The following is a 72,089-nucleotide window of genomic DNA, read 5'->3' as shown; positions in this document are numbered from 1 at the left end:
AGGTAGTCTGTACGGGGCCCCACAATTTCTAACAGCAGCCTTGAGGTCAGGCACTGATTCATCCCAAAGGTGTTCTATCAGGTTAAGGTTAGGACTCAGTGCAGGCCAGTCAAATTCCTCCACCCCAAACTCGCTCATCCATGTCTTTATGGACCTTGCTTTGTGCACTGGTGTGCAGTCATGTTGGAACAGGAAGGGGCCATCCCCAAACTCCTCCCACAAAGTTGGGAGCATGAAATTGTCCAAAATGACTCTCAAGAGTTTCCTTCACTGGAACTAAGGGGCCAAACCCAACCTCTGAAAAACAACCCCACACCATAATCCCCCCTTGTACCAAAAGATCTGGACCAGTGCACAAAGAAAGGTCCATGAAGACATGGATGAGCGTGGAGGAACTTGACTGGCCTGCACAGAGTCCTGACCTCAACCCAATAGAACACCTTTGGGATGAATTAGAGCACAAACTGCAAGCCAGGCCTTCTTGTTCAACATCAGTACCTGACCTCACAAATGCGCTTCTGGAATAATGGTCAAACATTCCCATAGACACTCCTAAACCTTGTGGACAGCCTTCCCAGAAGAGTTGAAGCTGTTATAGCTGTAAAGGTTGGGCCAACTCAATATTGAACCCTACGGACTAAGACTGGGATGCCATTAAAGTTCATGTGTGTGTACTCTCTCTCCATCCTGAAACATCCCCCAGAGCAGCCAAGGGAGAAGAGAGCAGGGAAGCCAGCAGCACTGCGGGGGGGGGGGGGGGGGGGTCACGGGCAGTAGGGGGAATTTGGCACCGCAGGTAGTGATTACGATGTGCCCTGGCGCACTCCTAAGGATGCAATCCCTCCACATTTGCTGGGGACTGTCTCTGTTTCCAGGGGTCTGTATCCTTGAAATGGGCATCTCCGGCATCCCACAGTAAATATTGCACAGTGCAGTCACCCACTAAGCAATTGCCCCGCACAAGCATTCAGATTCCAAAATGGCCACGCTGGAGCATATTGCATGGGTGCGTCAACCCCTCTTGCCATACATGCGCAGACAGCTCCAGCACAGAATTGTTTGAATGTCTGATTGTGTAGAGCGATTGCTAAGTGTGAACCTATCAAGTGCATTGTTTACTGCGGGTTGCCAGGGTGCCAGGAACGGTTGGGCTTGTGCAATGCAAATTGGGACGTCTACATAAAAATCCCTGCAAAGCAAAGGGGGAAGGAATGGATGCCAGACTTTCACATGGACCATCACCAAGCCAAAGAACAAGGTAGAATATCTTTAAACTACTATACAACAGCACCTAATACCCCACACTCAGTGTATTACTTGTTCCTAACCTCTACAATCTGTGTGTTACCAGGCCGGATCTAGCCTGTCTGATGTAGGGGTATAGTAAAAAAGAAATGTCATGGGGCAGAGGATGCAAGGTCATCAGGGCAGTGTATAGGAGTTAGTAGGGCAGAGGATAGGGACAGCAGTTTGAGGCCATTAGTTTGAAGGGCAGTATACAGTGGGTTATCAGGGCAGTGTACATGGGTTATGAGAACAGGAGACAGGTGTCAGCAGGGCAGTGAACATTGGGTCAGCAGGGCAATGTACAGGGGATCAGTAGGGCAGAGGATGGGAGGTCTATAGGGAAGTGTACAAGAGTCAGTAGTCAGGGGTCAGAGCAGATGACAGGGGTCAGCAGGGCGGAGAACAGGGGTAGCAGGGCTGAGGATAGGATCAGTAGGACAGGGGATAAACAGGGCAGTGTACAGGGATCAGCAGGAGGCAGGACAGGGGTCAGCAGGATAAAGGATAGGGGTCAGCAGGGCAGAGGACAGGGGTCACAAGGGCAGAGGACAGGGGTCAGTAGGGCAGAGGTAAGGATGCTCAGCATGGCAGAGGACAGGGGTCAGCAGGGCAGTGTGGTCAGAGGGGAACATATACAGGGGTCAGCAGGATGGAGCCTAGGGGTCAACAATGCAAAGGAAAGGGGCCAGCAGGGCAGGGTACAGGGGGACAGCAGGGCATTGGACAGGGGCCAGTAGGGCAGTGTAAGGTGGTTAGAGGGGGAAATGTATAGGGGTCAGCAGGATGGAGCATAGGGGTCAACAGTGCAAAGGAAAGGGGTCAGCAGGGCAACGGAAAGGGCCAGTAGGGCAGTGTAAGGTGGTCAGAGAGGGAAATGTAAAGGCATCAGCAGGATGCAGCATAGGAGTCAACAGGTCAAAGGAAAGGGGTCAGCAGGGCAGGGTACAGGGGTACAGCAGGGCAACGGACAGGGGCCAGTAGGGCAGTGTACAGGGGTCAGCAGGGCAGAAGACTGTGGTAAGCAAAGAAGAGGACAGGGTCAATGCTGGCAGATCTCCTCTTCCTATCCCCGCACTGCACACAGGATGGGGACTGAGCAGGTCTCCCCACACTGCACAGATCTGAAATCAGATTCCCTTACAGACCCATCCTCTGCACAGTGTGTAGCTACTCCAATCCCCCTCCCAGCACATACATCTCTGACAGCAGAAGTCTCTGTGCAATTACATATATCTCTATTCAACAGAAAGTGCTGCTGGTCCTTGTGTATTGCTGCTCCAAATCTGACCTGGGTATGATTTTGCAGTTTATATTTATCTGCTTATTTGCTCATTACAATCCATTAGGTGGCAGTATTGCACCACACAAACAAACTACACCTCTAAACACAATATACTGTACTGTACTTCTATAATACGAAATATATATATATATACACACACACATACATATTATATATATATATATATATATATATATATATATATATATATATATATATATATATTATATATATATATATATAAACCTAAGCTTTATCGCCCATCCGCCCACCTAATTAAATATGTCCCCCTTTACCTTAAAAGCAGCCCTGACCCATTCGGGCATGGACTACACTACAACTCGGAAGGTGTGCTGTGGTATCTGGCACCCAGCTGTCAGTAGCAGATCCTTTAAATCCTGTAATTTGCAAGGTGGGGCCTCAATGGATTGGACCGGTTTTTCCAGCACAACCAACAGATGCTCGATTGGACTAAAAGCTGGAGAATTTGGAGGCTAAATCAACACCTCAAATTTGCTGTTGTGTTCTTCAAACCATTCTTGAACCATTTTTGCAGTGCGGCACGGAGCATTATCCTGCTGAAAGAGGCCACTGCCATCAGGGAATATGGTTTCCATAAAAGGGTGTACTTAGTCACCAACAATGATTAGTTAGATGGTAGTGTCCAGTAACATCCACATGAATGGCGGAGACAAGGTTTCTCTGCAGAGCATCGCACTGCCTGCGCCGGCTTGTCTTCATCCCATAATGCATCCTGGTGCCATCTCTTCCCCAGGTAAGTAACACACACCCACCCCGCCATCCACATGATGTGAAAGAAAATATGATTCATCAGACCAGGCCACCTTCTTCCATTGCTCCGGGGTCCAGTTCTGATACTCACATGCCCATTGTAGGGGCTTTTGGCTGTGGACATGGGTCAACATTGGCACCCTGACCGGTTTGCAGCTACCCAGCCCCATACAACAAACTGCGATGACCATCAACACATCAACTTCAGGGACAACATGTTCACTTGCTGCCTAATATATCCCACCCACTTTCAGATGCCATTATAACCAGATAATCAATGTTAATCACTTTACCTATCAGTGGTCATAATGTTATGGTTGATCAGTATAATTTCAGTCCCCGGGTTAGTGGTCACCTGGACTATCAGAGAGGGCAAGTCCTTCCAGAGGGTACACAGAGGGCAATAAAAACCTGACAGGGGGTATAATCCTTCCACAATCTGTTCAATACTGAAAAGAAAAAGATACACATTAAAACCTTTTTGTTCATATAAAGAAAACAGGATCTGAGTGGCATTATTTTTTTTTCTATACAGTAAAACCTTGGATTGCGAGGATAATTCGTTCCGGAAACATGCTTGTAATCCAAAGCACTCTTATATCAAAGCGAATTTCCCCATAAGAAATCATGGAAACTCAGATGATTCGTTCCACAACCATTTATTCCTAAATCCTTCAGTTTATAGTCCATATAAAAAGATTATAGCATTGCGATAGGTTATATAACCATAAAATGTCCATCCACAAATAGCCGCTTCCACAAGGGGATTAGAAGCAAAATCCAGTAGGAGCTACAGAGTATCAAAGAGAAGAAAGGCGCCTCTAAGTGTAGCAATATGGTTCCATTTAATGAAGGTACAACATTTAGCAACTCACATGGTTGATGAATAAAACAGGCACATCTAAGTATGCAGGCATCCGGGGTAAAGCTGTCCACATGGACTATCTTCTGCACCGCCGGCTGCCAGTCTGTAATCCTGACTGGGAAGACCACCCTGCAGTAAAGGGATCTGAAAGCGAGGGGCAGCATGGAAGGGATGACGTAGATGGCAGTGAGGAGGATGGTCTATGTGGACAGCTTTAGCCTGGATGCCTGCATACTTAGATGTGCCTGTTCCAATCATCAACCATGTGAGTTGCTAAATGTTGAACCTTCATTAAATTTAACCATATTGCTACACTTAGAGGCGCCTCTCTTCTCTTTTATACTCAGCTGTGACTTGAGGCTACTTGTATATCAAGACATCGCTTGTAAACCAAGTCAAAATTTATTTGAAAATTTTGCTTGTCTTGCAAAGCGCTCTTAAACCAAGTTACTCTCAAACCAAGGTTTTACTGTATATTTATTATGAATTTTGTGCGGCCTGAATGAATGGAAGGAAGGAGCGTTCCCCTCCCATGACCCTAGGGGGCGCTGGTCCCAGTGGCTGCTCCATCCCTACAATGACTCAGAACAGGGCCATCAAACTGTAGTTGGTTTTAGGAAGGCTTCTTGGTTTTTGGGTAGCCCTGGCAGGTAGGTAGGTTTAGCACTTTCTGCTGCTATACCCATATGGGACAGCGTAGCGTATTTTTTGGTAAAGGTGAGCTTACAATTTAGATCCAGCTCCTCTCCCCCTACGAACGCTCCTCCGCCGATATTACCAGCATTGGGTGCTCACAGTCGATCGAGCACATGGCTGTGCATTCACAGTATTCATGGCTTCACTTTGTTTACTAACTAAATAGTTACATAGTTACATAGTTAGTCAGGTTGAAAAAAAAGACACAAGTCCATCTGGCCCAACTAAAAAAAACAACAAAAAACAGAAAAGAAAACCCAACCATACAATCCCATATACACAATCCTATACCCGCAGTTGATCCAGAGGAAGGCGAAAAAACCCAGCAAAGTATGATCCAATTTACTACAGCAGGGGAAAAAATTCCTTCCTGATCCTGAGAGGCAATCAGATGTTCCCTGGATCAACTTTACCTATAAATATTAGTACCCATTTATATTATGTACACCTAGGAAATAATCCAGGTCTTTTTATAGCAATCTAGTGAGCTGGCCAGAACCACCTCTGGAGGGAGTCTATTCCACATTTTTACAGCTCTTACTGTGAAGAAACCTTTTTAATAACTGGTGCCCAAAACTGAACTGCATATTCCAGATGAGGTCTTACTAATGATCTGTACAGATGATGTCTCTCTCTCTCTCTCTGGAGTCCATGCCTCTGTTAATACAAGAAAGGACTTTGCTTGCTTTGGAAACAATAGCTTGGCATTGCATTCTATTATTAAAGTCCTCTATCTAATTTGTTAGAAACAATTTTTCTACACATAAGGATGTGGATCATTTGCTGCCTTGCCCTTGCTTGTGATCAGATCCGGGACAAGATCATCTAGACCCCAGGGCAAACATGCCTAATTGTGCCCCCCTCAAGTTGTATGGGAATTAAAAAAATCCCCCAAATCACCACTCCTAGGACACCTCTCTAAATTTTCCCTCCTATAACAATTCCTACCCTCTGCCACCCTCCAAATTCCCATTTGCAACACAAATCCGCTCCCCTCAATCTCCTTCTGATGCCCCCCCCCCCAACCTCACATGATACCACAGTGCTCAGGGCAGCCACCCCTCCTGCCCACCACTTGTCCTGGCCCTGCTTGTGATGGTGACCTGGGCCTGCACTCTTGACCCAGTGCAAAGTAACCTCAGGTGTTATGAAATTAAACCCCTTTAAGCCCCTCCAACTGTTAGCACAGTTTTGCCACACCCAACATTTGGTGTGGCGCACTTCGTATGCCACTTATCCCCACCCCCTGCCCCATCCCCAATTAAATGGTGTCTGATCACTAGGGTGTACCCAGATTTCATTTTAAAAAGCTGGTTACCTTACTCTTGACATCCTTTCGTACTATCTACTATCCATTGACCTTCAGTACGCCATTTTTATAATCATAAAACCATTTACTCGTCTTTTAGTATGACAGGAATGCAGTTTTTCTAGATTGATCTTTTTATTAAAAATAATGGCAACATTTTATTGCCATACAAGATGCCTGTGAGCGCTTACATTAAAGCAGGGGTAGGCAACCTTAGCACTCCAGCTCTTGAAGAAACGCGTTGGCAAAAGTTAACAAATAGATGTTTTAACCAAATTTCAAATTCTGCGAGAATTTTCTCATGTCATATAAAATCCAACTTGTGGGAAAGATATTGCACACATCCGGAAAATGAATACAGCTTCTGCACAGCTGGATGTTTAATAAGGTCCACTTCATTGCCCATGTTCGGAACACATATAAGACTCAACCACCATGTGAAGTCTTTTCACGTTTCAGGAGAGTCGACTTCCACAAAAGAAAAATTTCCCACACACGGAACATAAATATGACTTCTTAGAATCGCCTTCTGCGTGATAAGATTTGGTTTTCTGGAAAAACTTTCTCCACATTGGGAACAGGATTTTAACTTTTTCTCATGTCCCATTATTAGGACTTCTGGAGAAATTTTTCCCAGACTTGGACAAGGAATACATCTCCTCCCTTCCCCTGTTTGAACTCTCTAATGCTCAATAAGATCCCGCTTGAAGAAAACATTTTACCCAAATTTGGAAAATTAATACAACTACTGAACAGCTAGATGTTTGAAGAGGACATTGGAGGACATTGCCCATGTTCAGAACACAAATACCACTCAACCTCCATGTGAAGTTGTTTAACGAGAGAGTCGTTAAAAAAAAAACACTTCTGCACCTGAAACATAAAATTGCCTTCTTCGAACTGTTACATGTGTCTTTTGGCAAAGCAGGTCCTATCTCACATGAAGCAGTTCCAAGAAGGCAATTTTATATTCTAAGTATGCAAAGTGGTTTTTTTTTTGTGGAAGTCGACTCATTAAAGAACTTCACATGGAGGTTGAGTCGCATTTGCGTTCCGAACATTAACAATGTTTTTTCGGCATGAAGAGGATCTCATCAAACACTGAGCCCTTCAGAAAAGGTATTAATTTTTCAAATTTAAGCAACATTTTTCCTTCAAGTTGCATCTTATTGAGCATTGAAGAGAGGGGGGATGTATTCTTTAAATGCAGGAAATTTTTCTCCAGAAGTTCCATCACCTCAGACATGAAGGAACTCACCCAGGGGGACAAGTCCAAATCCTGTTCCCAATGTAGCAAAAGGACCTACATCACCAAAAAAACGTTTCACTACATTGTGAACAGGATTTCGACTTTTCCCCGTAGGGTGAGTTCCTTCATGTATGAGATGAAGGAACTTCTAGAGAAAACTTTTCCCGTACTTAGATAAGGAATAAGTCTCTTCTCCCCGTGTTAATTCTCTTACTTCAATAAGATCCAACTTGAAGGAAAAATGTTGCTAAGTGTTTGATGAGATCCTTTTCATGGGGAAAACATTGCCTATTTTCAGAACACAAATATGACTCAACCTCCATGCGAAATTGTTTAATGAGAATCAACTTCCACACAAAAAAACCCTTCCTGCACCTGGAACATAAGATTGCCTTCTTCAAACTGCTTCATGTGAGATAGGACCTGCTTTGTCAAAAAAACTCCCACGTGGAGCAGTTCGAAGAAGGCAATTTTATGTTGCAGTTGCGGAAAGTGTTTTTTTTTTTGTGGAAGTCAACTCTCATTAAACAATTTCACATGGAGGTTGGGTCAGATTTGTGTTCTAAAAATGGGCAATGTTTTTCCCATGAAGAGGGTCTCATTAAACATCTAGCTGTTCGGAAGTTGTATTCCTTTTTTTCAAATTTGGGCAACAAGGGACATGCTTTGCCGAAAAAACGTTCACTACAGTGGGAACAGGACTTCGACTGTTCCCCAAGGGGTGAATTTCTTCATGTCTGAGATGATGGAACCGCCAGAAACCCCCCCCCCCCCCCCATATGAGCTCAATAAGATCCATCTTGAAGGAAACGTGTTGTCAAACTTAGGAAAACGAATACAACTTCTGAACAGCTAGACGATCAATAAAATGTGTTTTTTGCGATGTTGTGCCCAGGTTTAGAACAGAAAAAACTATTCAGCGCCATGTAAAAGTGCATTTCATGAGAGTTGACATTAGAAAAAAAAATTCCGCACCCAGAGCATAAATTAGACATCTCTGACCTGGTAATGTTTTTCCCATAAAGAGGATCTCATTGAACATCTAGCTGTTCAGAAGTTGAATTGATTTTCCAAATTTGGGCAACAAAGGACCTGTTTTACCGAAAAACCTTATACTACATTGGGAAAAGGATTTAGACTTTTTCCCCAATGGTGAATTTCTTCATGTCTGAAATGATGGAACTTCTGGAGAAAACTTTTTCCGCACTTAGGTAAGGAATACGTCTCTTCCCACCCGTGTGAACTCTTATGCTCAAAAAGATCCAAATTGAAGCAAAAAATTTGCCCAAACTTGAAAAATGAATACAACTTCTGAACAGCTAGGTGTTTGATGAGATCTTCTTCATAGGTGTAGCACCCTCCTAGGTAGGTGCTAGAAAAAGTATAGTTTGCTTTGCCTGCTTCACAGGGGAGCTTGATCAGTAGTTAGGCATGTTGCATGTGTTCATGTGTGATTCATCTGGGCTGAGGGAGTGTCCCCACTGTATCCAATAGGGGAGCCTGTTGGACAGTGGAGGAAACAAAGCCAGTGACACACAGGCTTTTATGACTATCCCAGTGGGTAGGCACAACAATGGTGCATCCTGGGATATGTTATAAAAGCCACGTGCACATGTGACAGGGTGTCTTTGGGCGGGAAGCCAGGTCCCAGGAGGAGGGTGACGGCTGTCCCTCCTCCTGCTGCTGAGGAAGGTGGTCACAGGCGGTCGGCCTTGTGGACCAGAAGTGTGGTGCTGAGCCAGGAGGTCCAGTGGTTACTGACTGTGGAGCAAGTGGCAGAGCAACCTGAGGAAAAACAGTGTCCGTGAGTACCAGGGAGCTTGCCGGAGGTCTGCCAAGGAAGGGGACCACTCCAGTGAGAGTCAGTGAACGGGAGCTAGCACACACAGCAAGTGAGAAAAGGGGGTGCCAAGTTAGGACTCTAAAGGTTTAACACAACAGTATCACATTTACTATCTTCACTTCAGTGGAAGAGTGAAGCAGTGGCCTTGCCGCATCCTACAGATAGATGCCCTCTATATTGTGCATAGTTCCAAGTTGGAGTATCCCACTCATCCCTTCTCCTATCCAAGTTCCAATAAAAACACAAAAAACCAAATCCCCTGGACTGTTCAGTGTCTGAGCCAAGTGTTAAAGTGACAAGTTTCTACAGACTGTTGCTACGGGTAACCCAGGGGAATCCAATCTCAGCAGCTCTCTAGGGGGTAGTGTTACATAGGTAAAAATATTGCCCATGTTCAGAACACAATCACGGCTCAATCTCCATGTAAAGTCGTTAAATGAGAGTCGACTTCCACAAAAAAAAAAAAACACTTCCCTCCCCGGGAACATAAATCTGGCTTTTTCAAAATGCTTTGTGTGAGATAGGACCTGCTTTGCCGTAAAAACCTTTGACTACATTGGGAACAGGATTTCGACTTTTCCCTCAATGGAAGTTCCTTCGTGCCTAAAGATGATGGAACTTCTGGGGAAAACTTTTCCTGCACTTGGATAAGGAATAAATCTCTTTCACCCCATGCAATCTCTCTTATGCTCAATAAAATCCAACTCAATGGAAAAATGTTGCCCACATTTAGAAATCAAATACAACTTCTGAACAGCAAGTCTTTTCAGTCTCTTAACATTTCATGGGAGTTGAATTCCATAAATTAGACATCTTTCGCTTCCAGTTTAATAAAATCTACTTTACTGTAAAAATGTTTTCCACTTTAGGAACAGGATTTTGACTTTTCCCCCCACTGTGAACTCTCGTGTCTGAGATGATGGGACTTCTGGAGAAAACGTTTCCCACCCGTGGATCAGGAAAATGTCTCCTCCCTCCGTATGAACTCTCTCATGTCCAACATTAGGAGAATAAATACAACTTCCGAACAACTGGGCATTCAAGGAGATCCAATTCATGGGAAAAACATGTCCCATGTTCGAAATATGACTCAACCCCCCCCATGTAAAGCCTTTTCACATTTCTAAAAAAATAAGTCTTCCTGGAACATTAAAATAGATTGAGAGGCTTTTTTTTTTTTTCATTTTGGATAGAGAGAGGAAGGGTTATAACCCCTGTTAGATTGTGTGTCCCATTGCTGAGATTTCCCTTTACTTCCTGTCCAATAGGCAAACAGAAAGTAAGAGGAAATTCCTGCAAATTAAGGGAATTTCTTGGGACCCAAAGGTCACCAGACCTCGTTGAAACATTTCCTGCTATTACTTTTCTGGGGATAACCCAAAATTTGGGATTTTCCTTTACTTTCACTTTCAAGGGTAATGGTAAACAGGACAAATAGAGAGGATGACTCTCCCTAATGGGGGCACAGACAGCAATAAAAACTGACAGGTGTTATAATCCCTCTCCACTCTATACAAAACTGACAGGTGCTATAATCCCTCTCCACTCCATACAAAACTAAAAAAAAAAAAGTTTTGCCTTTAGGTATACACTATATTGTCAAAAGTATTGGGACGCCTGCCTTTACACACACATGAACTTTAATGGCATCCCAGTCTTAGTCCGTAGGGTTCAATATTGAGTTGGTCCATTCTTTGCAGCCATAGCAGCTTTAACTCTTCTGGGAAGGCTGTCCACAAGGTTTACAAGGTTTAGGAGTGTGCCTATGGGAATGTTTGAACATTCTTCCAGAAGCGCATTAGTGAGGTCAGGCACTGATGTTGGGCAAGAAGGCCTGGCTCACAGTCACTGCTCTAATTCATCCCATAGGTGTTCTATCGGGTTGATGTCAGGACTCTGTGCAGGCCAGTCAAGTTCCTCCACCCCAAACTCACTCATTCATGTCTTTATGGACCTTCCTTTTTGCACTGGTCTAAATCATTTGGTGGAGGAAGGGATTATGGTGTGGGGTTGTTTTTCAGGGGTCGGGCTTGACCCCTTAGTTCCAGTGAAGGGAACTCTTAAGGCATCAGCATACCAAGTCAATTCGGACAATTTAATGCTCCCAACTTTTAAACTCCCAGCTTTTTAAAGACTCTTGGACATGCATCTCACAGATCACAACATTCAGGGTTATGGGAAATGATCAAGCCAGTGACACACACACACACACACACACCTGTACAGGTTGAACTGGATGGACTGTTGTCTTTATTCAACCTCAACTACTATGTAACTATGTAACTTTGTGGGAACAGTTTGGGGATGGCCCCTTCTTGTTCCAACATGACTGCGCATCAGTGCACAAAGCAAGGTCCATAAAGACATGGATGAGTGAGTTTGGGGTGGAGGAACTTGACTGGCCTGCACAGAGTCCTGACCTCAACCCGATTGAACACTTTTGGGATGAGCAGAGGCTGAGAGCCAGGCCTTCTTGTCTAACATCAGTGCCTGACCTCACAAATGGGCTTCTGGAAGAATGGTGAAACATTCCCATAGACACTCCTAAACCTTGTGGACGGCCTTCCCAGAAGAGTTGAAGCTGTTATAGCTGCAAAGGGTGGGCCAACTCAATATTGAACCCTACAGACTAAGACCGGGATGTCATTAAAGTTCATTGACATGTAAAGGCAGGCGTCCCAATATAGTATACTTTAATCTGTGAACCGATTTGTGTGCAATTACCGTATTTATCGGCGTATAACACGCCCTTTTTCCTCCTAAAAATGGAGGAAAAAGTAACAGTGCGTGTTATACGGCCGATATTAAAAAAAGAAAAGTCCAGGAAGCAGTGCTGAGAGGTAGAAGGGGGCGGGCGGCGCCAAGGAGAAGGAAGGATGACCTGTCATCGGAAGTCCCGCCTCCTATGCCGACGTCTATCATAGGCGCCGGGACTTCCGATGACAGCGCGTCCTTCCTTCTCCTCGGGGCCCACACCGCCCGCCCCCTTCTACCTCTCGGCGCTGCTTCCTGGATATTTTTAAAAGTGATTCGGATAGTGTCACTGGCGCTGACGAGGCTGCAATTATGGGCACTGGCGCTGGCGAGGCTGCAATTATGGGCACTGGCGAGGCTGCAATTATGGGCACTGGTGAGGCTGCAATTATGGGCACTGCGCTGGCGAGGCTACAATTATGGGCACTTCACTGGCGAGGCTGCATGTATGGGCACTGCGCTGGCGAGGCTGCAATTATGGGCACTGGCGAGGCTGTAATTATGGGCACTGCGCTGGCAAGGCTGCATGTATGGGCACTGCGCTGGCGAGGCTGCAATTATGGGCACTGGCGAGGCTGTAATTATGGGCACTGCGCTGGCAAGGCTGCAATTATGGGCACTGGCGCTGGCGAGGCTGCAATTATGGGCACTGGCGAGGCTGCAATTATGGGCACTGACGAGGCTGTAATTATGGGCACTGCACTGGCGAGGCTGCAATTATGGGCACTGGCGAGGCTGTAATTATGGGCACTGCGCTGGCAAGGCTGCATGTATGGGCACTGCGCTGGCGAGGCTGCAATTATGGGCACTGGCGAGGCTGTTATTATGGGCACTGCGCTGGCAAGGCTGCAATTATGGGCGCTGGCGAGGCTGCAATTATGGGCACTGGCGAGGCTGCAATTATGGGCACTGCGCTGGCAAGGCTGCAATTATGGGCACTGCACTGGCGAGGCTGCAATTATGGGCACTGCACTGGTGAGGCTGCAATTATGGGCACTGGCGAGGCTGTAATTATGGGCACTGTGCTGGCAAGGCTGCATGTATGGGCACTGTGCTGGCGAGGCTGCATGTATGGGCACTGCGCTGGCGAGGCTGCATGTATGGGCACTGCGCTGGCGAGGCTGCAATTATGGGCACTGTGCTGGCGAGGCTGTAATTATGGGCACTGCGCTGGCAAGGCTGCAATTATAGGCACTGCCGCTGGCGAGGCTGCAATTATGGGCACTGGCGAGGCTGCAATTATGGGCACTGCGCTAGCGAGGCTGCAATTATGGGCACTGCACTGGCGAGGCTGCATTTATGGGCACTGCGCTGGCGAGGCTGCAATTATGGGCACTGGCGAGGCTGTAATTATGGGCACTGCGCTGGCAAGGCTGCATGTATGGGCACTGCGCTGGCGAGGCTGCATGTATGGGCACTGCGCTGGCGAGGCTGCATTTGTGGGCACTGCACTGATGAGGCTGCATTCGTGGGCACTGGCGAGACTGCATTTGATTAAAAAAAAAATGTTCTGAGTTCAAAGCTGTTTATTTTAAATTTCAGCTTTTTTCCTGAAATTTCTCTCCTAAAATTTAGGTGCGTGTTATACGCCGATAAATACGGAAAAATCCACTTTAGTATAAAAAATGTTTCCTCATTGGGAACAGGATTTTGTTCTTCCTCCCAGGGTGAACTTTCACGTCTGAGTTGATAGGACTTCTGGAGAAAACTTTTCCTGCGCTTGGATAAGGAATACGTCTCCTCCCCCCACGTGAACTTTCTCATGTTCAACAAGATCCAACTTGCGGGAAAAGTTCTGCCCACATTCAGAACAGGAATATAACTCCCCCGTGTGAACCGTTATGTGTTCTAGAAGATCCGTTCTGCGGAGAAAGCATTGTCCACATTCAATACAGGAATAGGACTTCTCCCCCGCGTGAACCAGTTTATGTTTGGTGAGATCTGATTGGCGAGAAAAGCTTTTCTCACATTGGTTGCACACATGAGACTTCTTCTCCCCTGTGTGGAGCCGCTCGTGTCTAGTAAGGGACGATCTATGGGAAAAACATCTGCCGCACTCAGAGCAGGAAAAAGCCTTCTCTCCCGTGTGGACCACCTGATGTTTCGCCAGATCTGATTTTTGGATAAAATGTTTTCCACATTCCGGACACGCATGCGGCTTCACCACCGTGTGGACTGCCTCGTGCTTGAAAAGATCTGCTTGCTGAGAGAAACATTTCCCACACACCGAGCACCAAAACAGCTTTTCTCTTATGTGGAACTCTTTGTGTATGAGGAGGTTGGCTCTACGGGTAAAGGTTTTCCTGCACACGGGACATGAATAGGACTTGTCCTCCCCGTGAACCTTTTCATGTCGGATAAGATTCCATTTGTGTGAAAAACATTTCTCGCATTTGGAACATGAATGCGACTTCTGCCTCGTGTGAACCAATTCATGTTTGTCCAGATCTGGTTTGCGAGGGAAGCACTTCCCGCACTCGTTACAGGAATACGGCTTCTCCCCCGTGTGCAGCCTTTTGTGTCTGGTAAGGGAGGAATTATGGGAAAAACACTTTCCGCACTTGGGGCAGGAATATGGCTTCTCTCCCGTGTGAACTGTCTGGTGTTTCATAAGATCTGATTTCTGTGAGAAAGGCTTCCCGCATATCGAACACGGATATGGCTTCACCCCCGAGTGGACCTTCTCATGCCGGACCAGATCTGACTGCTGTGGAAAAACTTTCCCGCACACCGAACACGAATACGACTTCTGGTTGGTGTGAGTTCTTTTGTGGATGACAAGCATTGATTTGCGGATGAAGATTTTCCCGCACTTGGAGCAGGAATACAACTTCTCCACCTTGTGGGCTCGGTTATGTCGGAAAAGTTCCAGTTTGCCAGAAAAATATTTTTGATATTTGGAACATGAATTTGGTTTGTCCCCCACATAACTCGTCTGAAGAGAGACAATTTCCTCTTTTGCTATAACCTGTTCACCAACTTCAGAAGACGAGGGAGCTTCACCAATGGTGGGAGCTGTAGGATGGGTGGCAGTGGGTCCATCATGATCAGGAAAATAAACCCGGAGTGCAGGAGGATCGGATGAGGGATCGGATGAGGGATCGGATGAGGGAAGCTCACAGTGAAGACTCTGATGGAGATTTGGAGTAATGAGACTTCCTTCTGAAGAATGAGCCGTGAGGTCCTCAGCTTTAATTTCACCAATCGGGGAGATAATATCACCTCGTTCTTCATTATTCCTGTTATCTCCTGCATCTGGAGGGATGCAATATGGAGAAAACACAAGTTATCAATAAAACATGGGATATTTAAGAAAAGAGTGAAGTAAATGCACACCAACGGAACAACTGCAAAAACACCCACTCACCCCACGCTCTAATTATGTAGAGATGACAATTCTATATATAAATGTAAAGCACCCTACATGGGTCTAAGCAGCTGCTATAATAGACAAAAATTGGATGAAGGTGCAATAGAAGATCTAAAATTAAATAGATGAATCCACAACACTAGCAGCGCTAATGCACATATTCTACTGATAACAGTTTAAAGGTCACTCTTGCATGGGGAAAACAGATAAGATGACAAAGTCTGAAATTCGTATGCCAAATAATTCCAATGAGTATCAATCCAAAATGCAGGGAAAGGGTGTGAAGGATCTTTAATCATCCACCAAGCTTCCACCAAACACCGGTGCTCCCCCCTTTCTCTGGAAACTCACCAGACGATCGGTCAAAACTCTCCCTCAAAGGATATACCAATCCACCGGCATACGATTCCAGACTTATAGGATCGAAGTTCCATATGTCACTTACTAGCCTTCATATAACACTCCATTCAAGGTAGCATGAAAATAAACAGAGTGGGGCATTCAGTAAAAGTATGCACGCTCTGTGACCCCCGCTGCATCGGTCTCGTGTTCTTTAGATACCTGTAGCGTGGCCCAGCGTGGCATCAGTATTCAGGCAACCGCGCACACACGCTCTGACGTGTTTCATCGTAAGGACTTCCACTGCTCTCAGTGGAAGTCCTTACGACGAAACGCGTCAGGGCGTGTGTGCACGGTCGCCTGAATACTGATGCCACGCTACAGGTATCTAAGAGAACACGAGACCGATGCAGCGGGGGGTCACAGAGCGTGCATACTTTTACTGAATGCCTTCATTCATATGTCTTCTTGTAAGTAGACATTTTGAGGGGAGAGGGGCTTGTGTGTTTTTGGTTTTATATTCCATTAAAGTTTGCGGAATTACACTATGTGCCCCCACTCTGTTTATTTTCATGCTACCTTGAATGGAGTGTTATATGAAGGCTAGTAAGTGACATATGGAACTTCGATCCTATGAGTCTGGAATCGTATGCCGGTGGATTGGTATATCCTTTGAGGGAGAGTTTTGACCGATCGTCTGGTGAGTTTCCAGAGAAAGGGGGGAGCACCAGTGTTTGGTGGAAGCTTGGTGGATGATTAAAGATCCTTCACACCCTTTCCCTGCATTTTGGATTGATACTCATTGGAATTATTTGGCATACGAATTTCAGACTTTGTCATCTTATCTGTTTTCCTCATGCAAGAGTGACCTTTAAACTGTTATCAGTAGAATATGTGCATTAGCGCTGCTAGTGTTGTGGCTGGTGGAAGGGGCTATCAGGGGGCTTACTAAAAACAGCAATTCTGCCTCAGTACTCCTCCCAAGAGCCCTCAGTCCTGAGCAGGCAACGTCCTGTACAGAAAATTCACGGCACTGTCCCCAAATAAACTGAACAAAATCAAAGCTGACCGTTCTTCTCCCTGGAATGATCACAGAGTGCATGTGATCCTTTTATATAGGATCACAGGTCTCTATGGTCATTCCACAAGTTCCTCCCCCATACAGTTAGAATCACTCCCCTAGGCTCACATTTAACCCCTTGATCACCCCTTCCCTGCCAGTGTCATTATTACAGTAACAGTGCATATTTTTAGCACTGATTACTGCAGTAATGTCACTGGTCCCCCCAAAAGTGTCAAAAATGTCAGTTAGGGGTCCGATCTGTCCGCCGCAATGTCGCAGTCCCGCTAAAAATCGCAGATCACCACCATTACTAGTAAAAAAAAGAAAACAATAAAAATGACATAAATCTTTCCCGTAGTTAGTAGACACGATGACTTTTGCCCAAACCAATCAAAATACGCTTATTGGGATTTTTTTTACCAAAAATATGTACAGTAGCAGAAAACAAATTGGCCTAAAATGTTAAAACATTTTGATTTTTATATTTTCTTTTTGGCAATGTTATATAGCAAATTGTGAAAAATATTGTTTTTTTGTTTTTTTTTCAGAATTGTCGCTCTTTTTTTGTTTATAGCGCAAAAAAATAAAAAAATTGCACAGGTGATCAAATACCACCAAAAGAAAGTTCTATTTGTGGGGAAAAAAATGACCAATTTTATTTGGGTACAGCGTCGCACGACCGCGCAATTGTTCGTTAAAGTAATGCAGTGCCGAATCGCAAAAAATGGCCTGGTCATTAAGGGGGGAAATCCTTCCAGTCCAGAAGTGGTAAATATGCATTCTGCTACATATTTTATAAACAAAAAAACAAAAAAAAAACAATAAGCGAATATTGATTGGTTTGTGTCTACAAACTATGGGATATATTTATGGAATTTTTTATTTTATACTAGTTATGTCGGCAATCAGCGATTTATAGGGGGACAAACAATCTGACACTAACTGACACTTTTGATAATTTTGGGGACCAGTGACACTAATATAGTACTCAGTGCTAAAAATATGCACTGTCACTGTACTAATGACACTGACAGGGAAGGGGTTAAACATCAGGGGCGATCAAAGGGTTAAATGTGTGTCTAGCCAGTGTTTTTGTGTACTGTGTGTTGCTTTTACTAGGGGAAGTGATGGATTTTATTTCCTGCTTTGCAGGGACACAAAATCCATCCCTTCCCCCCTGTCAGAACTGAGCTCTGTCTTGTTTAAATAGGCATAGCTCCGTTCTGTGTCTCTGCCTGGCGGGTGCCAGTGGACATCCAGTGCCCGGCGACCACAGATCAGCTTCTGCTGTGATTAATCACAGCAGAAGTGGCCCCCTGTAGGCGAAAGTGCAGAATCACATATACTGTATTTTCTGGCGTATAAGACTACTTTTGAACCTCAAAAAAATCCCCCAAAAATGGGGGGGGGTCGTCTTATACTCCGAGTATAATATCTCCAAGGTAACCTAAGTATAAGTATTACCGGTAATCTCTCAAGATGCTGGCTGTGTGGGACTCCTGTACCGGTATACCGTATGTACCGTAGCTTCGGTTACATACAGTGTACCGCGCTGAGCCAATCAGGGAGAGCGATGTATTCTATTATTGAATGCAAAGCCTGCTCAGATTGGCGGAGTAACATCAGCCCGCCTCTCTGACTCTGCCAATCCGAGCAGGCTTTGCATTCAATAATAGAATACATCGCTCTCCCTGATTGGCTCAGCGCGGTACACTGTATGTAGCCGAAGCTACGGTACATACGGTATACCGGTACAGGATTCCCGCACAGCCAGCGTCTTGAGATTACATCTACTGGTAATACTTAGGGTACCTTGGAGATATTATGAGAGATTACATGTATTACAGTACTAGGGTACCTTGGAGATCTATGAGAAATCTGATGTTTTTCAATGGTGTTGCCTTGCTTCTAAAGGGGGGTAGTCTTATACAGCGAGTATAGCCCAAAACCTATGTTTTATCTTGAAAATTAGGGGGGTCGTCTTATACGCCGGAAAATACGGTATATATATATATATATATATATATATATATATATATATATATACATACATATACATATACATATATATATATACACACACACGTGATTCTGCACAGGAGGACTGCCGTTTAGCAGTAAATCTGAGTGGCCCTTTGGTATATGATGTGTGGCCATTGGACCTCAGCAGTCTGTAGTGGGAAAATTTATTGGTGGAATAGCATTGATCTCTACCAGCCTCATGGAACATCTTCCCAGCTTCGTTTTTGTCTTCTGCACCATCTCCCCCACCAACAGCATATCCTGTCCCCACTCTCTGACCCTCATTTCCTCTATTAGGTCTGCATCTCTGACACTCCTCCCGAGCATTACATATATTGAACATTATTTGTGGCCCCAGATTTGAGGTCCCCTTTAACACATCAGTTGACAACCATTGATGTAAATGGTAATGAAGTCTTCTCTTACCCGGTGATGGGAGGGTCTGCTGGTCCTTAATGATAGTGTCCTTGTAGAGATCCTTGTGTCCTTCCATATATTCCCACTCCTCCATGGAGAAATAGATGGCGACTTCCTGACATCTGATAGGAACCTGACACACACAATGATACCATCACCATCCAGACATACCGCTTCTGATCCAGGATAATGTCCCAGAACTCCTTACATGGCTCACCTCTCCCGTCAGAAGCTCAGTGATCTTGTGGATGACCTCCAGAATCTTCTTGTCGTTGTTCCTCTCGGGTATCAGGCGAGGTGGAGGCTCCATGATGGTTCTCCGTTTCCTGCTCCATTCTCCTGACACACGGGATTGGCTGCCGAGTGTCACATGATCACCAGATGCCCTTTTCACCACTGCGTATTCCTGTGTGTTAGGAGAGACATACAAATTACTATAAATACACCGCTCAAAAAAAATGAAAGGACCACTTTTTAATCAAAATATAGCATCAAGTCAGTTAAACTCCTGAGATATTGATCTGGTCAGTAAAGTAGCAGAGGGGGTTGTTAATTTGTTTCAGCTGCTTTGGTGTTAATGAAATAAACAACAGGCACACTAGATGGGCAACGCATCCTAAAATAATTGAGCGCTGTAATTTCTAAGCCTTTGTTTTTAATTTTTAGGGACTCGTAATGGACTGGAATAGTACCACTGGATTGGTGTAGGGCCAACGTGGTGCCTATATTTAAAAAGGGATCAAAGTCTTTGCCAAGTGACTATAGACTTGTTAGTGTAACTTCTACAGTTGGGAAGATATTGGAGAGTTTAATAGAAGACCACATAGATGAGTTCTTGCTGGAAAAAAATATTTTAAGCAACAGACAGCATGGATTCATGAAAGACAGAGGTTGTCAAACAAATCTGATTTCTTTTTATGAGGAGGTAAGTAAAACCTTGGACAGAGGGGTGGACGTGGTATACTTGGACAGAGGGGTGAATGTGGACGTGGTATACTTGGGAAAGAAGGGTGGCTGTGGACGTGGTATACTTGGACAGAGGGGTGGCTGTGGACGTGGTATACTTGGATAGAGGGGTGGCTGTGGACGTGGTATACTTGGACAGAGGGGTGGCTGTGGACGTAGTATACTTGGATAGAGGGGGGCTGTGGACGTGGTATACTTGGATAGAGGGGTGGCTGTGGATGTGGTATACTTGGATAGAGGGATGGCTGAGGCGTGGTGTACTTGGATTTTGCAAAAGTGTTTGACACAGTTTCCCACACACGGCTAATGTGTAAGGTAAAGTCTACAGGCTTGGAAAGATCAGTTTGTAAATGGATAGAAAATTGGCTAAAAGATAGAATTCAGAGAGTAGTGGTTAATGATTCTTACTCTGAATGGTCTAAAGTTATCAGTGGTGTACCCCAAGGTTCAGTGTTGGGACCCTTACTTTTTAATACCTTTATAAATGATATAGGGTCTGGAATTAATGGTAGCATTTCAGTCTTTGCAGATGACACCAAGCTTTGCAGTGCAATAACTTTCTTACAGGATGTCTCCAATTTACAAGCCGACCTCAATGCACTGTTTCATTGGGCAACTATGTGGCAAATGAGGTTTAATGTTGATAGATGTAAAGTTCTGCACTTGGGGGCTAAAAATATGCATGCCTCATACATACTAGGGGGAGTAGAACTGGGGGAATCCATAGTGGAGAAGGATCTGGGGGAATCCATAGCTGGGAAGGATCCGGGGGAATCCATAGCGGAGAAGGATCTGGGGGAATCCATAGCGGAGAAGGATCTGGGGGAATCCATAGCGGAGAAGGATCTGGGTGTTCTGGTAGATCATAAGCTTAATAATAACATGCAATGCCAAGCTGCGGTTTCCAAAGCAAGCAAAGTCCTTTCTTGTATTAACAGAGGCATGGACTCCAGAGAGAGATATATAATTTTGCCCCTGTACAAATCATTAGTAAGACCTCATCTGTAATATGCAGTTCAGTTTTGGGCACCAGTTCTTAAAAAGGATATCGGGGAACTGGAGAAAGTGCAGAGAAGGGCAACCAAACTGATAAGAGGCATGGAGGACCTCAGCTATGAGAAAAGATTAGATGAACTGAATTTATTCTCTCTTGAGAAGGGGAGATTAAGGGGGATATGATCACCATGTATAAATACATATGGGGGATATGATCACCATGTATAAATACTGAAGGGGTCCATATAGTGAACTTAGTGTTGAGTTGTTCACTTTAAGGTCATCACAGAGGACAAGGGGGGCACTCTTTATGTCTAGAGGAAAACAGATTTCGTCTCCAAATACAGAAAAGTTTCTTCACAGTAAGAGCTGTGAAAATGTGGAATAGACTCCCTCCAGAGGTGGTTCTGGCCAGCTCAGTAGATTGCTTTAAAAAAGGCCTGGATTCTTTCCTAGGTGTACATAATATAAATGGGTACTAAAAAATTTTTTAGGTAAAGTTGATCCAGGGAATATCTGATTGCCTCTCGGGGATCAGGAAGGATTTTTTTCCCCTGCTGTAGTAAATTGGATCATGCATTGCTGGGGTTTATTTTCGCCTTCCTCTGGATCAACTGCGGGTATAGAATTGTGTATATGGGATTGTATGGTTGGGTTTTCAGTACTGTTTTTTTTTTTTTTTTTGGTTGAACCAGATGGACTTGTGTCTTTTTTCAACCTGACTAACTATGTAACTATGTAACAATGGGTCGACCTCCAAAACAGGAATGGTTTTACAGGAGGAGGCCACTGACGTTTTTTGTCTCTATTCATCTTTTCTAACTGTTTTTCACTAGCTTTGCATTTGGCTAGGCCTACACAGAGTCTTGACCTCAACCCAATAAAACATCTTACAGAGTTGAACTGGATGGACTAGTGCAGGCGTGTCCAACCTGTGGCCCGGAACCGCAGGCAATGCGGCCCACTGCCCCCTGACAATTTATTTTTATTTTTTGCTGGGGAGGAAGGAATTTGAGTTTGGGGCACGGCCACAGCGGCTTCCAACTAACTGTAGGCAGAGGCTGCCTCGAAGGGGAGAGGAGGGGAGGGGGTGGGGCGAGCCCCACCAGATTACAAACAGATTGGGGATCTCCTGCTTACCCGGTGGCTGCTGTCATTCGAAGCCCCACCACCCGGACCGGCTCCTATGATAGACAGCAGGTAGGACTTCGTATGACAACGGTAAGCGGGAGATCCCCGCTCTGTGTAATCCAGCTGCTTTCCTTTCTCTTCATTGCAGACTGCATTGGATGGGCATGTACTGGTGAGGCTGCATTGGATGGGCACTAATCAGGCTGCATTGGATGGGCATGCACTTGTGAGACTGCATTGGATGGGCACTGATCAGGCTGCATTGGTTGGGCATGCACTTGTGAGACTGCATTGGATGGGCACTGATCAGGCTGCATTGGATGGACATGCACTTGTGAGACTGCATTGGATGGGCACTGATCAGGCTGCATTGGATGGGCACGCATGTGTGAAGCTGCACTGGATGGGCATGCACTATTGAGGCTGCATTGTATGGGCACGCACTGGTGAGGCTGCATTGGATGGGCACTGATCAGGCTGAATTGGATGGGCACGCACTGGTGAAGCTGCATTGGATGGGCATGCACTAGTGAGGCTGCATTGTATAGGCACGCACTGGTGAGGCTGCATTGCTTGGGCACTGGTGAGGCTGCATTGGATGGGCACTGATCAGGCTGCATTGGATGGGCATGCACTAGTGAGGCTGCATTGTATAGGCACGCACTGGTGAGGCTGCATTGGATGGGCACTGGTGAGGCTGCATTGGATGGGCACTGATCAGGCTGCATTGGATGGGCATGCACTGGTGAAGCTGCATTGGATGGGCACTGATCAGGCTGCATTGGATGGGCATGCACTGGTGAGGCTGCATTGGATGGGCATGCACTAGGCTGCAAGTGCAGTGCGATCCCCCGGCTGCTGCGGGAGACTTAGGATGTCTGCAGTCAGTAACAGAGCCGCTGCTTCCTGTATTGTTCCGGCTCTGTCACAGGCGGAGTGATATGAAATGCACCCCTCCTCCGCCTGTGACAGGAGTCATACTGGAAGCAGCAGCTCTGCTCTCTACTGCAGCTGCTGCTTCCTCCAGCAGTACCCGACGTCATGACCAGCAGTGCCTGCATAACCAGCATTACCCGCCAGCAGTAACAGCCAGCAGTAACCATCAGCAGTCTGCAAAATAAGTAGAAAAGGTTTGTGCATTAGCATGTGTAAATTGTTTTTTAATAACTAGTTGTGTTTGTCATGTCCTTGTTCATACATGTATGAATAAGGACATGACATTTTCTGCCTGCCTAAGTCATATGTGCTAGGGGTGCAACTATACCCCAGCACGTACCTGTAACTATCCCAGCATGTGCAATGTTTCTGACTCCTCCCACCATCACCACTTCAAATCACTGGTTAGAGTGTTCCTTTAATATCTCTCAGAAGAAGTAAACCTCCATATACTGATTCCATTTCATTTCATCATCCTCTAGTTGTGTTAAATTAGTGCGGGGGGGGTGGCTGCTTGGGAAGGGCAAGGCAAAGTTTTATTACTTATATACCTTAACTATAGTATATATTTTATATGGGGCCCGAGAAAATTTCGCTACACTCAATGTGGCCCAGAGAAGCCAAAAGGTTGGACACCCATGGACTAGTGTCTTTATTCAACCGCAACTACTCTGTAACCTTTGGGATTTATAAGAACGGAGACTGCGAGCCAGACATTCCCATAGACACACTCCTAAACCTTGTGGACAGCCTTTCCAGAAGAGTTGAAGCTGTTATAGCTGCAAAGGGTGGGCCAACTCAATATTGAACCCTACGGACTAAGACTGGGATGCCATTAAAGTTCATGTGTGTGTAATGGCAGGCGTCCCAATACTTTTGGTAATATAGAGTATGTGAACCCAGCCTTACAAGAAATTATTCTGGTTGGTATACAATTGACGTCACTATGAAATTCCCAGAATTCTCCTCACCTCTCCCGTCATCAGGTAGATGAACTCCATAGTAAGACTCAATATCCTCTCCACCATCTTCTTCCTTTCCTCCTCCATCCTCTGAGGACAAGACGGGGCAATAGAACCGCGATACCTACAGAGGTGCCGGATATTCCGGGGGGAGGATTGTTTCTATAAGAATAAACAAAAAGTCAGTCACATTTTAAAACTTCCACCCGAATGTGCCCTACACCCCCCAGATCTTTATGGTCATCAGTGGTTCTCCAGTGCGGGGTTCACATCATATACCCAAGTAGAGTGGACACATTAATGGGGTTACAGTGGACATAGTGGTAGAGTCCAACACATGATGGTTGGGGAAGACTCTCCCACCATATGTCCATGGCCACCATGGAAATGTTTCCTCCAGTCACTTCCATTTGCTACACACATTGATCACAGCCCCATGATGCACTAATAATGCGCAGAGTTTTCCTGCTGCTACATTTTACTATAGTAATAGGTGGAGGTGGGGGAAGACTCTTCCAACGTATGGAACTATTACATCACCAGCATGGATGGCTCTGATTGTCTACTGACCATAAAGATGTCATAATACACAGAGGGGGAGTCGACCTTGCTGTATAATGGTGGCGGCCCATCCATTGGGGGGCGTAGGGGTGCCGCCCCCCCCCACACCCATGCGTCTGGCCCCTATCTGAGTCTGATGTCTTATTTCTGAATGCTCATATTCATTACAGGTTGAAGGGAGGCTGGCCAGCAGAAGTGTACCTACCAAGGGGTATTACCTTTCACAACTGGTAATCAGAATGATTACCGGACGCATGGATTCCAATGGGTTTTTTTTTTTTTTTTGAAGCACGTGATTAGAGCCAGAGGCTCTAATAGGCTTCAAAAAAGGGTGGGTCGGGGCGCAGAGCACTGCGCCCCGAGCCCACCCAGTAATGTGACAATAGCGAATAAATATTCGCTATTGTCACACGGATTCTCCTCCTGGCCAATCAGAAAGCGGGTCCTGAGACCTATTTCCTGATTGGCCGAAAGGAGAAGCCATGCTATTGGCCGAGGAGGAGGAGGGAGGAGACGCAGGGGAAGCACGACCTACGGAGGAGACCGAGGGGGAAGCTGCCGCCACTGCCTGCCCTCCACGTCAGTCCAGGGTGAGTGAGCCGGCGACCCGGGGGGGGGGGTATGCTGTGGTTTGACTGCCGCCCCCCCCCCCGGCCCATGGAACACCAGCTGCCACTGCTGTATTATAATATATATATATATATAATATAAGCACAAGGGCTAAGTGGTTAGCACTTTCACCGAGCGGCACTGGGGTTGTTGGTTCAAATCCCATCCACGGGACTACCTGCCTAGAGTCTGCATGTTCTCCCTGTGCCTGTATGGGTTTCCTCTGGGTACTCCGGTTTCCTCCCACACTCCAAAGACATGCTGTTTGGTAAATTGTCCCGAATATGTGTATGAATGGGAGTTAGGGACCTTAGATTGTAAGCTCCTTGAGGGCAGGGACTGATGTGAATGTACAATGTATATGTAAAGCGCTGCGTAAATTGGCCACGCTATACAAGTACCTGAAATAAATAAATACCGGCGGATAGGAGAATCTCCACCACTGCAAGACATTATATCATGGCATGCACAGCTCTGCAGAATACATAATACCGAGAATTACACCCGGCATACAGGACAGGAGAAGTAGTACTGTGCAGAGTCCATACATACAGAATAGTAACAGATACTGAGAATTACACCCGGCATACAGGACAAGAGAAGTAGTACTGTGCATAGCCCATACATACAGAATAAGAACAGATACTGAGAATTACACCCGACATACAGGACAGGAGAAGTGGTACTGTGCAGAGTCCATACATACAGATTGGTGTCCGGTGACCCCGGCTCGGTGGGATGGATGGACGGTCTCATTCGGTGGTCAGTGGTGGAGATCTCCATCCAGGAAGCACATTGTATACAGTGTATGGAGAGGAAGGGGCGGTCCACACCTCCCCCTCCCCCCTCCTACACCTTCCCACTTAACCCTTTCACTACCAGCATCTATTCCATGCAGTGTGTATATACAGTATATAGATCAGTAAAGTGTGTTGTATTATTACTACCTATCTAGAATAAAGCAGATTTCTTACCTCTCTGTGTCTGCGGTTTGTATAGAAAATAATATATTTTTACAGCATTAATAGGAGGAAACGGAAAACAAAGCAAACATTCTACATTGTATTACATTGTTATCCTCAGTAATGAAGTCTATTTATAGATCCTCTTTGTGTGTATTTATCTTTGGCAATGAAGTCTATTTATAGATTTTTGATTGTTTGTTTTTCCTGTTTATGATATTTTGTTTCTTTTTTTATCACTTTGTTAAGAAATCTTCTGTACCATTAGGTCTCATTTAGACGCACTTTGAAATTCTAGATACCACGAACGCACGGTAACGCGCCTATTCCATCAGGATGTGTTACTGACGTGTTTTACATTGTTGGCATGTTTGTGTCATATTAACCACTTCAGCCCTGGAAGGATTTATCCCCTTCAAAAGGGAGTAACCCCCCCCCCCCCCGCCCCCCCAAAAAAAAAAAAAAAATCCTGTAAGACAAAGGCATCGCATACTAGGCTCATTATGAAATACATACCTTAACCACTTGCCAACTGCCGCACGACTATATACTGCGGCAGTCAGCCCCCTACAGGCAAAGTGACGTACCGGTGCGTCTCCCGCCCCTGCTCGTTCCCTGCCATTCCCGCACGTGGGACCGGCGGCTCCGATGTCCGCCGGCCACTCGCGATCTCCCTCAGGAGAGAGAGAAAGACAGACGGCTGATGTAAACACAACCGTCTGTCATTCTCCCATAGATCATCACAGGGGCTATGCGATCCTATGTAGGATCGTATGTCTCTGTGATGATCTAACAAGCCACGCCCCCTGACAGTTAGAATCACGCCCCTAGGGACACACTTAACCCCTTGATCACCAATAAAGGTAACCCCTTCCCTGCCAGTGTCATTTTGACAGTAACAGTGCATATTTATAGCAGGACTTCTTATGACTTTCTTTCACCAATGGCTTTCTTCTTGTCACTCTTCCATAAAGGGCAGATTTGTGGAGAACACGACTATTAGTTGTCCTGTGGACAGATTCTCCCACCTGAGCTGTGGATCTCTGCAACTCCTCCAGAGTTACCATGGGCCTCTTGGCTGCTTCTCTGATTAATGCTCTCCTTGCCGGGCCGGTCAGTTTAGGCCATGTCTTGGTAGGGTTGCAGTTGTGCCATACTATTTACATTTTCCGGTGATGGATTGAACAGCGCTCTGTGAGATGGTCAAAGCTTGGGAGATTTTTTTATAACCTAACCCTGCTTTATACTTCTCCACAACTTTATCCCTGACTTGCCTGGTGTGTCCCTTGGCCTTCATGATGCTGTTTGTTCACTAAGGTTCTCTAACAAACCTCTGAGGGCTTCACAGAACAGCTGTATTTATACTGAGATTAAATTACACACAGGTGGACTCTATTTACTAATTAGGTGACTTCTGAAGGCAATTGGTTCCACTAGATTTTAGTTAGGGGGGTATCAGAGTAAAGGGGGGTGAATACAAATGCAGCCATACTTTTCACAGATTTATTTTTAAAAAATGTTGAAAACCATTTATCATTTTCCTTACACTTCACAATTATGTGCCACTTTGTGTCGGTCTATCACATAAAATCCCAATAATTGGTTGTAACATGACAAAATGTGGAAAATTTCAAGGGGTATGAATACTTTTTCAAGGCATTGTATATAAAGCCCTGAACAAATGAGCCGAATGTAGGGGGACATTGGCCAGTTCAATAAAAACCAGCCAACATTCGGCCCGTGTGTATGGCAGCCAGTCTGACAGAAAAACCAGCAGCTGACCGGCTCCCAATCAGCCCTGGGAGCACTGACTAGAGTATTCTGGCACGGGGCGTCCCCCTGTCAGAACACAAAAGAACAGCAGGGGGATCGCTGTACTAAAGTCGGATAGTTAGTACAACGGCTCCAACCAGAGCTGTCAGGTTTTTGTTCGCTCAACCCACTGGTAGTGTGTACCAGGCTTAAAAGAGTGTTCATACCCGCAAAGCTGCCAAAGAATTTGTTTTGTGTAGAGTGAAATATACCTGGTTGATCCTGCCTTCAGCTGTCCCTCCCATCTTCTCTGTGTCTCCACTGCAGGCTGCTAAGTAGACCACCAGGTGTCATCTATGGAGCATGCTCAATTTCAGTTCCTTTCTAAGGTCTTCATTTCCTCCTTTTTCTTATCACATGACTATAGAGTCACACATGTGGGTGCATACACAGTAATAAATGACCATCCCCTCCCTCCTTCTCTATGTCTACCTATTGCTAAACACTATCAGGGTGGGATATAGTATGGTGATTGATTATGTTCACTAAGAAACTCACGACTTATTGGGAGCTGTTAAACAGTTTTTTTATACTTATAATCAAATCTGAATTGCTCTTCTGAAACTGTGTTTTTTTTAGGCATGGGACGCCACAGCACCAATCAGTGCTTTGCAGACACAGACTCACACTGTAGAGTAATAGAAGCCCCTCCCCCAAGGATCTTTGCTAAAGAACAATGAAAGATAATGTGACCACACAACAGCACTGCAGAAAAAAGGGACAGGGGGTTAAAAAAAAATAAAAAATACAGAGGAATGATATAAATTATTTATGTGAATGAATTATGCCAACGAATGCTTCTCTGTTTAGTATCACTTTAAAAAGCTGTGTCCCACCATGGTGTGTTGGACCTCCCTTCTCATTAAATGCCTCATTTACCAAAATAAGATGAACCTGTTCTCAATTCAAATCATCCGATCATGAACAGGAAAAGCTTTCATTTTTTGAAATTTGCGGAATTTGATTGGATGCTTACTTTACACTTTAACCACTTAAGCCCCGGAAGATTTTACCCCCTTCCTGACCAGGGCCTATTTTACAATTCGGCACTGCGTGACATTAAGGGACAATTGCGCGGTCGCGCGACGCTGTACCTAAACGAATTTGACGTCCTTTTTTTCCCACAAACAGAGCTTTCTTTTGGTGGTATTTGATCACCTGTGCGATCTTTTGATCATGCGCTATAAACAAAAAAAGAGCGACAATTTTGCAAAAAATAACAATATTTTTCAAATTTTTTTATAGGAAATTCCCCAAAAAAAAAAATGTAAAAATCAAAATTTTTTAACATTTTCGGCCAATTTGTTTTATGCTACATAGGTTTGGTAAAAAAAAAAAAAAAAAAAAAATCGCAAAAAGCGTATTTTGATTTTTGCGCAAAAGTTATTGCGTTTACTAAGGGAAAGATTTTTGTCATTTTTGATGTTTTTTTTTTTAAACACGTAATGGCGGCAATCTGCGATTTTTTTTGCGGTACTGCGACATTGCGGCGGACAAATCGGACCCTTGACTGACATTTTTGACACTTTTGGGGTTACCAGTGACATTACTACAGTAATCAGTGCTATATATATGCACTGTTACTGCAAACTGACACTGGCAGGGAAGGGGTTGACTTTATTGGGGAAGGAGGGGTTAAGTGTGTCCCTAGGGGCATGCTTCTAACTGTGATTGGACATGGTTACTGGTGTAGGAACAGTGATCAACGGTCCTACATAGTAGAACCGTATGATCACTATTCCTACACGGGAGAATGACAGGCGGCTTGTTTACATTAGCCGCCTGCCTTTCTCCCTCTCCACCGACGATCGCCGAGTGACCGGCGGACCCGATGTACATGCATGGACTTCCAAAGGGAACGAGCCGGGGCGCGGGCGCGCGCTCGCCCGCTATTGGCTCACAAGCAACTGACAGGCAAGTGACGCACCCATACGTCACTTTGCCTGGCCGGGGCTGTCGGCAACCGGTTAATCAACCAGACCATTAGTGAGAAGGAAAGTCCAAAGACAGAGGACCATACCACCAGTTTTCCTATCATTTCCATTCTCACCAACCCTTCACTACCACAGATGTGCAAAAGATAGTTTTATTTTCTTAAAACTGTTTCTTGTCTTTATGTCATTGGAGAGCTTTTTTGTTTTATAACGAAGTGCCAATGTCTTTGATTGAACTCAAGGCTCCCATGTCACAGGTCAGACAGAACTGGGCCATGGCTTCCCGGAATCCTGTTGTCTGTCACCTTCTTCTGGAAAACTCTCCCGAAACTCTCTTTTTTTTATCTGAAACATCAGTGACCTCATCTGGAACCTCATCTTCTTCCTCATTAAATCAGTACTACAGGCCTCTGATGTGCACCAGACAATAGGGTTGATTTACTAAAGGGAAAAAGACTGTGCACTTTAGTGAATGAGTAGAAGCTCTGCTGACTTCCATCATCCAATCAGGTGCAAGCAAAAAAATTGGATTTTTAAACTTACCTAAAATCCATTTCTCTGAGTTCATGGACGGACACAGCGCTTCATAAATCATAACTAGTGGGTTATATTTCCTTCTACAGGAGTAGGACTAGGCAGAATCAAAAACACCTGGCTATGCCGATGGGCCGTCTTCAGCTTGGTATAGAACCCCCCTCTCTCTGCCCTAGGTAATCGGTTTAGTAGCAAGCAGTATTAGAAAGATCAGAACAGAGGGGTGGGTGCTGTGTCCGTTGATGAACTCGGAGAAATGGATTTTATGGTAAGTACAAAAATCCCATTTTCTCATTTGTTCATCGACAGACACCGCTCCATAAATCCTAACTAGTGGGACGGCCAAAAGCAGTGCCAAAAGAAAAATGAGGGGTGGGGAAAACAACCCAAGGCTAAACATAAGTGCCCTTAACGAGGACAAAGGAGCCTTAACCGGGTCACAGAAGCCCCGTCTAAAAAAGAAAGGTTTAAAGAAAAAAACACCCCTCAAGAGGGAACAGTCCCTCTTAAACAGCAGCCTGCAAAACTTTGCGGCCAAAAGAAGCATCCGCAGATGCCAAAGTATCTACTTCTAGACAGATTAAAACTGATAACCTATTTTGGGGCTTGTGAACGCGCTGGCCCACACTGTCGCTACACGTACCCTCCTGGGGCTTCTGCTCTTCTATGCCAGGAAACTGGTGGTGATGCGTTGGAGAGCCCCTGGGGTCCCGACGTTATCACAATGGAAGACACTTGTGAACTCCATGATACCTCTATATAAAGCGGTGTACAAGTTTAGGGGATGTTCCAAGAAATTCCACAAAGTGTGGGATCTGTGGTTAGATGCTGCAGATACCGCAGACGATTCCTCGGCTCCGGCGGTTGATGTGTCTCGACCAGCCACTTAGGTTTACTTGTATTTATGCATTGCGCTGTGAATTTTTGATTTACAGTACGTACTGGACCACGATTGGGAACACCAATGCTTAGTAGACTCGGTACTTACCTGTGATACTCTGGACTACCTTTGAGCTGCAGCCACTGTTGGGGTTTTTTTTTGGGGGGGGGGGGTTCCCCCCCCCTTTTTTTATGTTCTTTTTGTTTCTCTTTTTCGTTGTTTTGTTTTGTTTGAGCCGGGGTATGCCCAAATGGCTCTGTTTTGTATGTTGTTATAAAACTCAATAAAAATAATTAAAAAAAAAAAAACTGATAACCTAGAGCAGAGAGAGGGATTATTTACCTGCTGATAATGGCCCATGGGCATAGCCAGGTGTTTTTTGTTCTGCCTGGTCCTACTCCTGGAGGAGGCAGTATAACCCACGAGTTATGGTTTATTGAGCGCTGTGTCCATCGATGAATGAAAGAGAAATACTGTCTTTTTTCCTTGCACATGATTGGGTATTCTTTGCAAAGTGAAATCGCACCTTATTTACTATGCTCTGGAGCAACTGCACTTGCAGGGGGCAGTTGCACTTTACAAAGTGCACAGTATATTTGTCTTTAGGAAATCAACCCTAATGACCCTTAATGGCATAAAAGGAAGTGCTCTGTTTTAGCCAGATGCCTCAGCAAAACAGGTTCCTAGTTTTTCTGGGTCCCGGTGTTTGTATTGTTCCCGGTTTCTGCTTCTAGGTCCCTGTTTCTGGAGCCCAGTTCCTGCTTCCAGGTTCCCAGTTTCTGTGCTGTTGCTCCTGCCATGCCTGGTTCTCTGCTTCTGTCTTCCTCTTGGTCTTGTTCCGGGATCACTCTGCTGACTGATCTCTTGGTTATGGTCCTGCTTTGTTTGTTCTACCCAACTAAGTTTTTCTGCCCCCAGCCCCAACCTCCTGCTTGTCTCCTTTCTCCATTAAATGGTTTGTCTTTTTTTTTTCTTTTGTTTTTTTTTTATAACAAAGTGCCAATGTCTTTGATTGGAACACAAGGCTCCCATATCACAGGTCACACCCGGCTTGGCCATGGCTTCCCGGGCTCCGGTTGCCTCTCACCTTCTTCTCAAAGACCCTCCCGGAACTCCCTTTTTTATCTACCACATCAGTGACATCATCTGTAACTTCATCCTCATCCTAAATAAATCACCAGGAATCTCTGATTTGTACTTGTAAACAATGACCCTAAATGGCATACAAGAAAGTGCTCAGCCTTAGCCAAATGCCTAAGCAAAACAGGTTCCTAGTGTTTCTGGGGCCCGGTGTTTGTAGTGTACCTGGTTTCTGCTTCCAGGTTCCTGTTTCTGTCTTCTGTGCACAGTTTCTGCTTCCAGGTCCCCATTTTCTGTGCTGTTGTGCAGGAGTCAGTCCAAGCTGGATTTCCCAGGTTCCCAAAGTCTGTCACTTTCTTCTAAAAGACCCCGCAGGAACTTCCTTTTTTATCTGCAACATCAGTGACCTCATCTGGAACTTCATCTTCTTCCTCGTTAAATCAGTACTACAGGCCAGGAACCTCTGATATGCTGCTGCAGACAATGACCCTAAATGGCATATAAGGAAGTGCTCTGCTTTAGCCAGGTGACTGAGCAAAATGGGTTCCTAGTGTTTCTGGGCCCTGGTGTTTGTAGTGTACTGCTTCCAGGTGCCTGTTCTTGTTTTCTGTGCCCAGGTCTTGCTTCAAGGTCCCCGTTCTTGTCTTCTGTCCATGGTTTTTGCTTCTAGGTCCCTGTTCTTGTTTTCTGTGTCTGGTTTTTGCTTCTAGGTCCCTGTTCTTGTTTTCTGTGCCCGATACCTGCTTCCAGGTCCCAGTTCCTGCTTCTAGGTCCCTGTTCTTGTTTTCTGTGCCAGGTTTTTGCTTCTAGGTCCCTGTTCTTGTTTTCTGTGCCTGATACCTGCTTCCAGGTCCTGGTTCCTTCTTCTAGGTCCCTGTTCTTGTTTTCTGTGCCAGGTTTTTGTTTCTAGGTCCCTGTTCTTGTTTTCTGTGCCCGATACCTGCTTCCAGGTCCCGGTTCCTGCTTCTAGGTCCCTGTTCTTGTTTTCTGTGCCCTGTTCCTGCTTCCAGGTTCCTGTTCTTGTTTTCTGTGCCTGGTTCCTGCTTTCAGGTCCTTGTTCTTGTTTTCTGTGCCCGGTTTTTGCTTCTAGGTCCCTGTTCTTGTTTTCTGTGCCCAGTTCCTGCTTCCAGGTCCTTGTTCTTGTTTTCTGTGCCCGGATTTTGCTTCCAGGTCCCTGTTCTTGTTTTCTGTGCCTGGTTCTTGCTTCCAGGTACCTGTTCTTGTTTTCTGTGCCCGGATTTTGCTTCCAGGTCCCTGTTCTTGTTTTCCTTTTTTTTTTCTTTTTATTTCAGGTCTTATAAGATCGTAAAAAACAGAGCCTATCGGGCATTCACAGGTTCAGGAAAAACAACAGTAACAAAAACAAGGAGAAAAAAAAAAAAAATGAAAAAATTAAAAATTTCTATGTGTCGGTACTTTTAGAGTTGTATTGAGGTCAATACATTGTATAATGCATAGAATTGTATATGTTCAAGGTAAATACAACTAAAAATAAGGGACTAGACATAAATTCAGAATCCTAATATCTAGGTGGTCTGTTCTTATTTTCTGTGCCCGGATTTTGCTTCTAGTTCCCTGTTCTAGTTTTCTGTTCTTGATTCCTGCTTCCAGGTGCCCTTGTTCCTGCTGTGCCTGGTACCCTTCTCCTATCTTCCTCTTGGTCTTGTATCCCCTACTCTGCTGACCAATCTCTTGATGCTTTGTTTGTGCCAACCAATCATGTCAGCCTCAATCTCCTGTCTGCCCCCAACTATGCATCTACTTGACCATGTACCTTTCCTTCAGTTCATCCTTGCTGTCAAACATCTTCAGAGTGTGAGCCTGTGTTCCTTACACTAGGGAGATCACCAAACCAGTCTAACTCCATGTGAGGGATGACCTGGTGAAGACTGAACTTCCCTTGGTTCTTGCGTCTCTTAGTAGGTCCACAATGTGACAATAGTTAGAACTGATTAATCCCAAACTGTGTGAGGAGCAGTGTTGGGGGTAACGAGTTACAATGTAACGCGTTATGTTAACTACGTTACTTTTTTTTTTGGTAACGTAATAACGTAACGCGTTACATTCATAACATCGGTAACTAAATTACTTTACTCGGCTTGAGGAACGCGCTTTCCTGCGTTACCCAAGCCGTTGACATCTCGCGCGGGCCGAGGAGGAGGCGGGAAGACGAGGAGACGCGGGGGATCGTGTGGCCGAGGAGGAGGCAGGAGGACGAGGAGACGCGGAGGATCGCGTGGACGAGGAGGAGGCGGGAGGACGAGGAGACGCGGGGGATCGTGTGGCCGAGGAGGAGAGCGGGAGGACTGAGGAGAAGACGCCCGCCACTGCAGGTAAGTGCACTGGTCTCTCTGGCGTGGTCACTCTGGCATTGAAAGGGGGCACACTGTGGTCAATCTGGGGGCACGCTGTGGTCACTCTGGGGGCATGCTGTGGTCAATTTGGGGGCACGCTGTGGTCAATCTGGGGGCACGCTGTGGTCACTCTGGGGGCACGCTGTGGTCAATCTAGGGACACGCTGTGGTCACTCTGGCGACACGCTGTGGTCACTCTGGCATTGAAAGGAGGCACGCTGTGGTCAATCTGGGGGCACGCTGTGGTCAATCTGGGGGCACGCTGTGGTCAATCTGGGGGCACGCTGTGGTCACTCTGGGGGCACGCTGTGGTCAATCTGGGGGCACGCTGTGGTCACTCTGGGGGCACGCTGTGGTCAATCTGGGGACACGCTGTGGTCACTCTGGCGACACGCTGTGGTCACTCTGGCATTGAAAGGAGGCACGCTGTGGTCAATCTGGGGGCACGCTGTGGTCAATCTGGGGACACGCTGTGGTCAATCTGGGGGCATGCTGTGGTCACTCTGGGGGCATGCTGTGGTCAATCTGGGGGCACGCTGTGGTCAATCTGGGGGCACGCTGTGGTCACTCTGGGGGCACGCTGTGGTCACTCTGGGGGCACGCTGTGGTCAATCTAGGGACACGCTGTGGTCACTCTGGCGACACGCTGTGGTCACTCTGGCATTGAAAGGAGGCACACTGTGGTCAATCTGGGGGCACGCTGTGTTCAATCTGGGGGCACGCTGTGGTCAATCTGGGGGCACGCTGTGGTCAATCTGGGGGCACGCTGTGGTCACTCTGGGGGCACGCTGTGGTCACTCTGGCATTGAAAGGAGGCACGCTGTGGTCAATCTGGGGGCACGCTGTGGTCAATCTGGGGGCACGCTGTGGTCAATCTGGGGACACGCTGTGGTCAATCTGGGGGCACGCTGTGGTCACTCTGGGGGCACGCTGTGGTCAATCTGGGGACACGCTGTGGTCACTCTGGCATTGAAAGGAGGCACGCTGTGGTAACTCTGGCATTGAAAGGGTGCACGCTGTGGTCACTCTGGCATTGAAAGGGTGCACGCTGTGGTTATATATATATATATATATATATATATATAAATAAAACAATAAATATTGTATTGTTTTTTTTGTGCACTACAAATAAATATGTGCATTGGAATTTGTTCATATTTTTTTTCAAAAGTAAAGTAATAAGTAGTGAAGTTACTTTTCAAATGCAGTAACTAGTAAAGTAATCTCATTACAATTTACAGAACTAGTAACTAGTTAAATTTTTTGAGTAACTACCCCAACACTGGTGAGGAGAATAGGGAGGTCGTACTGAACACAAAGATACTCTAATTTCAACAAAATTTTGAAGTCGATGACAAAAGTGGTCATATTTTAATCTCATCTCTGTGGTTGGCAGCCAGGGAAGGTGATGCAGTTGATATGCTGCAGACTAGTTTGAAGGACCTTTGATAGAACACAGGCAGTGCAAATGGAATGCAGAAGTTTGCAAAAGAGTGTTATAAACAGCCTAGTGAAGTAATACAAATTCGGAGTCCTTTTTTTTTTTTTTAAAAGAAGGCCCAGCTTTGATTTATATTCCATATTATCTGCTGTTATGGAGATGCCTTCATAAAAAAGTAGTTACACAAATGTATAAGAAGATACTAACTGGGTAGACACCAAACCCTCCTATATTACAAGGTCCCGGAGGATAATAAAACACATTGGACATATATAATATCTATATCATACATACTCTCCTATAACTTGTAATTTATTTATGTCTACCAATACGCTGGGTGTTGGACTGTGCAACCATGTCAGATGAAAATTCTTATTGGTAACATAAGTATCGAACATGTCAAGATTTTTCTAGGTGAATATATTTCTAAAGGTGCTATTGATATGAAATTTGTTATCACATGTCGGTAACAACTCATGCAATACATACAAAGAAACCAAAACAAATATGATCAGAATTGAAGTTATGTGTAATAAAATGGAAGGACACGGGAAAAGGTTTTGAAAACATGAAGAAAGGGGAGGTGCAAAAAGGCATGGAAAGCCAAGACACCAGCTAAAATGTATCAGAAATTATAAAGCAATCCTTCCCCTTGTCAGTGCAAATTATTACCAGCTGGTTCAGTCTTAACTGATGGCCTGAAGGTGTCACACAAGAAACATCTCATGATGGGTAAAAGCAAAGAGCTTTGCAACCTTACTGTTGCAAAACATAGTGATGGCATTGGTTACAGAAAGATTTCTAAACTTCCTAATGTTCCAGTGAGCACTGTTGGGGTCATAATCTGGAAGAGGAAACAACATTATTTCACCATGGCCAGGTGCTCCTCGCAAAATTTCTGACAGAGGAGTAAAAAGAATTATCAGAAGAGTTGGCAAAGAGCCAAGGGCCACTTGTGGAGAGCTGCAGAAAGACCTGGAATTGGCAGATACAATTGTTTCAAGAAAAACTATAGGTAATGCACTCAACTGCCATGGCCTGTATGCACGCTCACCACGCAAGACTCCACTGCTGAAGAAAAAGCATGTTGAAGCGTGTTTAAAGTTTGCAGCACAACATTTAGACAAGCCTGTGAAATACTGGGAGAATATAGTCTGCTCAGATGAGACCAAAATTTAACTCTTTGGGTGCCATAACACACACCATGTTTGAAGGTTAAATGGCACATCACCCCAAAAACACCTCCATACCAAGAGTGAAGTTTGGAGGAGGGAACATCATGATGTGGGGCTGTTTTCCAGCATACGGTACTGGCAAACTTCATATCATTGAAGGAAGCCTAAACCTAGGAACAAAAAGGGAATAAATGGTAGCTTGCAGTCCTTAGATGTGTTGGCTGCATTAGTTTTAATTTTTTCATATTCAGAAAATATTTGTTAATCTTCCCAGAAATACCATGTCCTTGTTACTTCCTGTGAGCTGCACAAAGAATAACTTCCTTCCTTCCTACCTATCTGCTGTCATCTACCACTTGCCCCCCATGTAAAGAAGATGAAGGGATACGGACAGGTTTGTAGTCCATGTAAGGAGTGCAGCCTAGGGTGACAACCATGGCTCCCTTTATAGATAATATGGAGGAGTGACGCAGTCACCCAGGGACAGGAAGCGAGTTATTTAAAAGATTACCAAGTAAAAATAAAGCTCGAGAAGCTAGTTAATAGAAATCTAATGCAGCCAATACATGAAGGAATAGTAAGCTGTAATAGATTACATTTTTGGTTTTGAGTTTAGATGTGGTCTGTGGAATTGCTGTGGTGTAGGGTGTGTCTGCTAAGCATTTTATTCCAGCATGCCTATCAATCTGCAACACCCTCTCCATGGCCAACAGAATGTTGTTGCATTTGACAACTGCACCTTTCGTTTGACAACGAATGAAACTAAGAATATTGAGAGTTACGTTTTTGAGAGCCATTGACTCTGATACTCAGATTGGTCTTACTCTGCAAGCATATTGGACATATAGAACCAAAGGACCAGGCAATCATTATTTTTCACTTTTAATCCCATTTATTTAACTGTTGCTAATTTCGGTCTAATATCTTTTCTGTAAATATTTTCTTGCACCACTCTTTTCTTTTCAATAAAACCATATTTACGATGAATCTCTGAATGCTCTAATCAGAAATGAAAGAATGTTTTTGCCTGTTTAACCGGTTGCCGACCGCCGTACGACTATATACTGCGGCGGTCGGCCCCGGCCAGGCAGAGTGACGTAGGGGTACGTCACTCGCCTGTCACTGACTTGTGAGCCAATTGCGGGCGGGCGCACGCCCGCCCCGGCTCGTTCACTGACAAGTTAGTGCGTGTGACCGGTGGACCAGATCGTCCGCCGGTCACTCACGATCGCTCCGGTGAAGGGAGAAAGTCAGGCGGCTAATGTAAACAAGCCGCCTGTCATTCTCCATGGTGTAAAAATGAAGATCAGACGGTTCTACTATGTAGAACCCTTGATCTCTGTTTTTACACCTCAAGCCATGTCCCTTCACAGTAGAAAGCACGCCCCTTGGACACACTTAACCCCTCCCTCTCCAGTACAGTTAACCCCTTCCCTGCCAGTGTCATTTTTGCAGTAACAGTGCATATATATAGCACTGATTACTGCAGTAATGTCCCTGGTAACCTCAAAAGTGTCAAAAATGTCAGTCAAGGGTCCGATCTGTCCGCCGCAATGTCGCAGTACCGCAAAAAAAAAAAAAAAAAAAAAAAAAAAAAAATCGCAGATCGCCGCCATTACGCGTTCAAAAAAAACACACCAAAAATGACAAAAATCTTTCCCTTTGTTAGTAAACGCGATAACTTTTGCGCAAACCAATCAAAATACGCTTTTTGCGATTTTTTTTACCAAACAAAAATGTGAAAAATATTATTTTTGCAAAATTGACGCTCTTTTTTTGTTTATAGCGCAAAAAGTAAAAAATCGCACAGGTGCTCAAATACCACCAAAAGAAAGCTCTGTTTGTGGGAAAAAAAGGACGTCAAATTTGTTTAGGTACAGCGTCGCACGACCACGCAATTGTCCGTTAAATTCACGCAGTAAAAAAAAAAAAAAAAAAACACGCAAAATACCCCCTGGTCTTTAAGCAGCCAAATCCTCCAGGGCTTAAGTGGTTAAAGAAGCAATTGAAGTGTAAACTCTGTTACATTCCTGTCTGAGCGCGGCAGAGAGAGGGAACTTGGTAAAGAAGAAAGCTTTAGGTGTTTCCAAACAAATCATTAAAAAAAATAAATACTTACAATATAAAACAAAAAAAAAAACTATCATCAACTTGAGTTTTCACAGATAATTGATATACCAAGGTTGCCCTCATGAAATATAAAAACAACTGTAGATTTGATGTAGGGCCTGTCTGCTAAGAACTTTACTCCAGCATGCCGATCAATCTGCGAAACCTTTGCCACTGCCAAACAAAATGTTTTTGCATTTGCCAACTGCACCTTTTGCTTGACAACAAAAGAAGCTAAGGATATTGAAAGTCACGTTTCTGAGAGCCATTGACTCTGATACTCAGATTGGTCTTACTCTGCAAGCATATTGGACATATAGAACCAAAGGACCAGGCAATCATTATTTTTCACTTTTAATCCCATTTATTTTACTGTTGCTAATTTCTGTCTAATATCTTTTCTGTAAATATTTTCTTGCACCATTTGTCTTTTCTTTTCAATAAAACCATATTTATGATGAATCTCTGAATGCTCTAATCAGAAATTAAAGAATGTTTTTGCCTGTTTGAAGAAGCAATTGAAGTGTAAACTCTGTTACATTCCTATCTGGGTGCGGTAGAGAGTGTAATAAGGGAATTTGGTAAAGAAGAAAGTTTTAGGGGTTTCCAAACAAATCATTAAAAAAAAAAAAAACGTACTTATAAAAATATTAAAAAAAAAAAACATTATCAACTAGAGTTTTCACAGATAATTGATATACCAAGGTTGCCCTCATGAAATATAAAAACAACTGTAGATGTGGTGTAGGGCCTGTCTGCTAAGCATTTTACTCCAGCATGCCTATCAATCTGCGAAACCTTCGCCATTGCCAAACAAAATGTTGTTGCATTTGGCAACTGCACCTTTTGCTTGACAACAAATGAAACTCAATATCCTAAAGCCCCGTACACACGTACGGAATGTCGGCCGAACGATCGGCCGTCTTTTGTCCGGTGCTGTCCTGTCGGCTGAAAAGTGCAAAAGACTGCACATGAATTTTGTCGGCCAACAACAGCCGACTGCAGAAGTGATGTCATGTGATGGTTAACTTTCCGTGTGTTTTTTCTTTTCTGAGCATGCCCAGTCTTGTCGGCCGAAATCTGTACTGACTGGCGAACAATCGGCCGTTCTGGTGTTGGCCAACAAAAATTTTAATGCCTGCACACCCGATTCTGTTCGGCCGAAAATGCGCTGTCAGTTGTCGGAAGCATCATACTAACAAGCCGACAATCGGCCGATGGTTCGGCGGCCGAATATTTACGGCTGACAATCGGTACGTGTGTACGGGCCTTTAGAGTCACGTTTCTCAGAGCCATTGGCTCTGATACTCAGATTGGTCTTACTTTGCAAGCGTATTGGACTCTGCACAGAACCAAAGGGCCAGGCAATCATTACTTTATTATTTTATTGTTGCCTATTTCTGTCTGTAATATCTTTGCTGTAAAAATGTTCTTGCACCAGTTCGCTTCTCTTTTCAATAAAACCATATTTATGATGAATCTCGGAATGCTCTAATCCAGTGATAGCGAACCTTGGCACCCCACATATTTTGGAACTACATTTCCCATGATCCTCATGCACTCTGTGTAGTTCCAAAACATCTGGGGAGCCAAGGTTGGCCATCACGGCAAGTCAAATCAGAAATGAAAGAATGTTTTGCCTCTTTGAAGAAGCCACCAAAGTGTAAACTCGGTTACATTCCTGTCTGGGTGCGGCAGTGAGTGCCAAAAGGGAATTTGGTAAAGAAAGCTTTAGGAGTTTCCAAACAAATCATTAAAAAAAAAAAAAAAAACTCACTTACAAAAGTAGAAAAATACTTTATCAACCAGAGTTTTTACAGGTAATAGATATACCAAGGGTGGCCTGATGAAAAAAAAAAAAAAAAAAAAAAAAAAAAGAAAACATTCTCATCCGTCCCATGCACTCATGTCTCAAATGATGATATAAAACATTGTCTAAATGGCTCCCATGCCAAGCGGCTGACCTCCTGTGTTCACAATGCATCAGGCCAGCTGTTCGGCCAGGGACACAGAAGCTAGAGAAGATTGGTGTAGTAGCAGTGTAGTAGTTGTAGTGTCTACTTCCCGCTCTATTAGCTTCTTCCCTGGCTACACAGGCCGAAGAAAGAGATACCAGAAATACCTTATCCGTCACTTTAGGGTTCTTAGAAGGAAGGGGAGATCAGGGAACAGATGTTTGATCATCTCTCTCCCCTCTAACTGGCGGCATCTGCCATGCTGGTCCTGCATCCGCCAATGAAAGCACAGGAAACATGGCCTAGGCGTGTCCGGGGCCAAGGGGGCTAAATGTTGCTGGGGTGTGTGCAAGCAATCTGGTGGCTGTACAGCCTCTGGATCGCATCCATCTGACAGCTGACAGTTGGCTGCTGCCAAAGTAGGGTATATTTCAGTGGCAGCCAAAGGGTTAAAGTGATAGCAAAGCTGGAGTTAGGCTTTACTGCATTGTGGTGTACCGGGATTATGGCTCAAGATATCAGCCATAACTTCAGTAGTGTTAGATTTCTGCAGGCGGCCAGCTTTCTCATAAAACCAGTCTGAGCGGCTCATGAGCCGCTGGAATGGTTTCCGAAGCGGCAGGAGTGCACACCAGTGTTCCTTGGGCTGACCGTATCCACCGGTTCGCCTAAGAAACGATCCGACGGTGCGGCTGGCTGCTCCCATAGGCAATCAAAGAGCTAAAACCCTTTGATCGATTCCCTATGGCCTTGGAGGACTGGAGTGACATCATGATATCACGTTCTATCCAAGCTGGAAGAAAATAATTTTTTTATGATCTTTTGCTTTTAAAATAGGTAAAGAAGAGATTTGAGGTCTTTTGACCCCGGATCTCTTAATAAAGAGGACCTGTCATCCTTATTTCTAATAAAGGGGATGTTTACATTCTTTGTGATAGGAATAAAAGTGATAAAATAAATAAATAAAAATAAAAATGGACAGTGTAAACATAAAAAGGTAAAATAAAGAATAATAAGAATGACGCATATGTAAATAGTATTCAAACCACACATGTGAGATATCGCCCTGAACGTTAGACCGAGAGCATAAATTCTAGTGCTAGACCTCCTCTGTAACTCCAAACAGGAAACCTGTGAAGGCATTTAACCACTTCTGGACCAGAAGATTTTCCCCCCTAATGACCAGGCCATTTTTTGCAATTCGGCACTGCGTTACTTTAACGGACAATTGCGCTGTACCAAAATAAAATTGATGCCCTTTTTTTCCCCCACAAAAAGAGCTTTCTTTTTGGTGGTATTTGATCACCTGTGCGATTTTTATAATTTTTTGCGCTATAAAACAAAAAAAGGAGCGACAATTCTGAAAAAAACAACAATATTTTTCACTTTCTGCTATAAAACATTAACACTGGTCTGAGGTCAGGGAGAGACTACCCAGCCTGCACAGAACACAGCACTGTCTGCCAGTGTACACATGGGATGGATTTGAGACACGGCAGGTGACCAGCACACAGAAGAAAAGCACTTCCTCTCCAACCCACAGCGGAGGATGAAGAAGGAGCAGCACACCTGTAGAACTGGCAATTTACAACACTGAAGTCTCCCAACCAACAATGGGTTCGATTACCTGTTGGTGTGTATCTGTCTGGTGTTGGAGAAGAGGAGAACCGAATGCTGGCCTTGTCTATCCCGTCTCATTGCAGATAGAATTTATGGGCTTTCCACACACTTGTTTTGACCACTTTATAATTTGAGGGTCATCTCCTTCTGGTAAGCAGTATAATGGAAAGAAAGCAACCGCTCTGGGACACCTCCATGGGAGGCCGGATGTAGCCAATATTAACAATGATCAGACAATAACATAGATCATGGATTAACAATTGTCTGAATAAATTATAAATATAAAATATAAAACAATCCTGTACATGGAAGATACAAGTCCATGATAGTATGTAAAAATTCCTGGGGAAGAGATAGTGTGCCAGTAGAAACCATATATTGGACTGCAGTAAGGGCTAGCTCCAGAGGCGTAACTAGAACCTTCAGGGCCCCGATGCAAGAAGCCATGAAGGGCCCCCTGGACCCCTGGCTGGAGCCCTTCCCTTCAAGTCTGGGGCTCTTCCCACTGATCCTGGGGCCCTTTACTCTCATTGCAGGGCCCTTTACAAGTTCTGCAGTGGGCCCCCTTCCTGCCATCTTGGGGCCTCCCAACGGTGGTGGAATGCCAGGGCCCGGTTGCAAGTGTGACCTTTGCGATCCTGGAAGTTCACCCACTGGTGTCAGTAGTTTTTATATTTTGCTTTTTAATTGTATTATTTTTTATCATTTTATTTATTTATTTATTTTTTACAATGTCACTGACTACGAATCTGTCCATTCAGAAAAGGAAGGAGCTGGTGAATTACATATTTGACACATCCCATGCAGCAGCCGGCAGGAGAGGGAAAGTAGCACAGTGGGGGGGGGGGGGGGCAGCACAGTAGGAGGGGGGGATCAGGGGAGCACACAGGGGCCCAGAGACAGCAGAACACAAGTGAACTGGATAGGAGGAGTGGCGGGGGCAGCATACAAAGGAACCAATCTCCTCCATTTTCCTCCTGCAGCTACAGGAGGAAAAAGGAGGACAGTCATTTCTCTACATGCTTCCTCCACCGCTCCTCCTATCCAGGTGTACAGGGGAGCCGCCAAGGGCCCCCTGGAGCATGGGGCCTGGTTGCAATTGCAACCCCTGTAGTTACGCCCCTGGCTAGCTCCACAGCACAGGGAAGTCAGCTCTGTGGGAGAAAGCATATGAAGAAAGAAGCGGAGCGCCTCTAAGTGCAGTATTTAGTCCAAGGAAGCACACAACAATCATAACTCACATAGGGTAAGTACTCATAGGCTCAAGGTCGGTCCGGTGGTATGCGGGAAGGGTTGTAGGGTCCAGTGTCTGGAGATGTATGGGTTGTAGCAGCCAGGAGATCTCGTACATCTCCAGACACTGGACCCTACAGCCCTACCTACATACCACCAGACCGACCTTGAGCCTATGAGTACTTACCCTATGTGAGTTATGATTGTTGTGTGCTTCCTTGGAATAAATAATACTGCACTTCGAGGCGCTCCGCTTCTTTCTTCATATGCCTTCTGGTATGCAGGATTTTCTCCTGACACAGTGGTGACGTCACTGCGCTCTCAAGATTTACGGCATTTGGTGTGGGGATCATCTCCTTTATCCATGGACATTCTTTTATAGGACTGAGTTTCTTCATTGTGTTTTCATTTTTTGGCGCTGCACCCCATTGCATACTGCTATAGAACATTCCCAATAATAAAAAAAAAATATATATATATTTTTTTTTTTTATCATTTTAGGCCAAGTTGTACTCTGCTACATATTTTGGGTAAATAAGTGTATTTTGATTGGTTTGCGCAAAAGTTATCGCATCTACAAACTAGGGGAAAGATTTATGTCATTTTTATTTATTTATTTTTTTACCAGTAATGGTGGCGATCTGTGATTTTTAGCGGGATTGTGACATTGCGGCGGACAGATCGGACCCCTGACATTTTTGGGGGGACCAGTGGCATTACTACTAACCAGTGCTAAAAATATGCACTGTTACTGAAATAATGACACTGGCAGGGAAGAGGTTAACTGAGGGGCAATCAAAGGGTTAAATGTATGCCTAGGGGGTGTTTTCTAACTGTGGGGGGATGGGCTTGTGGAATCAACACAGAGACCTGTGTTCCTAAATAAGAGGAACACAGGAACTCTACATTGATTCCTGAGAGAACAACGGTCTGCTGTGTTTACAACAGCAGACCACCGCTCTCTCTCCACGGGGAGCGATCGCGGGTGCCCGGCAGCAATCGCGGCCACCGGCCCCAGTGAATCAGCTACCTTGCTGGTGAAAGGGGGTGAGCACGCGCCCCCAGGATCGTTTCTGCAGATCAACAAGTGGTTAACTTACCCTAGAGACAATTACTTTCAGCCTTTCAGCCCACTGGTGCTTAGATTGTTGCCCCAGATTCTGAAAAAATCTGTATAGGGTGAGACCTGAAAGATTATTCGTCATATGTACCATCTGTGGAGGGAACCTCTAAGCCTGGTGTGTAACACCAAATCTGTGCAAACACATAACAAAGTGCCACATCCCAACCCAGGATTCTTCAGAAGGAGAAGATACGGCTTGATTTTTATACCGCCCCTCCATGAGTGAATACAGCAAGGATTGGAGTGAGGTCTTTGATGTCAGACAACCACCAATCAGTTAAACACATTAACTTGGTTGGCTCCCCTGATGACATTTTTCATGTTTGAGACGATACAATTTACGGGAAAAACACTTCCCACACTGGGAGCATGGATACGGCTTCACTCCCGTGTGAACTCGTTCGTGAACAATGAGATATGATTTACGGGAAAAGCACCTCCCGCACTGGGAGCAGGAATATGGTTTCTCCCCCGTGTGAAGTCTCTCGTGTCTGTGAAGATCCCATTGCTGGGAGAAACATCTCCCGCACTCGGTGCAGGAATACGGCTTCTCCCCGGTGTGGACTCGGTCGTGTTTAAGAAGATGAAGTTTCTGGGAAAAACATTTGCCGCATACGGAACAGGAATAGGACTTGTCCCCCGTGTGGATGGCTTGGTGTCTGCTAAGAGCCGATTTGCGGTTGAAACATTTTCCACACTGGGAACACGAGTATGGCTTCTCCCCCGTGTGGATCATTTCATGTACAATGAGAGCCGATTTGTATAAGAAACATTTTCCGCACTCCCAGCAGGAATACGGCCTCTTCCCTGTGTGAGCGATCTCATGTCTGAGAAGGTGCGACTTGTAAGGAAAACACTTTCCGCACTCGGGACAGGAATACAGCTTCTCCCCCGTTTTACTTTCCTGGATTCCAGATTCAGCTCCTTCCATAAGACTCTCAATGTTCTCAGAACGTGGGAGAATCTCTCCTCCTGTACTAGGTGGAGGATCAGGGGTAGGGTGGACATCGGGATGAAATCTCTCATTGGTGGAAGGAGGAGACGACAGATCTTCACAGTGAATTTCCGGATGGAGATTTGAGCTGATGGATTGTTTCCCCGAAGAATCAGATGTGATGTCATCATCATCTATATCAGGAAAGGTGATGGGAACTTCCATAGTGTTTTTGTTGTTGTGTCGTCCATCTGCAGGACAAAAAAAACAAAAAACAAAGCGTATTAGAAGTGTATTTAAATAAGGAGAACTTTTAAAATGTTCTACTTAGAACAGCCATTCTCAACTAGGGTTCCTCCAGAGGTTGCTGGGGGTTCCTTCAGCTGTGGCTGATTGACCTTCCATTTCATGGTGGCTGTACAGTTCCCAGGCCAACATCTTTTGGCAGAGACATCAACATGACAACGATGATCTTTTTAGCTGTCAGAACTGGGGGCATTCTTCCTACTAACCACCAATGTAAGGATCATTCTTCCCATCAAACACCAATGTAAGGGGCATTCTTCTCACTGACCACCAATGTAAGGGGCATTCCTCCCACTGACCACCAATGTAAGGGGCATTCCTCCCACTGACCACCAAGGTAAGGAACATTCTTCCCACTGACCACCAAGGTAAGGGTCATTCTTCTCACTGGCCACCAAGGTAAGGCACATTCTTCCCACTGACCACCAAGGTAAGGAACATTTTTCCCACTGACCACCAATGTAAGGAACATTCTTCCCACTAATCATCAATGTAAGGAGCATTCTTCCCACTGACGACCAATGTAAGGAGGATTATTCCCACTGGCCACCAATGTATATCCACGATTGGCATAAACCAATTATTTTTTTTTTTTTTTTTTTTTTTCAAACAGTTTATTAAGGTAAAAAGCATACATAGTACAAAAAAGAGCAAGGCAGTAATGGGCATTTGACAAAGCCCACAAAAATGAGCAAGTACAAAAGTGATATACAGGTAAGCAGTACAATGCACGTAAGGGATAATAAGAGAACATAGGCAAACCCTTAAAGTGACATGTAGCACCAAGGTGCGAAAATAGAGAGCTCGTGGGAGTGCCAAGTGAATATGGGTCTATTGGAAGGGTTCGTTGGGTAGAGCACCCTCCCACCTGGTGGGAACCGGAATATGAGGGTTACCTATAAGAAAGCCTAGTGGTTCCCCCAAATCCGACACCCCAAAAGGGAGCTACCTGTGTCAGAGAGTGGGGGATCCACCACAGAAGAGTGGGGTATCCGGTATGGACATCTCTGAACATGGGCGCCACATCCGTCATCGGTGGAGCCAGAGCCACCGCAGAGTGCTAAATGGAGAACCCTAAGTGATTTAGTGAGAGGCCTAAGAGGGAGGGAGGGAATGAGTGAAGGGGGTTGGGAAGGGGTATAGGAAAGGGGCCAAGTAGGGCAAATGAGGAAAACACAAAAGGGAGGAGGGGAAGGGTAACATGTAAAAAAGGGGGGGCAGTACATTCCGGCAGGAGACAAGCATCAAAAGAGGTATAACGAATTGAACATCCATGAAAGCACCCCAGAATAAGGGGTGCATCCCCAGTGCAAAACAAAAGGGTTACAAATTAGCCAGCGATTTTCAAGTGCTTAAGGTTTGGAATTCTGGCAACGTTTGAAAGTGCGTCCAGGGTGCCCAAGTTGTGCGGTACTGATGGTGCGAGTCCCTGGCTTGGGCCACGATGTCCTCCATCTCCGCCACCCGCCAAACCCTGCGAAGCCATTCAGCAACCGACGGGGGTGTGGTGGACAACCAATGGCACGGCACGCACATCCGGGCTGCATTGATCAGATGTAAGGTCAGGGACTTTTTGTAGCTGGCGTAGGAAAGTGAGGTGTGGTGCAGAAGATATTGCGCCGGCGAGTAGACCGGCGTGTACGTGGTAATACGGCAGATTAAGGCTTGAACCTCTTTCCAGAACGGTTGCAGAACGGGACAGTCCCACCATACATGTAGTAGGGTTCTTTTTTGTTGCAGACACCTCCAGCACTGCGGAGAATTGGAGGTAGAAAATTTGTGCAGAAGATCTGGAGTCCTATACCACCTGGAGTAAAGTTTGTACCCAGTTTCTTGGGTCAATACGTTCAGGGAACCCTTGTGCATGTGGAAAAGCACCCGAGACCAGTCTTCTTCCGAGAGGTCCATTCCCAACTCCCGAGTCCATCGCGCCCGAAGAGCTTCTGTAGGTGCGTGAGAGGAAGGAAACAGCATAGAATATAAGATCGAAACCATATGCCGGTGCGGACCAGGGGCATCACAGAGACGCTCCAAAGATGTCAGGGAACGGCCCCATTCCGATAGTTTCTGCGTGTGAGTCAGGAAGTGACGAATTTGGAGGTAGCAATAGAAAGGAATAGATGCCTTCGGAAAACGCTGACAAAGATCCCGATATGACAGTAGTCCAGAGCCGTCAAGGAAGTGGCGGGCCTGAAAGGGTACGTCCGAGGAGGGGCCCTCGGCAGGCACAAACGGGAGACCAGAGGGGAAATCAGGGGTGGAATGTAAGGGAGTTAAAGGGCTGCGCCGCGGTGAGAGATCCAGCTGCTCACGAAGGGCGTGAAATACCCGTATAGTAGCTCCAGTCAGGGGGTTAGCTAAGATGGAGCGCGGAATCTTGGATGGAGCCGACCAAGGTAAGTGGTGGGCGGGGAAGGACGCCAAGGCCCCCTCGAGAGACACCCAGTCCTTAGACCTCGCATGGGCATGCCAATCCACCACCCTGGATAGATGGCATGCCTGGTAATATTTGAGTAAATGAGGGAATCCCAATCCGCCCTCCTATTTAGGACGGGTAAGCAGATCCCAACTAAGCCTGGGTTTCTTGGAGGCCCACAGAAATTTAGTGCACAGGAGCCTAAAAGATTTAAAGAAGGCAGGCGGTATACGAATGGGTAAGGCTTGAAGGATGTAGAGCAGGCGGGGGAGGATGTTCATCTTGACAATGGCGACCCTGCCAAACCAGGAAAAGCGACCCTGCGTCCAGGAGTGTAAGTCTCTTTCCACCGTGTTTAAGATCGCCAGGTGGTTTTTGGAATAAAGGTCGGAGAGGGAGCTAGGCAATTGAACGCCGAGATATGTGATGGAGTGGGGGTCCCATTCAAACGGAAAATTGGATTGGCAAAGTTGTAAGAGAGAGGGAGGGAGGGAAATGTTGAGGGCCCGAGATTTGGAGTAATTGATTTTTAAATTGGAAAGATCTTGGAAACGTGCAAGAACGGACAAAAGGTTGGGGACCGAAAGCAGAGGATCAGTGAGGAAGAGCAAGACATCGTCAGCGTATGCCGCTAGTTTGTATGTCTTTCCCCTCAATGAAACCCCCTTGATGTCCGAACTAGCCTGAATCTGGCGCAAAAGGGGTTTCAAAGTGAGGATGTAAATCAGGGGAGATAGCGGGCAACCCTGTCTGGTACCGTTCGACACGGAGAAGGCGTCCGACAGGGATCCATTCACCTTGACCCTAGCAGAGGGGTTGGAGTAAAGGATAGAGACAAAGCGCAGAAACCTGTCTCTTAAGCCAAGGGCCTCAAGCGCAGCGGACATGTAGTCCCAGGCCACCCTGTCGAACGCCTTCTCCGCATCGAGGGACAAAAAGAAGCCAGGCGTACGCGACGTGGACAACCAGTGGTGTAAATGAATCGCCTTGGTAGTGTTGTCCCGTGCCTCACGTCCGGGGACAAAACCAACCTGATCAAGGGACACCACCTCGGGAATGGAAGGAAGAAGGCGGTTAGCTAGTACTTTCGCAAACAATTTGATATCCACATTGAGTAAAGATATGGGACGGTAATTTGTCACCAACGTCGCGTCCTTCCCAGGCTTGGGGAGGACAGTGACATGGGCCCCCAGAAAGTCCGGTCCCAAGGTAGGCACATCGGAAAAGGCATTGAAGGCCCCCACCATGTGTGAAATCAGTTGATCCGCAAACGTCTTGTAGTAACCAACCGTCAATCCGTCCGGACCAGGGGATTTCCCAGGCTTGGACTGCTTGAGGGCCGTCAAAACTTCCGTGGTTGATATAGGAGCATTGAGGGAGACCAACACCTCCTCTGAAAGTGGCGGAGGAGAGTGTTGAGACAAGAATTGGCGAATCTCATGCGCCCTAGATTGCAAAAGATCAGGCGTGTTCACCCGCGGCAAATTGTATAGGTCCGTGTAATAACGGACAAATTGGGCCGCTATATCGGGGGTAGAAGCGTGCGCCTTGCCCGAAGAGTCGGAAATGGAATGGATGGTGTTGGCCGCCCTACGCTTTTGGAGAGCCCTGGCAAGGAGCCTGCCCGACTTGTTGGAGTGCTCGTAGAAAAAGCCATGAGAGAGGGCAAAGTTCCTGCGAACCGATCTACCAAGGTCCTCCAACAACTCCTGACGGGTCTTAGTGAGCTCCTCTAGGGTATCAGATGCCAAAGATAATTTATGAGAGCGTTCCAACGAACTTATCTTGGACAGGAGCGCCTCTGTGTGAGCCACCCGTTCCTTCTTCCGTTTAGAGGCTAGAGCCATGAGTTCGCCACGGATCACACACTTGTGCGCTGCCCACAAAGTGACAGGACTGACTTCTGGGGACGCGTTCTCCGAAAAATACAGCGTTAGGCGGTCAGAGAGAGCCTTAACGAAAGCGGAATCAGTTAGGAGGGAGCTATCCAGGCGCCACGCTCCGGAGCGATGCGGTAGAGCCGCGAAGGAGAGGGTAGCACTGATGGGGTGATGGTCAGACAAGAGCATTGGCTCGATAGTTGTAGAGGAAAGGGCCGGCAATAAATCCTGGGAGACAAAAATATAATCGATACGTGAGTACCGGTTGTGTGGTGAAGAGAAAAAGGTAAAATCCTTAACGCCTGGGTGGAGGGTACGCCACGAATCGTGGAGAAGTAGAGTAGTGAGTGACTGCTTGATAGAGCGCAGGGCCGCGTACGGGATGGAGGAAGAGCCCAAAGAAGTCAAAGTCAAAGCAAAAGTCTGACAACCGCTGAAGAGTAGAGCGAAAAAATGGGACTGTGTGTTTGTTAGGCGCATATACAGTAGCCAGCGTCAGCGCCCTGCCTTGGATGGAGCCCTTAAGGAAGAGAAAGCGCCCGTTCTCATCCGCCAAGGACTCAGATACCGCGAACTGGCAACCCCTGGACAGGAGTATGGAGACCCCCTTGGATTTAGAATCCCCAGAGGTCGCATGATAAACCGTAGGATACTGTTTAGCATAAAGTTTTTGGATACCGTCTGAGCGGAAATGAGTCTCTTGAAGAAAAATTACATCAGCCCTTGTCTGTCGAAGGGTGAGGAGAAGCTTGGAACGCTTTTCAGGGATGTTCAATCCTCTCACATTGAGGGAGTATACCTTCAGGGAAGTATCCATGACAGATAGACAAGAGTGCGAAAAGGAAGGACAAGGAGTAGCACAGGTGAAAACGTATGGGGTGGACAAACAAACACGACTGGGAGGCAAAGGGGGAAGGAAAGTACACACCGGGGAAAGGGAGGGGCGGGTAAAACGGTGGAGGACTGGGAAGGGACCACCACCAGACTCAACTATCAGAATCCGGGGAAGGTGGTCAGGTGGGGGAACAGAGACAAAAAGAAATTCAGCGGTAGGGGATAGTAGCGTTACTGTTAAACAAATTGATACAGGACCACAACCGCTAAGCGGGGTTGGAGTAGGACAAACCAGAAGACGGGGTGAAAACCAAGTACTCACCGAAAAGAGCCCGTCCTTGAGTCCAGAATGTCAGGAGCCCATGTTCAGAGAGCGTTCGGTATGCTAAAACCAGTAAGGGAAGAAAGGAAACCATAGCAACTATAACAATGAAGGTAGCCATAATAACCACAACATAAGCAACAATATTGATAAACTTGCGGTATAGGCCGCCTCCCTGAGGGGGAACTTATTCCAACATGTCGGAAGAGTGACGGGGGAATGTACCAAATCTGAGGAACACGGTCACCATATGGGCTCCCGTGAGCTAACCCAGCTTGGGCAGGTGAACCGCGAGGAGGAGAGATCGACAGCCGCCTCCCTCGGAAGACCCCCCTCCCGCCCCCCATCCCACCATAGGCCAGCATCCCCAATCCGTCAGCCAGGTAAGGTAGGGGCGGGGAGGAAGAGATCTAGAGCGCCCCTCCAGGAATCCCGAAGGGGGGCCCAAAATGGGAGGGATGGATGGGGAGGGAAGGGAGCCCGAGGGAATCCTGAAAAAAAAACAAATATTAGAAACTTAATCAGGACCGTAAATACGGTGTACTAGACAGTCAAATAATAAAACGACAAAACCCTAAGTGCCCAGAGCTAACTCTAATGAACCATGAGGCAGAGCCCATACCCACCATGCATTGAAAACAACTGCAGCCCCCGGGGTAGCTACCCGGGCATCCCGCCCCAAGAGAGCCAGCAGCCCGCAGAATCATGCGGATGCAGGCAGAAAACCCGCCGGTAGCACTCCCCGGGGCGCGAGCACACGGCAGCAATAGGCGCCAACAGAGGGTGCGGAGACTCAGAAGCGATGCGGAGGGCGACCCCTATGGAGGTACACGTCCACATCACCCCCAATCCAATTTGTCTACAGAAGAGACACGAATATCTGACCTGCACGCCACCGCAACTACATCAGCACACCCTGGGAGCGGAATCGTGCAGTCCAGACAAACGTGTGGCAGCGGACATTTCACAAATATAATCTAACAACAGGGCATCTGTCAGTTATGAACCCCTAAATAGGCAGGAAAAGAAGGGAATTGCAGTGGATATGCCAGAGCGTCACTTGTCTACTAACCCACCCCTCAAAGGCCCTATCGTGTCCTTCTAATCGTTCCATCGTAGCACAACGGGATCATTGCAAGCAGGCAAAGGTCCAGTGGCTAGCAAAGGCTAGCAAAAGACTTCTACTCGTCGAGGTAGCACCCCAGGGCCGGTGCCAGAGTCCCACGACAAAGGCAGTTAGCCTAAGGTGACCAAGAGGGCGAGGGTGGGAAGTGACCTAGTCACAGTCTGTGAGAGCCGAAGGGGGTTCAAAGTACATCCCGCACCGTAGGAAGATGCAGAGGGGAAACAACACCAGTTCCAGCAGCAATCCAGGGAAACGGTGACAAACCGGGGCTAATCATGTCGTCAATTGCGGTGAGGGCATGGAGTCATTCCAGGGCTCCGTCAGGTTCCGCCAGTGCTCCTGAGTGAAATGGAGGTGGTATCAGCATAGGGTACTGTGAAACTAGCACTCCATGATAACGAAGGGGGGAGGGGAGGAGTAGATAAACAAAGAACAATGTAAATCCAAGTGCCTCAACAGAGGGTAACACCCCACATCAGTCACAGCAGATCAGTTGTTCTTCCGAGCCCTGCTCCGCTGGGGAGGTTTGGTAGGGCTGCAAACCATAGCGGGTCCAGCTCCCTCTCTCGCCGGTCTGTTCCCAGAGGGCGAGCGGGGCCTGCGAAAGCGAACTTCCTGGGCCTCCATTGGTTCACCCCCCTGAGGCGGATCAAGGTCAGCTGCATTCCTGAATTCGGCATACCAATTCGGAAGTGCCATGAAAGGGATCCCCAGAGTGGAGCAAAAATGAGGGAGGTCTTCAGGCACCCTAAGGAGAGCCGTGCGATTCTGCAGGGATGCAGCCAGGCAGAAGGGGAACTTCCACTTGTAGGTTATGTTGCGCGCTCTCAAGACATCCAGCAGGGGCCTGAGTTCACGCCTGCGTTGCAAAGTAATTCCAGACAAGTCTTGGTAAAGTTGCACAGGTGTCCCTTCACAGTCTATATGTTGCCTTCCCCTGGCCTTCCGCAAAATGTCTTCCTTGAGACGATAGTCCACCAAGCAACACACCACGTCGCGTGGAGGTTCACCCTCCCGTCCCCGGGGCCGCAAAGCTCTATGAACACGCTCCATATCGATGGGGGACAATGGGGGCCTGTCCAGCAAGGAGTTAAAGAGTGCAGTCACTGTGGGGGTAAGGTGTTCACCCTCCACTGTCTCCGGTAAGCCTCGGATCCGCAGGTTATGGCGCCTACCCCGGTTATCCAGGTCCTCCATATGGCGCTGCATATCCCGCATCTGCAACAGGTGGGAGTCTGATTTAAGGTATAAGTCTCTAATGGCTACGTCCTGCTGTGCAGTGGCATGTTCAACCTCCTGCACCCGGCCTGTAAGGGAGCGGATGTCTCCCCTCAGCTCCAAGATGGCCGCTCCCAAGGTGTTTTTGATATCTGCAGCGATGAGGTGGAGATCCTCCATGCAGAGCTGCCTCGGTGTAGGTGGAGGAGCAGAAGCCGACTCTGCCCCCCCCGATGCGGCCGCCGCATAGGAGCGGGCAGGGGATGAGGGGAGAGAGGCAGAGGTGGAGGAAAGCCCGGGCTGAGACAGTGGCCACCAATGTAAGGAACATTCTTCCCACTGACCACCAATGTAAGGAACATTCTTCCCACTGACCTCCAATGTAAGGAACATTCTTACTACTAATCATCAATGTAATGGACATTCTTCCCACTGATTACCAATGTAAGGAACATTCTTCCCACTGATCAGCAATATAAGGGGCATTCTTCCTACGGACCCTCATTGTAAGGCTCATTACTCCCATTGACTCCCAATGAACTGGTTTAAATAAGGGTTTCCCAAGACCTGAAAATTATTTTAGGGGTAAAAAGTATGGGAAAGGTAGCTCTAAAATATTTCAAACAATTTGTACGTAATTTTATGTCTAAAAGATTACATGGATGTCACAAAGAGTGCTTTTCATCAATTATCTAGCTATCTATCTATATACAAAGGAAGAGCCACGCTAAATTGATGTGTTGATGATAAATCAAACTCATAAAAACAGTATCAATAAACTGTGATGCAAATCATCCAATACCGTGTGAACATTAAAAAATCAATGATGAATGTTCCATAAAGCAAACAAAAATTTGAATAGAATGAAGAAATATAAAAATAAAAATATAATGTCCAAAAAGAGCAGCAAAGACCAATGTAGGGAAAAGAATCCACCACCAATTAATGTGACTTCATCCACGGTTAGTGCCGCATGCTACAAGCACACTAAACGCTTACCAGAGCCAAATTGTATATGGGCATCCAACAAATGATGGGAACACCAATGGAATCCTGCCGATGGCGTGGTACCTCTCTCTGGGTGGTATTTGGGTTGAAATCAATATCGCTATTCTCAGCTCGTTCAACAGAACGCCGCCGCCCGACTTCCGGGTATCACGTGGTGACGTCAGCACGCCTTCCCGGCGTGTTTCGTCATAGATGACGTCTTCCTGTTGAACGAGCTGAGAATAGCGCTATTGATTTCGACCCAAATACCACCCAGAGAGAGCTACCACGCCATCGGCAGGATTCCATTGGTGTTCCCATCATTTGTTGGATGCCCATATACAATTTGGCTCTGGTAAGCGTTTAGTGTGCTTGTAGCATGCGGCACTAACCGTGGATGAAGTCACATTAATTGGTGGTGGATGCTTTTTCCTGCACTCGGCACCCTACATTGGACTTTGCTGTTCTTTTTGGACATTATATTTTTATTTTTATATTTCTTCATTCTATTCAAATTTTTGTTTGCTTTATGGAACATTCATCATTGATTTTTTAATGTTCACACGGTATTGGATGATTTGCATCACAGTTTATTGATACTGTTTTTTATGAGTTTGATTTATCATCAACACATCAATTTAGCGTGGCTCTTCCTTTGTATTTACTTTTTGGTGTTTCCCACTACAGCTGCAGCTTTATTACACATTTTTATTTATTCTTGTGCTTAGCGCGGTTATTCTTTTATACTATCTATATAAGCGTTTGTACCTAGGCAGTAGCCTAATCGGGGGGTCCAAACACTGTTTTTGCACAGGGGCCTCTTTATGACCATTTCCACCACTGATACAATATACAAGTGCATGTTATAAAATTAGAATATCATCAAAAAGGTAATTATTTCAGTAATTCAATTCAAAAAGTGAAACTCATATTTTATATACACTGAACAAAATTATAAAACACAACACTTTCTTGTTTTTGCCCCCATTTTTCTGAACTGAACTCAAGAACCAATCATCACTGACTGGAATCTTCACACTGGACCTCATGCAACTTGGATTCTGTGCCTCTCCATTCCTCCTCCAGACTCTGGAACCTTGATTTCCAAATGAAATGCAACATTTTCCACAGTCCGTGATGATTTGGGGAGCCGTGTCATCTGCTGTTGTTGGCCCACTGTGTTTTATCAAGTCCTAAGTCAGCGAAACCCTCTACTAGGAAATTCTAGAGCACTTCATGCTTCTCTCTGCTGATCAGCTTCATGGAGATGCAGATTTAATTTTCAAGCAGGACTTGGCACTGCCCACACTCCCAAAACTACCAATACCTGGTCACATGATCATGGGGTCACTGTGCTTGATTGGCCAGCAAACTCATCTGACCTAAACCCAATAGAGAATCTGTGGGGTATTGTCAAGAGGAAGACGAGAGACACTAAACCCAACAATGCAGACGAGCTGAAGGCCGCTATGAAAGCAACCTGGGCTTCCATACCACCTCAGCAGTGCCACAGGCTGATCGCCTCCATGCCAAGCTGCATTGATGCAGTAATTCATGCACGCCGCCTCCGGGATACGTCATCGGAGACCTGATCGAAGCCGCTTCCGGCTTCGATTGCGACTCCATCCAGCCGGCGGAAGCGCCGACTGGGTGCTCGGGTCTCCCGGTTGAACGGGAGGCCCGGCAAAGTCACGGAAGGCGGTGGGAGGGGGGTGGGGGGGGGGGGGGGAGGGACATCCACTCCCGCTCACCCGGTTAACGATCAAGCTGCTCCCAACCTGCATCGGTCGTTACCGACAGAAAGCAGACCGTCGGCTCTAAACCACAGTACCGGGATGGTGCCTCTAGCTAGAGGCATCACCCCGGTATAACACCGCAAAGTTTGCCGACGTAGCCCTACGTCACTTTGCGGTAAGTGGTTAAAAAGTGCAGACATTTGCAGACAGCTGTAATCATTTACTTTATGTCTCTCTGAAGTGCCTCATGTGGATGGTAATTAAATGGAATGGCTTCTGCAAACTTGGCCTCCTCTTACCTGGTGATGTGGGGGGCTGCTGGTTCTCCATCATGATGTCTTGGTTTCTTTCCATATACTCCCATTCCTCCACGGAGAAATAGACAGCAACATCCTGACACCGGATAGGAACCTGGCACACACAATGATACAGTCACCATCCAGACAATACCGCTTCTGATCCCGGGCAATGCCCCGAATTCCTGACACGGCTCACCTCTCCCGTCAAAAGCTCAGTGATCTTGTTGATGACCTCCAGAATCTTCTTGTCGTTGACGTGAGGTTTAGGCTCCATGATGGTTCTCCGGTTCCAGTCTTCTGATACACAGGATTGGCTGCCGAGTGTCACATGATTACCAGAGGTCTTATTCACCATTGTGTATTCCTGTGTAATAAGAGATACATACAAGTTACCATAGTTAGTACAAGTTACTAAACACAGTACAGGGCTTAGATAGAATTCTGTGTAACTACAATAGTAGTAGCACAATAAAGACTTCTTAGTACAGAAGGTCACAGATATTACTCCCAACATGGGAGAATTATTTCTTCATTTCAGGGCAGTGGGCGGAGCCATTGCTTTATATAACTTCAGACAAATGCACCAATGCATTTTCACGCACGTGAACTTTAATGGCTCCCCAGTCTTAGTCCATAGGGTTCAATATTGAGTTGGCCCACCCTTTGCAGCTATAACAGCTAAAACTCTTCTGGGAAGGCTGTCCACAAGGTTTAGGAGTGTCTCTATGGGAATGTTTAACCATTCTTCCAGAAGTGCATTTGTGAGGTTAGGCACTGATGGTGGACGAGAAGGGCTGGCTCGCAGTCTCCGCTCTAATTCATCCCAAAGGTGTTCTATCTGGTTGAAGTCAGGACTCTGTGCAGGACAGTCAAGTTCCTCCCCCCCAAACTCACTCATCCATGTCTTTATGGACCTTTCTTTGTGCACTGGTGCACAGTCATGTTGAAACAGGAAGGGGCGATCCCCAAACTGTTCCCACGAAGTTGGGAGCATGAAATTTTCCAAAATGTCTTGGTATGCTGACGCCTTAAGAGTTCACTTCACTGGAACTAAGGGACCAAGCCCAACCCCTGAAAAACAACCCCACACCATAATCCCCCCTCCACCTAATGATTTGGACCAGTGCACAAAGCAAGGTCCATAAAGACATGAATAAGCGAGTTTGGGGTGGAAGAACTTGACTGGCCTGACCTCAACCCGATAGAACACCTTTGGGATGAGTTAGAGCGGAGACTGTGAGCCAGCCCTTCTCATCCACCATCAGTGGCTGACCTCACAAATGCACTTCTGGAAAAATGGTCAAACATTCCCATAGACACTCCTAAACCTTGTGGACAGCCTTCCCAGAAGAGTTGAAGCTGTTATAGCTGCAAAGGTTGGGCCAACTCAATATTGAACCCTACGGACTAAGACTGGGATGCCAATAAAGTTCATGTGTGTGTAAAGGCAGGCGTCCCAATACTTTTGACAATATAGTGCATCTGCCAATGGACAAAAGAGAGGATGTGTATACATTTGTGGTTGTAAAATGATCCATACACATATATATATATATACACACAGTACAGACCAAAAGTTTGGACACACCTTCTCATTCAAAGAGTTTTCTTTATTTTCATGACTATGACAATTGTAGAGTCACACTTCAGGAGGAAGTCACCTGAAATGGTTTTCACTTCACAGGTGTGCCCTGTCAGGTTTAATAAGTGTGATTTCTTGCCTTATAAATGGGGTTGGGACCATCAGTTGTGTTGTGCAGAAGTCAGGTGGATACACAGCTGATAGTCCTACTGAATAGACTGTTAGAATCAGGGCTGTCTTTAACACAGGGCAAAAGGGGCAGCTGCCCCGGGTCTAGTCATTGTTGTGGGGCACAAAGCAGCTGCCCCTTGAGCCCGCACATAGTTGATAAGTGGATTCCAGAGGGCCCAAGAAAATTTTTGCCCAGGGTCCAATCAAGAATAAAGACGGCCCTGGTTAGAATTTGTATTATGGCAAGAAAAAAGCAGCTAAATACAGGAAAACGAGTGGCAGAAGAGACTTGTTTTGGGCTAAAGAATACAAGGAATGGACATTAGACCAGTGGAAATCTGTGCTTTGGTCTGATGAGTCCAAATTTCAGATCTTTGCTTCCAACCACCGTGTCTTTGTGCGACGCAGAAAAGGTGAACGGATGGACTCTACATGCCTGGTTCCCACCGTGAAGCATGGCGGAGGAGGAGTGATGGTGTGGGGGTGCTTTGCTGGTGACACTGTTGGGGATTTATTCAAAATTGAAGGCATACTGAACCAGCATGGCTACCACAGCATCTTGCAGCGGCATGCTATTCCATCCGGTTTGCGTTTAGTTGGACCATCATTTATTTTTCAACAGGACAATGACCCCAAACACACCTCCAGGCTGTGTAAGGGCTATTTGACCAAGAAGGAGAGTGATGGGGGGGCTGCGCCAGATGACCTCCACAGTCACCGGACCTGAACCAAATCCAGATGGTTTGGGGTGAGCTGGACCGCAGAGTGAAGGCAAAAGGGCCAACAAGTGCTGAGCATCTCTGGGAACCAGTGGCGTAGCGTGGGGGGTGCTGCCGGTGCGGGCCGCCCCGGGCGCAATGTTCAGGGGGGCGCAGTCACGGCGGCTGTGCTGTCCCTGAAATCTCAGTTACGGACATCCTTTCACGGAGAAGATTCAGAGTCTATAGCTGCTCCGCCCCTTCACTGCCTTCTCAGCCTATGGGATCACAGTGTACACGCCCCCTTCCCCAGCGCGCCTTGTTTGATAACGGAGCAGGAGATGTGGACAGCTGGAGAAGAGAGGAGAGGACGGGCTGCAGCCTCATAGAAGAAGGTGAGCTGGGGAAGATAAACCAAATGTATTCTTGTCAGTACTTACCCTGCTGAGGAGGGGGGAGGGGAGAGGCTGTGTTTTCTTTAGCAGGGCACCTCCTGTCTCTGAGGCTGATCGATAGATTTCATGTGAGGAGCAGTGCACTGCTTCTGGAGGAAGGACATGCCCTAAACTTCTCCCCCAATCTCTGCTACACCTCCCTACTCATTACCTGCCCACCCCCTCCTGTTCTACATTACCACATCCAATGTCTGTGAGCTGCTGGAGCACTACAAGTACCAGCATGCCAGGAAATGGGGGCAGCAGCAGTGTGTTCAATCAGGCTGATATTTAGATGGTGTGTGTATACTTTATATATACTGTGTGTATGTGTATGCTGTATATATACTGTGTGTATGTGTATACTGTGTGTATACTTTGTGTATTCTGTATATATACTGTGTGTATACTTTGTGTATACTGTGTGTATACTGTTTGTATAGTGTGTATATACTGTGTGTATAGTGTATGTGTATACTGTGTGTATACTTTGTGTATACTGTATATATACTGTGTGTATAGTGTGTGTGTATACTGTGTGTATAGTGTATGTGTATACTGTATGTTTACTGTATGTATACTGTGTGTATAGTGTATGTGTATACTGGTGTATGTATACTGTGTGTATAGTGTATGTGTATACTGGTGTATATACTGTGTGTATAGTGTGTATATACTGTGTGTATAGTGTGTATATACTGTGTGTATAGTGTATGTGTATACTGTATGTATACTGTGTGTATACTGTATGTATACTGTGTGTATAGTGTATGTGTATACTGTATGTATACTGTGTGTATAGTGTATGTGTATACTGTATGTATACTGTGTGTATAGTGTGTGTATATGTATACTGTGTGTATACTGTATGTATACTGTATGTATACTGTGTGTATAGTGTATGTGTATACTGTATGTTTACTGTGTGTATAGTGTATATATACTGTGTGTATAGTGTATGTATACTGTGTGTATAGTGTGTATATACTGTGTGTATAGTGTATGTGTATACTGTATGTATACTGTGTGTATACTGTATGTATACTGTGTGTATAGTGTATGTGTATACTGTATGTATACTGTGTGTATACTGTATGTATACTGTGTGTATAGTGTATGTGTATACTGTATGTATACTGTGTGTATACTGTATGTATACTGTGTGTATAGTGTGTGTATATGTATACTGTGTGTATACTGTATGTATAGTGTATGTATACTGTGTGTATAGTGTATGTGTATACTGTATGTATACTGTGTGTATACTGTATGTATACTGTGTGTATAGTGTGTGTATATGTATACTGTGTGTATACTGTATGTATAGTGTATGTATACTGTGTGTATAGTGTATGTATACTGTGTGTATAGTGTATGTATACTGTGTGTATAGTGTATGTGTATACTGTATGTTTACTGTGTGTATAGTGTATGTATAGTGTATGTGTATACTGGTGTATATACTGTGTGTATAGTGTGTATATACTGTGTGTATAGTGTATGTGTATAGTGTATGTATACTGTGTGTATACTGTGTGTATAGTGTATGTGTATACTGTATGTATACTGTGTGTATACTGTGTGTATAGTGTATGTGTATACTGTATGTATACTGTGTGTATACTGTATGTATACTGTGTGTATAGTGTATGTGTATACTGTGTGTATAGTGTATGTGTATACTGTATGTATACTGTGTGTATAGTGTATGTGTATACTGTATGTATACTGTGTGTATAGTGTGTGTATACTGTGTGTATAGTGTATGTGTATACTGTATGTATACTGTGTGTATACTGTGTGTATAGTGTGTGTATACTGTGTGTATAGTGTATGTATACTGTGTGTATAGTGTATGTGTATACTGTATGTATACTGTGTGTATAGTGTGTGTATACTGTGTGTATAGTGTATACTGTGTGTATAGTGTATGTGTATACTGTATGTATACTGTGTGTATAGTGTGTGTATACTGTGTGTATAGTGTATACTGTGTGTATAGTGTATGTGTATACTGTATGTATACTGTGTGTATAGTGTATTGACTGCGGGTGACGTCAGACTCTCCTCCCTCCCTTCCGCATGCGTTACGTCCCTCGGGGCGGGACTTCCACAGGTGGGGGCGCAAATTACATGCCTTGCCCCGGGCGCTGACAACCCACGCTACGCCACTGCTGGGAACTCCTTCAAGAGTGTTGGAAGAACATTTCAGGTGACATCAAGAGAATGCCAAGAGTGTGCACCTAGACCTAGAACCTAAACCTAGAATATGACATATTTTCAGTTATTTCACACTTTTTTGTTATGTATATAATTCCACTGTGTTAATTCATAGTTTTGATGCCTTCAGTGTGAATCTACAATTGTCATAGTCATGAAAATAAAGAAAACTCTTTGAATGAGAAGGTGTGTCCAAACTTTTGGTCTGTACTATATATATATATATATATATATATATATATATATACCCAAAGCAGAAAGAAAATGGCAGATCAATAATGGATTAGAGTGGAAGTGCATGCAAAAAGTGAAGATTTGACAAGTAGCATCCTGAAAATGCATTATTTCGTTCGTTCAAAGGCTCGTTAACTAGGGCAGTTGGGGGTAGTAAAAAAAAAAAAAAAAAAAAAAGGGTGGTTGAGCCACAGCTTTACTGGCCCTCGACTGCCCCCCTTAACCCACAGCAAAAAAATGTGTACTCTATGTCATGTTTTGGCAGGCAGTACCGCCACTGAACGCACCCCATTCAAGTGGATGGTGCCACGTCCCAACTTCCCTGCACACTGCTATACACCCTTCAAGATTTCTATTCTGTACATTTTTTCATAAACTCAGTGATTCTTAGTTGAATATATATATATATATATATATATATATATATATATATCACACAATACATGTTTAACCATTTTAAGACCGGAAGGATTTGCCCCCTTCCTGACCAGGCCCTATTTTGCGATTTGGCACTGCGTTACTTTAACGGACAATTGCGCGGTCGTGCGACGCTGTACCCCAAAAAAAAAAAAAAAAATGGTGTCCTTTTTTTTTCACAAATAGAGCTTTCTATTGGTGGTATTTGATCACCTCTGCATTTTTTTATTTTATTTTATTATTTATTATTGCATTTTATTATTTTATTTTATTTTTTGCGCTATAAACAAAAAAAAAAAAAAAATCCGAGACAATTTTGAAAAAAAAAAAAAAAAACAATATTTTTTCACATTCTGCTATATGACATTCTCCAAAAAAAAAAAAAAAAGAAAAAAAAAAAAAAAAATCAAAAATCAAAATATTTTGACATTTTAGGCAAATTTGTTTTCTGCTACATATTTTTGGTAAAAAAAAAAAAAAAAACGCAATAAGCGTATTTTGATTGGTTTGCCCAAAAGTTAACGCGTCTACTAACTACGGGAAAGATTTATGTAATTTTTATTGTTTTTTTTTTTTTTACTAGTAATGGCGTCAATCTGTGATCTTTTGCGGGACTGCGACGGACCGATCGGACCCAGTGGCGGCTGGTGAAGTTTTAAGATGGGGGGCGCAAGACCCCGCCCTTCTATTTTGACCCCTCCCATTTCTCAGAAGCCCCACCTCTTATAGACTCCACCCATTTTGTCCCCTGTATTTTGCTTGCGTGAACAAATTCTCCCAATATATCATATATTAAGGGGTCCATCAGTACTAGTATATCCCATAATAGGGAACAGGGGCCCTATTATGGGATACACTGACAGAGTGGCACAAACCCCACAGTACAGCCCCCCTAGCACAAACCCCACAGTACAGCCCCCCTAGCACAAACCCCACAGTACAGGCCCCCTAGCACAAACCCCACAGTACAGGCCCCCTTTCAATGCAGTGACCAGCATACATGCCCCTTTCAATGCAGTGACCAGCATACATGCCCCTTTCAATGTAGTGACCAGTATAAATGCCCCCTTTCAATGTAGTGACCAGCATACATGCCCCTCAATGTAGTGACCAGTATACATGCCCCTCAATGTAGTGACCAGCATACATGCCCCTCAATGTAGTGACTAGCATACATGCCCCTTTCAATGTAGTGACCAGCATACATGCCCCTTTCAATGTAGTGACCAGCATACATGCCCCTTCAATGTAGTGACCAGTATAAATGCCCCCTTTCAATGTAGTGACCAGCATACATGCCCCTTTCAATGTAGTGACCAGCATACATGCCCCTTCAATGTAGTGACCAGTATAAATGCCCCCTTTCAATGTAGTGACCAGCATACATGCCCCTTTCAATGTAGTGACCAGCATACATGCCCCTTTCAATGTAGTGACCAGTATAAATGCCCCCTTTCAATGTAGTGACCAGCATACATGCCCCTCAATGTAGTGACCAGTATAAATGCCCCTTTCAATGTAGTGACCAGCATACATGCCCCTCAATGTAGTGACCAGCATACATGCCCCTTCAATGTAGTGACCAGCATACATGCCCCTTCAATGTAGTGACCAGCATACATGCCCCCTTCAATGTAGTGACCAGCATACATGCCCCTTCAATGTAGTGACCAGCATACATGCCCCTTTCAATGTAGTGACCAGTATAAATGCCCCCTCAATGTAGTGACCAGCATACATGCCCCTTTCAATGCAGAGACCAGCATGCGTGCCCCCTTCAAAGCAGACAGTACTGTACTGGGCTAGTGGGCTGGCAAGTGGCAATGGATGGAGGATGGTGCTGGATGGTAGAGTGCTGCGGGAGGTGCATGCATGGCTGCACACATGTCCGATGCAAATTTCCCCTCCGCTTTTACTGCAAATTTCCTAAGCAGCTGTTCAGCAAGTCAGCTGTGATTTTAGAGGCGGTTCATATGCAAATTATTTGAGCCGCTGGCCACCGGCGTCTTTAACTTTAGCTGGTTGTTAGGAGCGGGCCAGAAAGCTGGCTACCGCATCCTTAACAACAGATGACTCAGCAAGATTCCCCGCTTACAGCTGAATGAAAAAAACTTTGACGGCAATACAAAATTGTAAAAGAAAAAAAAAAAAAAACGCGTTGGGGTCCCCCCTCCGATCCATACCATGCCCATACCTAAAATCGAGTGGGGTCCCCCAAAACCCATACCAGGTATGCAGCCTGGCAGGCCAGGAAAGGGAGGGACGAGCGAGCACCCCTCCTGAACCATACCTGGCCACATACCCTCAAAATGGGGGGGGGGGGGGGGCAGCTGTGACCTCCTCTTATGCTTATTTGAATGGAGAAACTGATATAGCCTCCCAAGGATGTTCTGGTCTCTCCTTTTTTTGCTGAGAAGCAAACTACTTTCCTTCGAGGCTTTTAATGCCATCCTTGCTCAGCACTCCCATTCTGTTCTGGACATACTTGCAGGTAAGGCATTTTCTGACCAGCCAGGAGACGACCTGTTTTTGGACCAGGACTCTCACCACCCCTAAAACTCTATGTAACAAAAAGCAACCTCAGAGACATCTTATTTCCAGGTTGTATTCTTCACCGTTTGGGGATCTCTCAGCCTACTCCAGCTTCTCGTGCTTGGCATGGGACAGATATCCCAGTGAGCAGCTTTCAGACTGATTGGGAATCTCTCTGTACTTCCATACATAAGGGCTCCTTGAATGTGGCAACCCAGGGATGTGGATATAAAATACTTATAAGATGGTATAGAATTCTTGCTCTCCTACACAAATTCTCATCCAAGATCACCAATAGATGATGGAGGTGTGAGGAAGAGGGAACAATGCTTCAGATTGGTGGGCGTGCTCCAAGCTTCAACAATTTTGGAAGAAAGTGAGATTATCTCAGAGGTCACCTCCGACACTGTCCACTATTCTTCTGCGAAATACCTTCTTTACCACACTTCTACAACAGCATCCTAAATCCTTGGCGATGCTCATGATCAACGCTGTTAGGCATTGCATTCCCTATCACTGGCGCTCAACTAAAGTTCCAACAATAGGGGAATGGTTTCAAAGGCTCAACAAACTGGAAGAAATTGAAGAACTCGTTACGATTTTTCTCAGGAAAGGCTTTCAAACTTCACTTCGGCCCGGAACTGTTGAAATATTTATAAGACGACTAAAGAGTACACAGATGTGCAATAAGTCGATCTATCTAAAGCAGGGGTCTTCAAACTATGGCCCCCCAGACACGACTACCTGGTGCCCTGTGATATCGGACGATTCTCGTTATCTGTTGGCCTATGACTGGAAAACATGCTTTGACTAAGGCTTGGATACTCATTCCCTGCCCTCTCTGTGGGATATTGCATACTTGCTGCTGGCCCCAGTCCTGTCCAGTGCTTACCCATCTTGGAGGCATTTGGCTTTGTGTCACCCCCTGACCTATGCCGTTTCACCGCCTTGGTTGCCCTTCATTTCTGTTCTCTGTCGCTGTCAACGTATATATCTGTAATCTTAGTAATTGAACCATTAAATAAGGTCACAAATATCATTGGTCCCTGAAGAAGCCAATCACATGGACGAAACATGTAGGACCCTGTTGACCTTCATCTCTCTGTTTTTTTCTGGTTCTTTTATGTACGATTGTCTCTTGATGTATATGTTGCATCAATGTTTTTATTATCATGTTATGTGATTGTTAAATACAAATTGATTTTTTATCTAATATTGGTCCATATTCAATATGTATTTCCACCACATGTCTTTGCCTACAAAGTCCCAATCCCTTGGTGGGGCTCTGCATGGACACCTCCCTTTGTAGCCTATGGCTTGATGGAAGGTGGTGGCATCCCCATACCCAAATTTTCTACTTGTATCTAGGGATGTGGCAATGACATGTGGCTCCATGTGAACCAGTGCTTTCTGTGTTTTTGTATATGGCCCTCCAGTTGTTGAGGAACTACAATTCCAATCATGCCTAGTCTTGTCTGTGAATGTCAGAGTTTTACAATGCATCATGGGATGTGTAGTTCCGCAACAGCTGGAGGGCCGTCGTTTGAGGATCCCTGATAGAGGGAGCTTATTCTTATACTGATGAGAAACTCCGCTTTCTTGGCGAGAAACCCTACTTCTTCATGTTTGTCTTTCTTTTCTGCCTTTTGCCCCTTATTTATTTTCTTATACACATAGAGAAAGAAATGGGGGATAGTTGCTGCTCCCCTATCCTTTCCCTACCCCCCCTTTTTTTCTGTTTTCCTACTTCAGAAAAGGCTGTATCGTTTGTTATCACATACACCTTACTGATTGGCCACAGCCATTGTAATACTGAGTTCGGGATTCTTGCTTCACACAATCTAACATATGATTGAATTTCTTGGTATTCCTGTTTATGGGACCATCATATTGTTCACATATTTGTGATCAAGGGCGTATATACAGGGGTCGCAATTGGGACCCGGTTCCATGCTTCAGGGAGCCTGTGTGGCCCCTTGTACACCTGGATAGGTGGGGTGGCAGAATAGGGAGGAACCGATCCCCTCCATTTTCCCCTTGTAGCCTCTGAATGGAGGGGATCGGTTGCTCTACATGCTGCCCTGCTACCCCTCCTATCCACCTTCTGCTGTGATCAGGCCCCTGTGCTCCCCCCCGCCCCCATCGGCTGCTGCGGGGGATGCTTTCAGGATGGAGAGCAGGGAAGGGGCCGGTAAATGTGTCCACTCAGGGGGTTTAGAATGGTGAGAGGCAAGGCAGGGCTTAAGGTCATGTGACTGCTAAACTGACTGACTGTCATGGTGGTCACATGATCAGAGAATTTCCATTACCCGCTATCAACTGTGCCGGCAGTGGGCAGGGCCCACACTCTTGGCATAGAGCTATTTGCATTAATGCACACAAATATTCGGCTGCTCAGCACCAAGGCCCACCCACAGAGAGGCCACATATTTGCATGCAACTGGTGCCAAGGAGTTAAAGGGTCATAGATCTGCCTGGCTGCTCTAACAACAACTTTTTAGGTTAACATACAAATGACGTCACTGTGAAATTCCCAGAATCCTCCTCACCTCTCCTGTCATCAGGTAGATGAACTCCATAGTAAGGCTCAATATCCTCTCCACCATCTTCTTCTTTTCCTCCTCCATCCTCAGAGGAGAAGATGGGGCAATGTAATTGCGACTTCTACAGAGGTGCCGGATATTCCGGGGGAGGATTGTTCCTATAAAAGGAAATTAAAAAAATTATTCACAATCTAAAACTTTCACCTGTCTGACACCCCCAAATCTCTGGGGTGATCGCTGGTTCTCCAGTTGTCGGGTGCATATCCCATGGATCACAAACGGGACGGGAGACATTGATGGGGGTCACAATGGATGTGGTTGTAGAGTCCAATACACAAAGGGTTAAGAAGACTTTTCGGCAGTGTGTCCATTGCAACCCCGTAAACTTTTCCCATTGTCACTTGGGCATGAGCGACCCATTAGTCATGACCCCATAATGCTGTAATATTTGGCATTTTACTATAGAAATTAGAGATGCGTTGAAATTTCAGGGGCCAAACATATTGGCAAAAAATGGTTATCCATCCAGTAACCTCCCTGGTGGTATTCCTGAGTGTGGCTCGGGTATTAATTTTCAGTAACAAAAGCAGTAACCCCGGAGCCACACTGGGGATTACCCCAGAATCACACTCACCTTCCCTGCGATCCCCCGCTGTCCTCCCCTGCCATCCTCCCCCCACTGTGCAGATGCCGGCACCTGTCTTCCGGTTCCCTTCCCTGCGAGCTTTGCGACGCAGGGGGGTGGGACCGGCGGGCAAATTCAAATATATAAATACACCAAATGAGATGATAGAAAGCTGTGATGGGATTACACTGTATCATCCCATCCCACCACAGGATTTCACCTGGGGACTTTTCCAGTGCCCTGCCTGTGCTTTTCCAGTGCTTTGTGCCTGGAAAATAGAGAACGACCATGGCGTCCAAAAAGCGTTCTTTTTGCTCAAAAGCGCTTTTAGACGAACTGGAAAACAGCGACAGCGAAACAGAGTTACTTGAAGAACTGAGCGATAGCGATTGGTGGAAATTAGTCATCAGGTACGGAAAGTGAGGACAGCGACGATTCTGATGTCTCTTTCTGGCACATAGATGTGGAATTTGGGAAGTTTATCGAATGTTTCTTCAGAATTTCCAACGGAGCGATGTGCCAGAAAGAGACATCAGAATCCTCGCTGTCCTCACTTTCCGTACCTGATGAGGAATTTTCCCACCAATCGCTATCGCTCAGTTCTTCAAGTAACTCTGTTTCGCTGTCGCTGTTTTCCAGTTCGTCAAACCGCTTTTTCGCAAAAAAGAACGCTTTTTGGACGCCATGGTCGTTCTTAATTTTCCAGGCACAAAGAACTGGAAAAGCACAGGCAGGGCACTGGAAAAGTCACCAGGTGAGATCCTGTGGTGAGATGGGATGATACAGTGTAATCCAATCACAGCTTTCTATCATCTCATTTGGTGGATTTACATTTTTTAATTTGCCGCCGGCGGGGAGGACGGTGGGGAGGATGGCGGGGGAGCGCAGAGAAGGGGAGTTTTATTCTGGGGTAATCCCGAGTGTGGCTCAGGGTTACCGCTTTTTGTACTGAAAATTACCCCGAGCCACACTCAGGAATACCGCTAAGGAGGTTAATAATTTTTATTCACTTTTACAGTTTTATTCCTATGAATTACAGGCCTACAATATATAACAACAGATTTCCATGCGATACAATGTAACGCTTTGACATTCAAAAATCCTGACATAATCACAGCCAGGGAGGTTGATGGTGTTTTGTCAATAAGAGAAAAAAGTGCTGATATTGGTACCGAAAATTCACGACTTTGAGGCGATTTTACTATGCTTAGGGTGTACTTTTTATAGCTCAAGTGACTCAAAAACTGCAACAATAATGTAACACAGAGGAGTTATTGATGAATTCAATGCATTTTACCAGGAAGGTGAGCTATTGGTGCATTTTTTTAACTGATCAAAATGCAGAATAAGAAGAGATACTGAGAATTACACCCAGCATACAGGACAGGAGAAGTAGTACTGTGCAGAGTCCATACATACAGAATAAGAACAGATACTGAGAATTACACCCAGCATACAGGACAGGAGAAGTGGTACTGTGCAGAGTCCATACATACAGAATAAGAACAGATACCGAGAATTACACCCGGCATACAGGATAGGAGTAGTAGTACTGTGCAGAGTCCATACATACAGAATAAGAACAGATACTGAGAATTACACCCGGCATACAGGACAGGAGAAGTGGTACTGTGCAGAGTCCATACATACAGATTGGTGTCCGGTGACCCTGGCTCGGTGGGATGGATGGACGGTCTCATTCGGTGGTCAGTGGTGGAGATCTCCATCCAGGAAGCACATTGTATACAGTGTATGGAGAGGAAGGGGCGGTCCACACCTCCCCCTCCCCCCTCCTACACCTTCCCACTTAACCCTTTCACTACCAGCACCTATACCATGCAGTGTGTATATACAGTATATAGATCAGTAATGTGTGTTGTCAGTCTGGAATAAAGAACATTTATTACATTTTATGGCCTCTCTCTGTCCGTGGTTTATATAGAAAATAAAATATGTTTAAAAGACATTGGGGGGAGATTTACTAAAACTGGAGAGTGCAGAATGTAGTGCAGCTGTGCATGGGAGCCAATCAGCTTCTACCTTTAGATTGTTCAATTAAGCTTTGACAAAAAAAAAACCCTGGCAGCTGATTGGTTTCTATGCGGAGATGCAGCAGATTTTGCACTCTCTGGTTTTAGTAAATCAATAATGATTGATAACCGGGATTGTAAAGAAAACATTCTACATTGTATCACATGGATTGTTATTTTTAGTCTATTTATAGATCTTGGTTGTTTGTTTTTCCTATAAATTATTTTTTGTTTACTGATCACTTTGCTGAGAAATCTTTGAAGCCATTAGGGGCTCATTGAGACCCCGTTCACACTGGGGCGATCCGACTTCCCGGGTGACCTCACAGGTCGCGGCGCGCAGCTCGCACTGCGACCTCGGAGCGGCCGGCACGGACTTCATAACATTGAAGTCAATGCAGGTCACTCCAGGTCGCCCCAAAGAAGCTCCGGACCCTTTTTCTAAGTCGGAGCAACTTGTGTCGCTCCTATTAGAACGGGTCCATAGCTTCTCTATGGCAGGCGACCTACGGCGACCAGGTGACAGGTCACCCCAGTGTGAACGGGGTCTCAGACGCCTTTTGAAGCGTTACATACCACGGCGCCCGTTATGTATTAGATGCGTTAGCGAGGGCGTTTTGCGTGCATTATTGACGTATCTGCATTGCGTTATTCTTACCAGACGCCTTCTCTGTGTCGGTTGCCAACCGCCTGCCGATGGGCTGGCACGGCCCCGCGAATCCCCGTACCTGTACGGCGATCCACAGGAGCGCTCCTGGGGGCGAGTGCACACTTCTAGCGGCATGCGCCAGCCCGCCCCCCACTAGGTAGCAGAGATGCCGATCCACGGGACCGGCGGCTGCGATTGCCACCGGGCACCCGCGATCGCTCCCCGCTGAGAGAGA

At 45.6% G+C, this 72,089-nt stretch overlaps 1 protein-coding gene across 1 annotated transcript; it reads right to left on the bottom strand.

Moving 5' to 3' along the window:
• Positions 1 to 13,750: 13,750 nt before the first annotated feature.
• On the bottom strand, positions 13,751 to 70,929 carry LOC309556404 (uncharacterized protein). Its single transcript, XM_082258867.1, has 12 exons — positions 70,826 to 70,929; positions 68,557 to 68,708; positions 57,916 to 58,083; positions 57,720 to 57,831; positions 45,953 to 46,846; positions 37,207 to 37,344; positions 33,592 to 33,878; positions 32,659 to 32,736; positions 24,289 to 24,441; positions 19,506 to 19,694; positions 19,298 to 19,421; positions 13,751 to 15,332 (listed from the first exon to the last, which is right to left on the bottom strand). Exons 2-12 carry the CDS (start codon positions 68,632 to 68,634, stop codon positions 13,753 to 13,755), a joined length of 3,801 nt encoding a protein of 1,266 aa, XP_082114993.1. The 5' UTR covers positions 68,635 to 68,708; positions 70,826 to 70,929; the 3' UTR covers positions 13,751 to 13,752.
• Positions 70,930 to 72,089: the final 1,160 nt, after the last annotated feature.

This window comes from Pelophylax lessonae (assembly GCF_965119305.1).
Source record: "Pelophylax lessonae genome assembly, chromosome: 5".
NCBI classification, from domain to species: Eukaryota; Metazoa; Chordata; class Amphibia; order Anura; family Ranidae; genus Pelophylax; species Pelophylax lessonae.
Note: the sequence above shows the minus strand (reverse complement) of the source record. Positions and strands in the feature narration are given on the sequence as shown.

What these genes read in the sequence shown, in the direction of transcription:
- LOC309556404 (XM_082258867.1), bottom strand. Translation starts at nt 68,634, where the DNA reads ATGGAGGAGGAAAAGAAGAAGATGGTGGAGAGGATATTGAGCCTTACT. An exon ending in GGAGGGTCTTTGAGAAGAAG is followed by an intron (nt 24,442 to 32,658) that starts GTGAGAGGCAAC and finishes TTATTCTTATAG; the next exon opens with AAACAATCCTCCCCCCGGAA. An exon ending in GCAGACCCTCCCATCACCGG is followed by an intron (nt 15,333 to 19,297) that starts GTAAGAGAAGAC and finishes GCATCCCTCCAG; the next exon opens with ATGCAGGAGATAACAGGAAT.